The sequence below is a fragment of the Phragmites australis genome, chromosome 9 (genome assembly GCF_958298935.1).
Source record: "Phragmites australis chromosome 9, lpPhrAust1.1, whole genome shotgun sequence".
In the NCBI taxonomy this organism is placed as follows: Eukaryota; Viridiplantae; Streptophyta; class Magnoliopsida; order Poales; family Poaceae; genus Phragmites; species Phragmites australis.
This window is the reverse complement of record NC_084929.1, coordinates 5,535,045-5,605,915: the sequence shown is the minus strand read 5'-3', so window position 1 is coordinate 5,605,915 and position 70,871 is coordinate 5,535,045. Positions and strand designations below refer to the sequence as shown.

The 70,871-nt window shown below is 44.0% G+C and overlaps 5 protein-coding genes and 1 long non-coding RNA gene across 8 annotated transcripts in view; 3 read left to right on the top strand and 3 right to left on the bottom strand.

The window, feature by feature from the left end:
• Positions 1-13,293, top strand: part of LOC133927954 (protein NSP-INTERACTING KINASE 3-like) — a 21,216-nt gene extending 7,923 nt beyond the window's left edge. The window contains exons 3-15 of the mRNA XM_062374270.1: positions 1-11; positions 119-295; positions 2,266-2,308; positions 5,464-5,596; positions 5,685-5,756; positions 5,959-6,102; positions 6,223-6,294; positions 6,390-6,449; positions 6,582-6,706; positions 6,816-6,989; positions 10,740-11,078; positions 12,161-12,552; positions 12,970-13,293. The exon at positions 1-11 is cut by the window's left edge and continues 111 nt beyond it. Of these exons, the coding sequence (XP_062230254.1) occupies positions 1-11; positions 119-295; positions 2,266-2,308; positions 5,464-5,596; positions 5,685-5,756; positions 5,959-6,102; positions 6,223-6,294; positions 6,390-6,449; positions 6,582-6,706; positions 6,816-6,989; positions 10,740-11,078; positions 12,161-12,552; positions 12,970-13,293 (2,066 nt within the window). The remainder of the gene's footprint in view (positions 12-118; positions 296-2,265; positions 2,309-5,463; positions 5,597-5,684; positions 5,757-5,958; positions 6,103-6,222; positions 6,295-6,389; positions 6,450-6,581; positions 6,707-6,815; positions 6,990-10,739; positions 11,079-12,160; positions 12,553-12,969) is intronic.
• An 11,130-nt stretch (positions 13,294-24,423) lies between these two features.
• On the bottom strand, positions 24,424-27,778 carry LOC133928535 (LRR receptor-like serine/threonine-protein kinase GSO1). The gene has a single exon (XM_062374923.1). It carries the CDS (start codon positions 27,587-27,589, stop codon positions 24,689-24,691), a length of 2,901 nt encoding a protein of 966 aa, XP_062230907.1. The 5' UTR covers positions 27,590-27,778; the 3' UTR covers positions 24,424-24,688.
• Positions 27,779-32,227: 4,449 nt separating this feature from the next.
• Positions 32,228-33,668, bottom strand: LOC133929769 (uncharacterized). The gene is made up of 4 exons (XR_009911649.1): positions 33,294-33,668; positions 32,968-33,210; positions 32,669-32,820; positions 32,228-32,572 (listed from the first exon to the last, which is right to left on the bottom strand). It is a non-coding gene; the product is annotated as an uncharacterized LOC133929769 (long non-coding RNA).
• Positions 33,669-34,564: 896 nt separating this feature from the next.
• On the bottom strand, positions 34,565-35,879 carry LOC133929696 (universal stress protein A-like protein). The gene is made up of 3 exons (XM_062376484.1): positions 35,548-35,879; positions 35,231-35,459; positions 34,565-34,709 (listed from the first exon to the last, which is right to left on the bottom strand). The coding sequence occupies exons 1-3, from the start codon at positions 35,720-35,722 to the stop codon at positions 34,604-34,606; spliced, it is 510 nt and encodes a 169-aa protein (XP_062232468.1). The 5' UTR covers positions 35,723-35,879; the 3' UTR covers positions 34,565-34,603.
• An 18,186-nt stretch (positions 35,880-54,065) lies between these two features.
• LOC133928534 (glycosyltransferase BC10-like) lies at positions 54,066-63,792 on the top strand. 3 transcript variants are annotated; one of them, XM_062374920.1, is made up of 11 exons: positions 54,070-54,588; positions 54,760-54,876; positions 54,964-55,064; positions 60,833-60,904; positions 61,146-61,227; positions 61,346-61,426; positions 61,897-61,941; positions 62,401-62,466; positions 62,553-62,702; positions 63,126-63,254; positions 63,430-63,792. In XM_062374920.1, exons 1-11 carry the CDS (start codon positions 54,289-54,291, stop codon positions 63,448-63,450), a joined length of 1,164 nt encoding a protein of 387 aa, XP_062230904.1. In that variant the 5' UTR covers positions 54,070-54,288; the 3' UTR covers positions 63,451-63,792. The 3 variants fall into 3 exon arrangements, with proteins under 3 accessions (XP_062230905.1, XP_062230906.1, XP_062230904.1); XM_062374921.1 differs by lacking the exon at positions 63,126-63,254 and having other exon boundaries at positions 54,066-54,588; XM_062374922.1 differs by lacking the exon at positions 63,430-63,792 and having other exon boundaries at positions 54,066-54,588; positions 63,013-63,154.
• A 787-nt stretch (positions 63,793-64,579) lies between these two features.
• Positions 64,580-65,943, top strand: LOC133929938 (uncharacterized). Its single transcript, XM_062376695.1, has 3 exons — positions 64,580-64,838; positions 64,909-65,234; positions 65,447-65,943. Exons 1-3 carry the CDS (start codon positions 64,594-64,596, stop codon positions 65,941-65,943), a joined length of 1,068 nt encoding a protein of 355 aa, XP_062232679.1. The 5' UTR covers positions 64,580-64,593.
• Positions 65,944-70,871: the final 4,928 nt, after the last annotated feature.

Here is a 70,871-nt window from a genome sequence, read left to right as displayed (position 1 = left end):
TTGATTACCTGGTACGTGTAGTACACTACAACCATGAATATGCCTAGCATTGGGCGACCTAAGATCACATTGTAAGCTGTCTCAAAGTTTGTCAAAGTTCAGCTTCTCTGTGTGGAAGTTGTCAGGCTCGTCAAACATTATTGTCAACTCAATCTGGCCAAGGGGCATGGTTGATGAGTTTGGAGTTATAACATGGAAAGGCTCAGCTCCTGTTTTGAGCTCCGACCTTTGGATCCTCACCATGTCTAATGTCTTGGTGAAGATGATGTTGAGCGAGCTACCCCCGTCGACCAAGGTTCTGAAGACCTTGATGTTGAGGATAGTGGGCTGGACCACAATTGGATACAAACTTGGGTGTGAAACCACGACTGGGTGGTTAGCTTGATCGAAGGTAATCGGGACGTTCGACCACTTGAGGTATCAGGGAGGCCCAGTTAGAGCCAGGTTGACCTCCCTTTCGACTACCTTGTACTATCTCTTTGACTCATACGAGGCGGATCCTCCAAAGAAGTCTGCCAAGTTTTGGTCGGCCCTGAAGAATTCAGGCTTGTCATTCTTAGCATCCGACTTGGCCTGTTTGCTGTGATATTCCGCAATAGCAGCATTAGCTTATCTTCGAGCTTCTTGTTGATAATGTGACACTCATCAAAGTCGTGTTGGTTGGTTAGTCTGATGAACGGGACACCACTTCCCACCACCACGGCTTAAGCCCTTGTTATCTCCGGTGTTGTGTGACTTACTCCTATCAACCACAGTTACGGTCGTGTTTGGACCCTTGCGCTTATCACCAGGTTTATTCTTCTTTCCCTCATCCTTGCTAGACTGAGGGTTCTTGGAATGTGCCTAGGCTTCAACACGCTTTGCACACTTGTTGGCCAGCTCGAAGAGTTCCTTGACCGTATTGATCTTCCAGGTAGCTAGCTTCCCTACAAGATCTCTGTCCTTGATGCCTCTCTTGAAGGCGATGATGACCGACCCATCGTAGATGTTCGCGATCGTGTTGCGCCTGTCACTGAACCTTCAGATGAAGTCATGAAGAGATTCGTCCTTACCTTAGTTCAACTGATTAAGATCATCTTCTGTTCCTAGACGCTCGAACATGCCCTGGATGTTGGCGATGAACTGAGCCTTCAGCTCGACCCACGATCAGATCGAGTTGGAGGGTAGGTTCAGCAACCAGGACCTTGCAGGTCCATCGGGGGCGGTTAGTAGGTAATTGGCAATTACATTGTTATACTGCCATCCGCTTGAATGACAATGGTATAGATCTCTTACCACTTATTGGGGTTGAGCTTCCCATCATATTTCTGGACTGGACCTGCTTTGAACTTCTCTGGCCATCGTATCGACTAGAGCTCGGGTGCGAAGGCTTCACAACCTCTGTTGAACTCTACAGGAGGTGATGGGGGAGGGCTATCACGTTTGTTCCTATGGACAGGGGAGTTACGTCGACCATCTCATCCTGGATATATGTAGTTGTTGTAACATCGATCATCCTCTCAGCGCTCCTCACGTCGATTGTCGATTACCTCCTGTAAATCATGCCTATCGTGACAGATCCGGTTCATCAAGTCATCCTAATTCAAATGCCTATAGATAGGGTAGTTACAGTTCGTTCTGTAGGGCTGTGCTCGAGCTCGACCACCCAAGCTTCCCATTTGCAATCCCTTTACTTGGGGATGTCCGCGTATGTGGCCTCTCGAACCAGTGCCTTGCCGGCTGGGGTGTCTAGAGTCGCTAGGGTTGTTTACTCGAGCAACCTGAATTTGGGCCGCATCGAGCAGAGTCTTGAGCTAATTGACCATCAGGGTTAGAGGATTTATCAGATCAAACTTAGGGAAGGATCTTAGAATCATATGAGCATCATGAACATTGGCTTCCGGAGTATTGAAAACACCGATGCTAAGGCTCGAGTATGGTCGAGCCGACGCTGCTCCACGATCGCTATTATGGGGGAGTTTGTTCCTCGATCTTGGAATCGTAGCTGGTGGAGGTACCACCTGACCAACAATGGTAATTCTCCGACCAAGCTGATACAGTGGGTGGTGGCCGCCGCTACTGGATCCTCAAGGGTTCCTACACCATTATTTACCACATCGTCTGGATCTCCCGAGTTCTATTCAATAGGTGTTTCGTTGACAGCTCCGGCCATGAACACGAATCGATCTGTTCAGCTACTCTGGTTGTTGGTGGAGCCGTTATCGCTGCTCTCATGATCACCATCGTTGTCAGTGTCCCTGAACTGAAGAACGTTAGGCTCTTTAGGATCCTAGTCGAGGTGCCCCACCTCGCGGTATGCATCCAAGGGGCTGGACTCGATAATACCAGTGTGTATCAATCCACCTTGATCGTGCTAGCGGTATGCCATAGTTCTGAAGATGTTTTTAGAGCCGACAGGAGGTGATGCAAAGATGACTGCCACCGACTCGAAGTGACCGTAAAAGCCGATGTCGGAGAATCCAATGCGGACACGCACTTGAGACATGTTCGATCATGAAAAACAGATTAAGTCCCCTACCTAGCATGCCAACTATCGAAGATTAGTTCCCGACAATACGTTTGTAATTGAACTGTGGTACCTTCAAGATCAGGGATCAAACAGGAAACAAGGCACACGATGTAGCAAGGTTCGTGCCCCCGATGCGGAGTAATACACTACGTCATGTGGATGATGCTATATATGATTTGTCTTGAGGACAAGTGGCTAGACCTATTACAATGGAGCAGATCAGATCTAAACTATTCTAAGGTTCAAGTCGCCGAGTATCTCTGATGGCTATGGTCCTGCTGCTACTTGCGTCGAGTTGCGTATGCGTTGGTCTGTTGAGTTCCTCCTCTGAGGGTCTAGGTCTCCACCTTATACAGGGGTCCTGGCGCTGCCCTGGATCTAGCTGTATTCGATAGGGGATTCATCTTGTCAGCCAAGGCAAGGCAGCCGAATCCCATCTGGATACTAGTCGTACTCGAGTTGATTAACCAGACCAAGACCTTTCTAGTATAGATTTTTTAAATCCCCAAGTATACCGGGTCCTATAGATTTGGATCCACAATATCCGGAGTTGTTAAGGATGTGTATGATATACCGTATCTGTATACGATATACTTATTATACGTATATACTTTATAGTTAAATATTCGACAGTATGTGTTATATATCTATCGACCAATCACACATGCATGAGTAGCAGCTCAGAAAATCAGAGTACTAGGAGCAGATGCAAGCCGATAGATAAGAATTTCTTCCACCGTAGTCAGAATTGGTCACGATCAGAAGAAAGAGACTTCCAAAGAAATCAAGCAACGCATCCAGAAAACGAGTGTCTGTTCACGTACTCAAACACAATCCCGAAGATCGACATGAAATAAACTCGATAGATGAGGAGGGGATCGCCCTTCTCTAGAGTTTCTGTCCACGACAGCAAACGCACACCAAAACCAATTACCTAAAAGGAACGGTGCCCAGGCTTTTATATGGTTCGCAGGCCAGCCTGACCAACTCGAACACAAGATCGAAACGTCAACTCTAGTTGGACTCAACTAACTAGCAATCCGAACTTACAAAAGGACTCATACTAAAACCTAACAATAAATATTAAAATAATGCGGCCACTTGCATCCTGGCTATAACTCACGTATACAAATATTAAAATAATACGGCGAGATTACTAATCCCCAAATCTAACTCTCCTAATTAAACTAACTAGCCACAGTTCGAATATAACTCAATATGTATGGATCCAATCTGAATGCATGACTTCGGTTTCTTCTCCTTGTGTAAATTAGCTCCGACAAATAATTTCTTGCACGGCAAAACATTCACATCAGTAACATTTTTGTTCTCCTTCAACTTGCCTTGTTTCACCTCAAAAGAAAATGAACCAAACTGTATAGAAAATTTATTTGAAACATATTTGGTTTCATCATTTTCACCATCTTTTGTATATGTGTTTAATAACTTCAGTGCTATAGGTTATTCTTGTACTTGTGTGTTCAATGATTTGAGTGATTGCAATACTTAAAATACACGATTTTTTATTAATATTTCAGAACTAGAATACTTTACTACCAGTACTCAGAGCCTCAAATCACTCAAACAATTGAAACAAGTGCAGGTCCATAACAACGTCACCCACGCTGTGTATACTTCCTCTAAAGCCACTGTGAAACACTGTTCATGGGCCGGCAACACTCTAGTGAGCTGCATGAAAGGGAAAGAGTCTGTGCTGTTGCTACTTGAAAAGGGCTGAAACCTTGCTGGGTAAAGGTTAATTTGGACGTGTCTTTTGTCGTTCAAACTGATGAGGCAGGTGTTGGTGTGATAATCCGCAATGACCAAGGCCATACAATTATGACGGTGCGATTAGTCCTCTTCAATCGCGCAGTTAACTTGGAGAACGGTGCATATCACAGTTTGGTTGAGGCAACAACCCACACTTGTGTTCTCCATCTTATCGTGAATGATTGTAAATACGTCTACTTAATCAGTAGAGCTCTCTAAAAAAAAACAAGTGCCAAAAATACTTAAATAAGTGCTTAAATTACTTAGATATACTAAAGACAATAAATAAATGAGCGACTCCTAATATGCATGCTTCCAGTCATAATTAAAACAAACCAACATAGAAAAAGAAGAAAACATTGAAGGGGCCGGGCTCATCTGCTAGAATTTCTAGCATATTTCTCTTTTTTTTCTCAACAACCACATAACATACTTACTCAACTTTTAGTATGTAATAAATAATGGTTATGTACACATTCTTCAGTAAGTTAATTTATAAATCACTGTTAAATCTCGAAGACTCTCTCTCTCTCTACTCTCGTCGACCGTCCAGGGCTGCTGCATGGCCCCGGCGTTTAGCGCCGGTGATCGCATCACCACATCTCCAGTGCATGCAGCCTCACACACGGCGCGCGTCCCCTACGTCCTCCCCACCGGTAACCGAAGCCACTGCGCGGTGCGCTGCTGCTACCGGACAAGGAGGCCGCGCAGGCCTCCGCGCGCGCGGCATGCCGTGCCAACTAGCACCGCGGTGGCGTCACCGCGTCTCCACTTCCTGCCACCGCCCGCGCCGTTGCATGCGCTCCCGGCCCACTTCCGTATCGCCCCACACTCTCACTGTCGCCTCGCCTCGTTCACCGCGCCTGCAGCAGCAGCAGCTAGCGTCCCCGCCCCGCGCGTCGCCAACGAGAGCGCCATGGGCGGGCGGAGAGCTTCTTCGCTGGAGACGGTCGGGACTGCGGCGGCCGTGATGTGCCTCGTGTTCGCCGCGGCGGCGCTTCTTTGCGCGGCCGCGTCCGGGAACCTCGACGACGAAGGTGCGTGCACGCGCGCGTCGCCTCCTTCCCGCGCCCTCTGTCCCGGCGGCGCCGGCCGGAGTGGTCAAGAATCCTCAGATCATGTGCTCACTCGTTTCTTGGTTTTCTTGCTGCCTTTGTTGCGCGTCGTCGTCCCGTGGTTTGCAGTGAAGGCGCTACTGGCCATCAGGGCGGCGCTGCAGGACCCGCACAGGGTTCTCCGTGACTGGGACGCCACGTCCGGCGACGACCCATGCATCTGGCCCATGGTCACCTGCTACGAGGGCCAAGTTTACAAGCTGTATTCTCTCCTTTGTTGTGTGCACGTACGATGCTGTGCTACCATGGAGATCAGGTTGGAATCTAGGCTCATGGTTCTTTGTTTGTAGGTTTCTGGCGCACCAAAACCTGTCCGGCAGACTGTCGCCGGCGATCGGGAGACTCAGCTCGCTGCGATACCTGTAAGGATCAACAATCTAGAATCTCTACGTTAGCCCTGTTTGCAATGTGGGAATTTTCATGGGGGTCCGTGAAATTCTTATGTTACAAACACGACCATCACTTTTGTTCGCAACTACTTGGGAGTTGAAGTCTATAATGATGATTTCTTGTAATCGATTGATCCGGAAATTGAGGGTTAATTTGGTTTTGAATGTTTTGCAGGTCTTTATCCCACAATGAAATTTCTGGCCCTATCCCTGACATCATAGGCAGGATGCAGCAGCTGCGAAGACTTGACCTGTCAAACAATCGGTTCAGTGGAAGCATCCCAAGTACACTGGGTGACCTTGCGAACCTCCAGTATTTGTAAGATTGCTATTCCTGATTACCAGGATACCAACATTCAAATAAGCGGATGCGTACAATCTTAAATCTTAACATTAACCGAGTCACATGATGCTTTTTATGCTTGCCTATTTTCTCCAGGAAATTCAACAATAACAGCTTATCTGGACCTATACCTGATTCGCTAGCCACTGCTCGCGTGATCTTGAGCCTGTATTTTCTTTTCCCGATCTTCCTTCTATCAATGCTGCATCGTTCTTTTAATCTGTTACATTGTCCTTGTCTGCTTGAACCTATCAATTTCACAGGGATCTTTCCTTTAACAACCTGAGCGGCCCCCGGCCAATCTTTCACGCGAGGATTGTTTCGTAAGTGATTTCAGTTCAGATTTTCCTTGCACCAACTAGAGTAAAAATGGTCCACCCTGACTCAACATGAGCCCTGGGGCAAAGCTAGGTTCTCCTTCTTTCTCACTTCCTTACTCTGTTATAACTGAACAGCCTTGTAGGAAATCCGTTGTTAACTGACATCGACTGTGGAGGAAATCCTCTTGATGCAGCAGCCTGCTCTTCTGCAATAGCAGAGCCGCTTGATCTCCCCGTACTAAAGCCGACAGATACGGAAGGTTGTTCATTGTTCAATCTTGGATGATTTCAGTTCTATTGTACGAGATTTGGGCATCCATATTTGTCTTTCCTGGATATGCTCATCACAGTCATTTTTATTTTCTCCAGCCAATTCACAAGTCATGGATGAAGACATTTATGTCCTTTATATCCTTGCACTATGTATAGCAATTGTTTGCTCAGTGACTGCCCTCATTACTGGAGCTGTCATGCTATTTCAGCACTGGCGACAGCGTCAGCAGGTCTTCGCAGTTACAGATGGTAATATTCTTTCAAATCCTATATCTATGTTTCTGTTTAAATTTGAGAACATCGATCTGAAAAGGGGTTAACAGGTTCATGTCTTACACTGCAGATATTTATTCATCGGCTATAAGTGTTACTGACTCTGGGATATCCTAGTTCTCTTTTTTACCATGTTTATCCTTTCACTTTTGAAAAAGGAAGCTTTATTGACCCTTAATGTTTATCCTTACATAGGAAACTTGATTAAACATAAAGATATTTCATCATTGTATGGATTGTTTTAACTTGGGCAATGTTGTTTGAGGGAAGCTACTATTGAGCCCATTCAAGATAAGTAGGGAATTCTGTTGGAGTCCCTATATATTTTAGACTTTTTTTTATTGGATTCCTTTCTTGTTTGTGACATTGACTTCCCTGAAGATTGTATCAATAGTCTTCACTTTCTTTCCCTATTCTTGCTGAATATGTATCTTGTTACCCAAAATTTGAAAAGTTTCATGGATGATACATGGCCCTTGGGCCAAGAGCTTTGAGTTTCGAGTAGTGAGCATGAAAAAAGGGGGCCCACACCACAGAGGGGAGGGGGAGAGAGGGAGAACCAGGGGCGGAGAGGAAGGGAGGGTGAGAAACCAAAAACCAAAGATTGGTCCCACCATGAGATGTGGAAGCTCCGAAAGACAATAGAATGAAAGAGAGATTAGTTTTGGGTACAAGGACTGCACATGCCTAATTGAGGCCGGGGTGTGTCTTATATTGCCAATTATGCCTGGGTTAGCCAATCAACCGAATCAACCAAAATTGGTTCATATTGTAATTGGTTTACAAAAATCAAGGAGATAACTATGGAAAGATATCTACAACTAATAAGGAAGATCATCACTTGAAATATTATGTTTTATCTCTAACACCCAACAGCGGTCACATGGCGAGGTTCCCATACACAAAGACCGAAACAAAACTCTGTGAAGAGGGGCAACAACAAGCCCTTGGTCATGATGTTGGCAATTGATGAGATGAAGGCACATGCAAAACTCGAACTTGCCCAAGAGAAACCTTCTCACAAATAAAATGGATGCCAATCTCGATATACTTTGTTCATCGATGTTGCATTGGGTTCGTCAGCATGTAGACCATGCTCACGTTGTCACACAAGATGACTCTGGCCATGGAAAGTGGGTGATGGAGCTCTTGTAATAGCTGGCGTAGCCAACAACTTTTGTCAACCATGTGTGCAATGCCATAATACTGAGCATCAACGCTAGAGTGAGATATCATGAATTGTCATTTAGACGACTAGTAGACCAGCTTGTCTCCAAGGTGTGCCCAATAGCCAGAGGTGGAGCATTATGTGTCAGGGTAGCCAACCCAATTGGCATCGGTGTAGATGACGAGGGAGGTGAGCGAGGAATGGCCGACATTGAGGTTGTAGCCAATGGTGCCCTTGATGTACCATAATCCATCATGTTGCGCTCCATCCTCTTCTTCTTTTATACCTTCTCTTCGCCAAACTCTAGTGGAGTTACTTTGATCTTAGTTTGAGATTTTCTGAACTCCAAGGTGGTACAACATTAGCTGATATTTATGTGTTACCAAACAATGAAAGTTGTTAAGTTAAATTGCCAGTTGAGCTTGGGTATCTATGTCTTGTGAGAAGATGAAATCGTTCTTGGATATTACTATTGCACAACCCACAAAGGAGCGAACTAGGCTCCTACACAACGTGCCTATTACGGACAAAGCTATGGGTGTGGGACTGGTGTGATTTTATTTAGTAATTTTCATCCATTTCATTGTAACTTTTTTAATGTAAATTGTTAGAATAGTAGTGCAGTCCCAATCTTAAAAAGTTTTGTTTTCTCTTCACTGAACCATAGTGGAGGTAGTTTGGGGTGAGATTTCCAAAACTACGAGGCAACATAGCAATCAATGATGCGCTCTAATGTGGTCCAAACTAAGATTTTTGAGGGAAACCCTTTAGATGTGGAACTCTTTGCATCACGAATAAGTAGGGCCCTTGGGACATGTCCTTGCTTGCCCCATGTGAAGAAACTAGTCTCTTTAGCCATAAGTAGACTTCAACGAACTTTGGGCTAGGTTGAGGCTTGCCCTGGATCTTTTTGGGTGCACATATCTAGCCTTAAGCTTCATCGTTGTGCAACAACGGAGGTATCGATTTGGATGCTGGACCATATGTTCCAAATCCTAGCTAATCCTAAACATAAGTTTAGCCTACCTCAATCCTACTACGAGGAGGCAAAATGGTGTGACATAACTCAATTTTGGAATTGAAAGTAATTATGGTTGCATTTTTATTATGGATTTTGTATTCAACATGTTTTGTCCTTCAGTTTTAACTTTGTGAACTACAACAATTGTAATTCTAGTCTTATAGATTTTACTTGGGTGAAACTATTGAGTCATAGAGACTTATGTTAGTTGAGTCATACTGTAAGTGTGGTTCAAAGTTTTTATACTTTCAAAGATTGTTGTATTCCAGTTATAAATACTGAACAATTCAGGGAAAAATTAAATTATTCTAATAAAGTCTAATATTTTACTATATATTTTTATAAATAGTGTTATCAATTCATCACAAGAGAAACATATTACTAAAGAAAACAACTTGATAAAATAAGTAATAATACAAAATATTGTTGGCTATGCAAAATTTTGATGGATGAAATAATATTACCTAAATTGTACAGCACATGAACTTATGTTTCATTTTACATCCTATTAGCACTATTTTCTTTTTGAAAAAAAAGGCAAGACTTCACATTTTTGTATTTCCTTTTAAAATGTGTATGAGTACATGTCCCCAACCTTAGACCCTAGAAGTTGGGTAACCGACGTGAGTGGCATAGGGCTGTGAGGTGGAGTGGTGCTACCAATCACTGGTGGATGCGGTTTGTGTGGAAGGAGTGACTACTGATGATTCGAAATTTTGAGTTATGCTTTGGGGGTGGTGGGTTGGAGAGGTGTCAGTGCTGGTGCTGGTCAGCCATAGGGGCTCGAAAGGACACCAAGGAGGCTAGGGAGAAGATAGTGAGCACTATCAAGGAGTCTCAAGGCTTTGAAGATGAGGGAGCGCATAGTCGAAAGACCTGTGATCAGGATCAGTGTTGGCCACTGCAGAGAAGGGTTTTGGGTGGGACTAGGGTGGCGGCGGCGTTGATTTTGTGGGAGAAAGGGGGATGGAGTATAGGTAAGGGGAGGGATCTAGAGTCGTTGGATATTTGATCTAACGGCTTCCGTCATGTTGGATTCCATGGGAATGAATTCCGATTTCATATTTATGTGTAAAGTTTAAGCTCTACAATACTATTATTTTATTCCATCATCCTATTCTGTTAGGGAAACGAGGGTCATACCTGGCGTCTTGATTTTGACCACCATGTTTAGATGCTTGACATTCTGAAAAATATATTTTAGTCTTATGGGCATTACATTAACAATTCCATGAGGTAGCTTCGGGTGCCAGCACACTATGTGTGCCATTGCTACTCATGTCATGGATGCCTTTTTTATGCATCTTCTGTTTAGTTTCCTACTCTCCTTTCATTGTCCATTTCATTTTCTGATCTGAATTCCTTCCTATAATGATGCAATGTTCATAGTCTTGCCAAACAACTTATGGTGCAGTTCATGGTTATGATTTTCCATTTAGTTTTGTCATTGTGTATGTGTTTTATTACTCTGTAGATGAATTTGTTATATTATTTTACTTTTGCAGCACTCTTATACCTGATCATTCGTAGATTATATACATGATTACATTTTCAGCTCAAAATGGCCCAGAAGTTCGTCTTGGTCATTTGAAGGAGTATAGGTTTGAGGAGATCCGAAAGGCTACCGATAACTTCAGCCGAAGAAACATTTTGGGAGAGGGGGGATATGGAATAGTATACAAGGGTTGTTTGCCTGGCGGAACAATTGTTGCTGTTAAAAGACTGAAGCATCATGTTTTGGTTGTTGAGGATGATCAATTCCACACAGAGGTTGAAGTGATAAGCTTGGTTGTTCATCGCAATCTCCTTCATCTTATTGGGTTCTGTTCCACAAATGATGAAAGGCTCCTTGTGTATCCTTACATGACAAATGGAACTGTTGCTTCTAAATTGAAAGGTTAGTATCACACTTCATGCTCATATATTCCGTGTATGGTTGCACCCTCATGTGGGGTATGTCATGAGGGTAAAAATGCAGAAATAATTCTTTTTCAGTAATCTTTTGAAATCGCCCTCCAGTCTAGGTCTTTATTTGTTATTTGGAACATTGACATGGTCTCTGGAGCGCCAGTATGTTTCTTAAAAAACTATATGGTGGCAATATTATTAAAATTCTTAATTTACAGATGTACGTTTGATGAAAAAACTTCTAAATAGTTTCCATATGACAATTGTTATATTAGTAATCAAACCTCTAAAAAGTTGTCTGCATAATTATAGGATGACATGTATTTGGACTGGAAGTCATAAAAAATATAATAAAGTTAGTGCTAAATATGTTAGCTTTGACTGGACATGATTCATTTAAACTGATCCCATTCTGTTCAATTTTATTGGGACCTTTTATATTGTTTAATTAGCAGAACTTTTGCTCATTACAGTCCTATTTGTTGCCATTATTTTCTTATCATAAGTTGATAATCACCTTGATTGCTAAATAAGGTAACTATATTTTAGATGGAACATGGTATCAGGAGTCTAATTTGCCTGACCCACAACAATCAGTAAGGCTTGAACCTTTGAGTGTTCTGCAGGCCGATCTACATTACCTTGTCTAGGGCCTTCGAGCCTTGTTGGTATTTAGTTTTAGGCCAGAATACTCATTGCTGATTAGTTTAATCAAGGAAGTAACTGAAGCATCATTGCTGATGAAGACTTTACAAAAAATCTTACCAGCATATTCACTTTGTTGCGTTTGTAAAACTTTGTGTAGCCACAATTTTTGTTTTGCCATTGAATGATAAACACGTACGCTATCTTATTAGTTGATTATCCTGAATGGCTAAAAAGTACCATTTGTATTGTGTTTAATTTAATAGCTAATGTTTATCTGTTCTTAAAGCTTCCAATCTATTAGTGATTTGGACTCAGATAATCTAATTTGTGGTATTAATAATTGGTTCAATGCACTATATTATGAGGCTTTATTTTCTTTTTTACAAGTAAATCGAGCTAACTATTTCTCCTTTCTTTTGTCAGAACGTGTCAATGGGGAACCAACCTTAGACTGGCCAAGGAGAAAGAGGATAGCACTTGGCGCGGCACAGGGACTGCTCTATTTGCATGAGCAGTGTGATCCTAAGATAATCCATCGTGATATAAAAGCTTCCAACATTCTCCTTGATGAACATCTTGAAGCAGTTGTTGCAGATTTTGGATTAGCAAAACTTTTGGATCATGGAATGTCTCATGTTGTCACAGTCGTGCGCGGGACAATCGGGCGCATACCACCTGAGTCTTTGGTGACTGGCCACACGTCGGAGAAGACTGACGTTTTTGGCTTCGGACTCTTGCTGATCGAGTTAGTCACTGGTCGAGCGACGCTGGAGCTTCATGAGAATGAGTATGAGGATGGAGGAATTCTTGATCTGGTAAATATTTCATCTTGTGTTTTCTTAAGTTCAATTTCTGTTTGTTTCTTTTGGTTTAACGAGTTCCTATTTCATTTAGCTCACTTTCATAGGATAAGTTTGGATATTTAGCTCACTTTCATAGGAAAGGTTTGGATATCTCTACGGGCCGTAACTAGTATATGGCATGTTAAAGGTATTTGACGATAAAGCATTAATGTGTGTGTATAAGATGATGTTGAAGCAATTAGTAAGAAGAAAATCGAAAGGAATTTTTTAATTAACATTTAATTATCTGACTTTTGTGGGAGATAATCTATAGCAACACAGCATAGCAACAATGCTATATAAGTGTATACACCATATGGTCCTTGACTTGTTTCAATTGACATGAACTGCCATTCTCACACAGTTGCGCATTCATCAATCTTGTTCCAGGGCAAGGAACTCCTCGAGCAAAATCAGCTAACCTCGTTTGTGGACAAGAAGCTGACAAACAACTATGACAGTGCCGAATTGGAGGAGATGGTTCAGATAGCGTTGCTCTGCACAATGTACAACCCTGACCACCGCCCCAGGATGTCTGAAGTCGTTAGGATGCTGGAAGGAGGAGATGGAGTTGCAGAGAAATGGGAGGCCTTGAAAGATGTCGAGGAACCGAACCCCGACTCCCCGGGGTATCTCTTCCCTCCTATAGATTATGATGAAGATCGGAGCAGTTCAATTGAGTTGCAGGCCGTCGAGCTCTCAGGGCCAAGGTGATCTGTCAGTCGTTTGCCATGTTTACATGTAATAGTCAGTTTCAGAGCCCCAGCATGGGAAGATAAAGGAAGAGAAGGATCTTCAGACTTTCTGTTTAAGTAGAGTGTCATATCTATTACATATATGTTCATGACCTCTCTGAAGAAAACAAATATTTAGGTGAAGTGAACCCCTCTTTGGTGAACATCATTTGGTGGTACAAAGATATGAATTGGAAAACATAGATAAGTTTACCAGCGCAATCTTCTGCTTTGCATCTACGATTTATCCGTCCCTCTCTATTTTCCATGTCGTTGATTAGGTATTCTATTCTCCTACCCAAAAAAAATTCTTTTACTGCATCGCTAGGCCTTTTTTTTTTTCCTTATAACAGATGTTACACGTTTGGCTCATTATTTTCTTTTCTAGCAGCGTTCATCTAAAAGTACATGTTTTTGTCATACTTGAAACAAATACCACAAATTTGTGACCGTAAATGTCTGAATCTGCACAAGCTTCAGTAAGCACTACCAAGCTAGCCCCTTCAGATTCTACCTTTGTCTCTGCCTACTGGCCTACAAGATGAACTACACTGCTTCATCACAAGCATCAGAAGCGCAGAGCCATGAAACCATGCATGCTCCCATACCCGGCATCATCTTAAGCATCTACCTGCAACTTGTCTCACTGCTGCCTATACATGTGATGCTTCAGAATTCAGAGCAGCGAGACACACAACATTCAGGCATCATGCATGCATATCACTGCAAGTTTTTGTGCCTGTGTCTTGGAGCAATGAGAGGCTGTAGATGCGTATTAAGCGCAAACCTTTTGACGGTGCTGCCTGTGAAGTGCGTACTGGCAGTGTTGTGTAGCCTAGCGTCCGGACTGGAACTTGGGACGGCAATGTGCTTCACTAGCCTCCAGTTTCCAGTTCTGGACCCTGTCCTGCCTGCATGCATGCATGGAGCCATCAGTCAGATTGATGCAAGACAGCATGCAGCTGCATCACAGAGAGTTTGGCAGATCATGCTGATGGATGGAACACTTCATGGGTGTAGCTGCTGGCCTGCTGCTGCTGACAAGGATTCTGGTTTTGGCCGGCACGTAGTCTCATGCATGCGGTACTGATCAGTTTGATTCAGCGCAATGTGCTCGCTGATCACTAGATCCTCGCATCAGATGTGCTGTTTACAGAGACTGTATTATAGTGCAGGTGCAAGATATTTTGAAGCTCTCATCACAAATAACACAATGTTTTAAACAAGGTTTACAAAATCGTTTTACCAACAGTAACCGGACCCGGGTGTTTACCAAAAAATCACGGTTATCACGATAACCGCTTGAAATTTGGCTAGAATTCATTCAAAATTCATTCGTTCAAATTTAAAATTTAGAAAAAAAATCGCTAGATTCGCCGTTCGGTAACCGGTCGAATTCGACCGGTTACCGAGCGATTTTGTGATAAACCGAACGATTTTTTAAGATAACCGTATTCTCAATAACCGAGCGATTTTAATCGAAAACCGGACGATTTGAAGCGGTAACCAACCGGATTAACTCCTAATCTATGAATTTCTAGGAAAATCAAAAAAATCACAAAACATCACCAAAAAATCAGAAAAAAAAATAGAAACAAATATGGCATGAGATTTGTTATGTTTTGTTTAATCAGAAAAAATTTTGGCATGACGTTTTCTATATTTTGGACATTTCTAAGAAAATAAGAAGATACTAATAGCAATACGAGCATGACCATATAATTATTTCATCGAATATATGCATATATTACATATGTAGCACCTCAAATTAATAAATATGTCAAATTATACATATAAATAGATACTAATAGCAATACGAGCATGTCTATATAATTGTTTCATCGAATATATGCATACATTACATATATAGCACATCAAATTAATAAATATGTCGAATTGTCCATACAAAAGCTAAAAACACAATCACATGCCATCTATTAGTACTTACCAAAGTGATGATCGATGCTTAAAATGTAGTTTGCATAGTATCCACGCCATGTGCAACCTACGAGATGAAAAAAAAATTAGTATAACATCATGGTATGGAAATAAAGTAGTTGTAGAAAGTAAATTATCATCACCTTCAGAACTACCAGCTTGGGGGCGATTAAATTCAGCTATATTATATTCCTTGTTGGACATGAGCATTACCGACGTGTAGATAGCAACTCTACCATAAACTCTACCCAAATTTACCCCGTTCATGCAGAAGTGGTTGACCATTGTCCTTGCAATACGGCATAAAACTCAGGGTCTTGCCACTCATAGACCCACTGAATAGGAGGCTCTGACTGAGCATCGAGAACAAGATAGTGGTACAGATACGATCCAGAAATACTCTCCATGCCATAGTTGCTGTAATAGCTCCCACTATCTTATAGTTCATAATGGTCACCCTGTATGACGTGCGTTTGTGAGGATGGGGGCACCGTGGTCCTGGTTCTATGTGGCATGCGAAAACTGACTCTCACCAGTGAATTTCACAGGAGCAACGACAGAGGATGGGCATGGATCTGCACAATATTTTGTGGCCCCGAATCATTAATTACTGCTCTTATCTCCTACATAAACGAATCAACCAAATAAATATGCAACAATTGAAATAGTATGTTACCAACTCAGCAAAATAATGTATCTTGTTCAAATACTTTGCATCTTGACTGTAGCTAGTTGCATCTACAAACTTGTGAAAAAAACATACGACCATTGCAATATATAAAGAAATTAATAATACTCATGTGTGTCGTTTCAGTCCAAGAATTACACATAATGGTCACACTATACTCTGGTCATTCTAGCTTCCACTTGTTAAATATCTTTTTCAATGCGCTCTTGTTCTCGTTCAGGTACTTACCATCTATATCCCGGTCAATTAGAGATGGTACACCCTCGCCTGTTATAGAACAATTCTTCGATTTTTACTATGGACAAATGTGAGGGGAAAGTGAGCTGTGCACCGACGCGAGCTGAATGCCGACTGCCCTTATCCATTTGAGCTGGCCGAAATGGGTCAATTTCACTATGTATTCGACCCGTTTCGGCCTTTTAATCATTTTCAGCCTTTTTACGAACTCCCAATCTTTGAGCAGCTATTTGGTGATGCAAACGATATTTTTTTTAAAAAAAATCTTTTCACATAGTCTTAAAATTACCTCTAGTTTTTTATAGAATTTGTTTCTGAATTTTTTGAGTTTTTTTCAAAATCGATTTGAATTTTTTAATTCAAATTTGGTTACTGAGCGTATTATGGGTTGTTTACCGCACATTTCGAGCAGTAATCGTCGCATTTTTGAACCCTGATTTTAAATGGGTACTTTAATTTGAAAAACAAAAGGGAAATGGAACACCATTTTTTTTTACCCGCTGTGTCTTTTTTCCAGAAATACCCGGCATATATTAATGTTCCGAGTCTTTCGGGAAAAAAAGAAGACAAAGGGCTGTTTTTTTAACCCGTTGTGTCAGCAAGAGCGTGGCTCAGGGATGGACGTAACTAACCGGTTACTGCCATTTTTTATCCTTGTCAGAAACGGATCGATGATTGAAGATTCATATATCACACGCCTCATACATACATGCATACATACATACATGCATGCATGCATGCATGCATACATACATATATGTATATATTATATACATATATAGTATATAAATATACACATGTATATAACATATATACATGTATATACATAAATATATATGTGTATAAATATACATGTATATTTATATATGTATATGTGTGTGTATAAATATATACATGTATATGTATATAGGTGTGTGTACATGTATACATGTATAAATATGTGTGTGTATATATGCATGTCAACATTGTTCATGGATGAAACGTTTGCCTACCGGTACAAACACATGCATGATGCTCAGCAGCTGAAGAAAGCTGCAGTTTGGCTCAAGAAAACAACAAAGGCTACCATGCATCATTGCCGATTATTACATTGCCAGCCATCTCTGCATGCCGACTGCGTCCCTACCTGTTCTCTTCTCACCACCTCCCATATCCTCTCGCTTGCTAATAGCTTGCTCGAGAGAGAGAGAGAGAGAGAGAGAGAGAGAGAGAGATCATGAACCGCATCAGGATCCTCGTACTGATGTCCCTGATCACTCTCGTGCTGAGGGGCGTCTCTCACCTCGGCAGCGTCATTCCATCGCCTGAGCAGCAGTCCCAGCCCAACTCCAAGAACGATGCAACAAGCACCCGCGTTCCAGCACCTCCACAAGTGGATCGCCGGAGCCGCCTCGCCGCCGGCTTCACCCAGCGGCGGTTCGGAGGCGACGGCGTCCTATTCAGGGACGACAAGAGGTTCTCACCGACCGGGTCGAACCCGCTGCACAACTTGTGAATTGTGATCGAGCAGCATCCTGGAGCGTAACTTGGAGTAGCTAGAAGGTGATGCCTTTTTGCGCTTTCGGCAGAAAAAAGCGACATCTATGTAGTATATATGTGCTTGATTTGCTCAGCTTTTGTGTACATGTGATTTATCTTAGCTGTTGCTCAGCTTTGACCATCTGTTCATTTCGGAAAAGGGATGAATTTGGCTGTTTATGTCTTGTTGGTGTTTGTTGATTTCTGGTAATTTCCTTTGGATGGTTGTGCTTTAGTTTGTAACGATATGCGTATGGCTCAATTTAGAAGATGCATCAGGGTCATCTGTTAGTATACCAGAGTACAAATACTCTGTTAGAGTAATCGGTTGGACCAAATAGCCGGCGAAAACCGGTTTAAGCCGCGCCGCCTTTTTTTTACCAAGGTGATTGTTCAACACCAAGTGTAAACCATGTTTCAACCATGCTACCGATTGTCTAAAGCATCTTTTTATTTGCTTATTGAATTGTCCCTGTTGAAGTATATAGCTCACCTTTCTCACCTTAAATTTTCCATTTGGAATAGGAACTGAAGTTCCAAAGTTTGAGACCCTGCAAACTCGATTTTAGTGAAATAACCGCGGCTCGCTTCCGGTCCACCTCATAGGCCCAAAACTCAACGATTCCCAACATAAAGTTCTTCAAATTTTCAAATTCAAATTTTAGCTAAAAAAGCGGTCAAACTTTTTAGAATAAGACAGGGAAATAACGTTCCAAATATCTTAAACCTACTAGTTTTTTTTTATCTGAAACAAGACGAAAGCCAGCGCTCCGAAGTTCATGAACCTAGGTGATTTCAGAACAGGACAATTTATGTTGGGTCTGGGACATGAAGTGCAAAGGACAAAAGAGTCTATTTGGATAGGTGGGATTTCCCTTTTTTTTCAAAAGAAAAGAACAATTCGGATTCAGTTCAACTAGATTCTAAGAAGTCGTAAAATCATTCTCATCCAAAACCGTCCCTTATACTGTTGACAACTAGGGAGCATTGAACTGTATTGTCCACCTATCACATTTTTATTTCCTTAGCAATCGATCGATTTGATAAACTAACTAGTACTTTTATGGAACCAATTCTTTGTAAATATCAGACTAAAAGGAACAAACAGTAACAGGTGTTCATATAATGGAGTCTAAAGAATATGAGACCCATTGGCCATTGGCTTGGCACGATGAATTTTTCAGGTGACAAGAGGCAAAAAGCCAGAAAGGCGCCAAGGGTGGTGTCAGCAGGTACGCATGGAGAAGAAAAGCTGCATGCGGAGACCAAATGGGAGAAAGATGGAATAAGATGTGACCATGAACTGATGCCTGATTTGCCTGCAAACTCCATCAAAAAAGGTGCAAAGTGTATCAAAAGTTAGCCATGGAAATACCTGATGGGCAAAGCATGAACTCTTGTGCTAAACTGCTAGATGCAACTGGTTGGTGGTGTCTGATTGATGCCATGTAGACTGTGCAGCCCTGACATGCAGATGGCAGAACACCAGGGGTTATCAATTTTTCTTTTTGTTGCTGTTGCACAAATCATCATAAGAATGTTTTGGTAGATTAGATGGATCTTAGCCGTCTCTATTGCCCAAGACTGAACAGCTGCCAAGACATGATTTCTCTGTCATGCAAGAGGATTTCTGCTGAATTTCACCTTCAGAACCTCAGTTGCATTCTAGTATGTTTTCTACAGAAATGGTAAAAAGGTTTCCCTACAGAAATGATGTTTTCTGCACAACCACGTATTCCATTTCGCGTGGCCATTCAGTATAATTATAATTTTTTGACCAACGGTATAATTATGTTCAGAACGTACCACTACTATTACTAATACTTCTACTGCATTACATTTACAAACGGAGTGGGGAAAAGATAGAATTCGAATTTAGTGGAGGAATGTGTCGTCACCAGAGATCTTGAAACATCACTTCTCCCGACAATGATTCTGTCGTCGAATCATGCAGTCCATGCATAGCATACAGAGCTCACCATTGGAACAAGACGACAGAAACTTCAACTATAATCGATCACAAATAAAAATCACTTGAGTTGAGCTCATCGAGGCAATGAATTCAGGGAGCAGAGAGAAATCCCTGATTTTCTGCATGTCCTCAGATCGCGGCCAGGAGACTGAACTGTAGCTTCCTGAAATCATGAACGGGCGAATGAATGAATTGATGAAAGGAATCGATCGGGCAGAAAGCGATTCAGCAGAAATGAATGCAGTGAGATGCTTTGGCGTGCTGCTTGCATCTGGCACAATCGCATACAGTGTGCTTCTTTATAGCCACAGGGTGAGTCTGACCCGAAACTGAATGCTCCGTATGAGTACTAAAAGAGATGAATGGTGTTTTATCAAATATTTTCTACTCGGATGATATTCTCTTTCGTTTCACCCAACCTACTTAAAAAAAACTTAAACGGAAGCAAATCTGAAAAAAAAAAACAAGTTACAACGCAAAAAAAATCATAGCTCTCATAGTTGTATATAAATCCTAAGTTTCAATGAAACTCAATCCACGAGTTATTATTATAAAATAATTACAACTTGAGGAAAGAAACCTTCAAATCAAAGACAAGATCACCGGTAGAAGAAATTTTTTAAATTGATGATCTAGAGGCAAGAGAATTCAAGACCTAATTGTATATATATATGTAATTTTTTTTCCTCTAGCAACAAGAATGATTACTTCTCGAGATGAGAAAATTTCAACTCAACAACCGGAACAAAAACACAACCAAAAGAGAAAAACTCAAAGCAAGGGAGCTAATAGCAAGAGACTAGAAGGGGATAAACACGAGCATCGTAAAGAACAATCTCTTCATTTTTTGCAAAGAATAGCCCTCTTTTCGGCAAATTATAAGATATTTTCCTCACAAAAAGCTTTCACCTAATCTAAAGGCTAAACTCTCATTTCCTCTCTTCTAAAATCTATCTCTCAAATCTCAAATGGCCGGCACAAGCCTCTCACACAGCCATATCCCTCTATTTATAGGCCTAGGAGGGTAACTTAGCCCTTAAATTTTCTTATTCCCAAAATATCTCTTTTTCAATGACCTCGTACCTATCACCAGGGTATTTTGGTCTATTTTTGCTCCGTCCATCGAACGGCCATAACTTCTTCATGACTTAGCTTCGTCTCAACGCAAACTTCGCGATGATGCCACGTGCACTCCATCCGTCCACGATTTTGAGGTCAAACTGTGCGAAGCCACATTGCACGCTTCTCAAAGCGTGACTCATTGTCACTTACTTAAGCCTTAAGTAAGTATCTCGGTGTCGACACGTGCACTCTATTTTGCGATCTTGACCGCCGGTAAGTCTTTTCCACTCCCGATCCCTTAGGTAGTCTTATCACTTGCACCAGTATCCCTTTCGCTTGATTTTGTCAATACGCCATCTTCATCAAACCTTCATACACATTGCTTGGCTTCCACGTGCACAGCTAGGATCAACCTCGACTCTGTCCGGCCTCCTCGATTATCCGGCATCAAGCACCTTACTTAGTCCCGATCATCCCATCATCAACCTTCAAGTTGTATCCATCACCTGCACAACATAGGATAAGCAAACATGCATAACATCATTATAGATTAGCCAAAATCAAAATCTCCGTTAAAAGAGACATCGCACAGAAAACGTGAACACCGGATGATCTGGTGTTCACTCCTCTTGAGCGTCGGACCATCCGGCGTGTTTAACCCATTAGACCAGGCATTTTGCATCTTGTCTGAAAATATTAGTCCGGCGTACACATCAACTCATCACCGGACCATCCGACGCGTGCATCTCAACTTTTTTGCATCTCTCTGCATCAAAAGGAACGGCGAAGCATCCGGCGTACATGTTGCTGATCGCCAGACCATCCAGAGTGTAGAACAAATCCAAACACGCTTTGCAAGCACTTTGTACAAATTAGTCCGACATGCACTGTTGTCCGACGCCAGATCACTCGGCGTGTACTTCACCTTTTGCTTCTGAATTAAAATGCTCCGGCGTAAAATCTTTCTGAGCGCCGGACCATCCGACACGTTCAAATGTTCCAATGCCGGATCATTCGATGTGTACAATTTTTCTAAACTCAGAGACAAAATGACCAACTCTATTTTTCTTTACAACTTAACTTAGTTATGATCATACTTGCAGTACATACATATGTTCATGCAATCTAACAAATCATCAAACCAAAACAACAATATTATTAATCACTTATCACAAATAAACTAAGATACATTTTAACTCGATTTCTCATACTATTTCACAAGTTCAGAGGATAAAAACTTAACAACGAACCGTTTCTCATCTATATGCATTTTGTACCATAGATTTCGCTTAGATGTACAGCTATTCCTTTCTGAGTATAACCAACGAAACTCGCAAAACCTCAGCGACCCCTCATTCTTGATCGACGATTTGAAGCGTTGATTTTCGATCGGATTAGCTCTAGCTTGCCACGAAAACAGAAACTTCTGCAAATTTTCTTCAATGCTGCACAGGGTGTGAGGACCAGGCATTATCTCCAAGTGTACTGGAATTGCTTCACCATTCTCTCACCAACCTTTAGCTGAATGTACTGTGCCAAATGGCAAGAACGGCTGTACAATGTTGTCATGGTGTTTAAGAGGAGAGTGATGATGTCAATGTACCTTTTAAAATCTTTGTCAGAAGCATGAGTGTACAACATGACCTAGCCGCTAGCTAGGACACCTAAAGAAAAACATGGCCGCCAGCGGCAGCACCTGGTCAGTGATGGGCAAGTCAGCACTGAGGCACCATCGAGCACAATTCCTGGCAGATGAGAGCGGCTTATACCTGCCATATCCTTGGCTGCCTTGTGTTTAGAGATCTCAGTAGCTTTCAGCAGTCAGATAAAATGAATTCCGGTCTACCTGCTGAGGTTCCTGACATGCATGCAAGGCTATGAAAAGGCTCGGGCATGGTTTTTTTTTTTTGTGTTTGTTGGTGCACGGAAGTTGTACTTCATTATTTAAATGAAAAAACTCAAGCTTGATATGCTGCTCAAGAAAAGCTCCACTAATGCTTTGATTAGACCTTGGCTTAGAATGGAGCTCAAGCCTGCAACCAAGGTTATGCTATCTAGTTTATGTTACTGAGCTTCTCTTGCCAAGTTTTCATTATCGATCTAGTGTCACTAAGCTTACTCAATCCAAGATTAGCCTCATTCAAGATTTGATCAAGCCGAGCTCAAGCCTAGCTGGGCAGCACGAAACCCTGGAGCTTAGCTTGTTAACAGCTTTGCTGACATGTCATATGAGAGGAATGGGTGGACCTGTGCATAATTTATCCCATGCTAAGAAACCAAATTGAAATGTGCTTTAATTTATGTGTGATAAGTGATTGATAAGTTTGTCGATTTGGTTTGTCGTGTTTTGGATTGTGTGAGCTTGGTTCACTTGAAATTTAGTTCAGTCTAGATTCCGAAAGTTCAGCCCAGAATTCGAAACATCCAGCCCAATCAGAATCCGGAACTTTCGGTCCCAATCCCAAACTTCCGGGTGAACCAAAATTCGAAACTTCTGGATTGATACGAAAACCAGACAGAGAGGGGTCACCTGGAGGTCCATCTGGAACTTTCTGGTTCCACGATTTTCAGGGATTCGGTTTAATATGGAATGTGGGGGTGAGTCTTAGATTGGTTTGCTGTGGAATTTAAAGTTCGATTCTAACCATAAGACCCACCTTTAATTGGATCTTCAAGTTTGATTTTTTATTTTTGCGCTGGTTTTTTGTTCTAGCCAGAACTTCTGGTCTAAATTCGGAACTTCCGGATTGGTGGTTCTGTACGTAATAGAGAACCCGAAACCGGAGTCTATCCGGAGTTTCCGAGTACCCAGAACTTCCAGATTCAATCCAGAACTTTTGGGTTGATCAGTGAGTTTTCCACTGCGTTTGGATGTTTTGTATTATTTTTGTTGTGATCCATTTTTGAGGTGCATTGGGTGACATAATAGGAGAAAACCATTAGTTTCAAAAGTAATTTGTGAGACGTATATTCACCCCTTCTAGTCACCGTTCTAGGTCCTACACATATGTAGCCCAACAATATCTTATGGCCCATAACTAAAAAAAATCTACAGGGTGCTTGAGTGTTTTCCCAATCTCTAACATTTGATTTATTCTTCGCTTCTCCACCCTCGACTCCTCCCTCCTCTCTCTCCACTGCCGCTCAATGCGCCACCTTCCTGCCACTTGCTAGCATCACCCCCGGCAAGCCCTTGCCTCACCCTCTCGTTTTTCGCCTCTGGTGAGCTTCTCCATCGTGCTCTCTCCCCCGTTATGCACTCATTTCCCTTTCCAGAGGCTCCCATAGTTAAATCTACCATCATCGCCCACTGCCTCCTAATCTCTCTTTATTTACATTCCACACTGACTCCACCATTGCCTCTCCACACCCCCAACCACTGCCCCCAACCTTTCCTCTAAGCCCACACCCACCCCCACCACCTGAAGCCATGTCTACTCAAACCCTAATCACATAAAAGCTTCGCTAAAGTTAGGGAAGCCCTACCTTAACATGGATCTTGGAGTCTTTATCTAAAAAAAGCATGGATCTTGGAGTGGAATCCGGTGTGGAGGAGGCAAGAAACAGTGAACCACTTGATTTTTTTTAGCAAATTCAAAAAAATATCGTGCGGCCAAGATTTCCTGTTAGGCCAGGTCTCCTGAAATCTGTTGGGCCTCCTAGTAGGCCCATATCCACGAAATGGGACGCAATCAGATGCGTATACAAGATCAACAGATCAAGCGACTGCTACTCTACCAGCTCTTCCCGATTTGCTTCGCTCCAGTTTCCAGCTCCAGAGCAAGAACACACGAAATGAACATGGCAGATAATTTGAAGAAACAATCACAATAGATGAAGAGGGGATCGATTAAAGAAACGACCATTAAGGCATTGCTACACAAACATTTCAAGCAGGCAAAGGCATCATAGATAGAGCCGGCATGCAACGTTCGCTACTTGCCACCGACCAGGTGGCGGCTAGCTCTTCGCGGCGCCGGCAGCCTCCGTCGACTTCCCGTGGAGCACGCTGGTCTCCGACGCCGAGCTGTGCTTCTCCTCGGCCGACGACACCGGCGACCCGACCTTCCAGTACTTGCCGTCCCCGGCGCCCCACTTGCCGCTGCCGCGGCTGTGCACCGACTCCTCGCCGTCGGAGCTGGACACGGACACCGCCCGCCAGTTGCTCCACACCCTCAGCATGATGTACAGCAGCGCCACGCACACGACCGCCGAGACGACGGCGATGCCCGACACGATGACGGCCACCTCCGTGCCTGGCAGCCACCTGGACGACGACGGCCGGCAGGGTGGCAACGGCGCGCCGCAGAGGTCGTTGCCGACGAATGACGCGGCCGGGAAGCTCGACAGCGCGGCGGGCACCGCGCCCGAAAGGAGGTTGTCAGACAGGTTCAAACGGTGCAGGCTCGTGAGCTGCAGCAGCGAGGACGGTATCTGCCCGTCGAGCCTGTTGGATGACAGGTTCAGCCGCTCCAGCTTCACGAGGTCACCGAGGGACGCCGGGATCTCGCCGGACAGCCTGTTCCGACTCAGGTCCAGTATCACCTGCAGCTCCGACAGCTGCCCGAGCTCCGGCGGGATTGTGCCCTCCAGCGAGTTCTCCGACAGCCTCAGCTCGTACAGCTTGTTGCACCGCCGAAGCGCCGGCGGTATGGCGCCGGTGAGGCTGTTCTTGTGCAGGTTCAGAACGTTCAGAGATGTCAGCCGGCCGATCTCCGGCGGGATGCTGCCGGAGAGGTGGTTGTCGCTGAGGGACAGCTTGAGCAGGCCCGAGCAGTTGCCGAGGTCCGGCGGGATGTCGCCGGTCAACGCGTTCGACGAGAGGTCGAGCTCGCCGAGGGACCGCAGGCCGCCGAGCCATGAAGGGACGCTGCCCGTCAGGCTGTTCCCGTCGAGCTTCAGATGGGTGAGCTGCGCGGAGTTGGAGAGCTCGATGGGGATCTCACCTGAGAGGTTGTTGAACGAGAGATCAAGCATGTGGAGGCGCGTCAGGTTGCCCAGCTCGGCCGGTATTGCACCGGCGAGTCGGTTGCCCGCGAGCTGGAGCCGGACCATGTCCTTCGACCACGCAACCGCCGCGGGGATCACCCCGGAGAAGCAGTTGTTCGTCAGCACCAGCACAGAGAGGGAGCTCGAGCCGAGGAGAGGAACGACGCTGCCGGCGAACCGGTTATGCGCAATGTTGATCGCCGTCAGGTTCTTGAGCTGGAACAGCGACTCCGGCAAGGGCCCCTCAAGGGAGTTGTTGTACAGAGTGATCACGCTGAGCTCGGTGAGCTGCCCGAATGTCTCCGGCAACGGGCCGGTGAGCCGGTTGTCTGCCAATGCCAGCGCCTGGAGCCTCTTGCAGTCTCCAAGGCTCATCGGGATGGGGCCCGACAGATCGTTCTGCCGGAGCTGAAGCACGGCCAAGTTCATGAGGTTCCCAATCTTTTCAGGGATAGGGCCATGGAAGTGGTTGCCGAAGAAATCCACCTCTTCCAAGCTCGTGCAGTTGGCGAGCTCATCAGGGATGGCTCCAGACATCTGGTTCTCGTAGAGGAACAAGAGCTTCAGCCTCTGAAGCCTGCCGATCTCCGGCGGGATTACGCCGGTGAGGCTATTGTGGTACAGAGACAAGATCTCCAGGTTGCTCAGGTTCCCTATCTGAGGGGGCAGAACGCCGGTGAAGCTGTTGTTGTGCAGCGCAAGGTTGACGAGGCCCGAGAGCCGGTCAATGCCCGGCGGTATGGCTCCGGTGAAGCTGTTATTCGACACGTCGATGGACTGCAGAGCACCGCAGTTGAGCAGCCTCTCGATGCCTCCGTTGAGGTTGTTGCCGGAGAGGAACAGGTTCTCCAGGCTCGAGTTCCCGGTGCAGAGGTCTTCATGGAGGGTACCCTCAAGCAGATTGTCAGACAGTACAAGGAACTTCAGGTTGTTCAGTTGTGATGCAGAGATGCTTATCTTTCCAGAAACGTTGTTGCTGGACAAGTCCAGAACCTGCAGCTGGCTCAGCTGGTTCAGTTCTTCCGGAATGGCGCCGGTCAGGCTGTTGCCGAGCAGGTTTAGGTACGTCAAGCTGGAAAGGTTACCGATCTCTGCCGGAATCGCACCGGAGAACTGGTTATTTGCTAAATTCAGAGACTGAAGATCACTGAAGCTGCCAATGAACAACGGAATATTGCCTTGCAGCCTGTTATCAGCCATTGACAGAACGCGCAAACTTGAGCAACCGGCGAGCTGCTCCGGGATACTGCCGGTGAGGGTGTTGTTGTCCAAGACCAGCTGCTGCAGGTGCATCAGGTTGCCCAGCTCAGCAGGAATGGTGCCATTCAGCTGGCAGTAGGCCAGGCCTACCGTCTCCAGCTCCGTGCAGTTGCCGAGGTGCGGCGGGATCTCGCCGTGCAGCCTGTTGTCACCGATCCTGAGAACTTTCAGGTTCTTGAGAAGGCCGAGCTCTGGCGGGACGGTGCCGGTGAGGAAGTTGGAGAAGAGGAGCAGCGTCCTCAGGTTCTCCAGCATGCCCAGCTCCTGCGGGATCGGCCCGGTGAGGGAATTGGAGGACAGGTCAATGAACTCGACGGAGATGAGGCTGCCGATCGCAGGCGGTATCACGCCTGACAGGCCGTACCCCGACAAGTTGAGGCCTGTAACAATGCCCGCTCCTGGTAGGCACGTCATGCCGTGCCATGAGCACACGTCGGCCACCGGCGACCAGCCGGAGAGGACGCCCTCAGGGTCAGTGAGGCTGGACTTCACTTGCAGGAGAGTAGCAGGAGTTGTGGCTGGTGTGGCTAAACATACAGGTACAACCAGAATGCACAAGAACAGGGATAGAACAAGAGCAAGCAAAATGAAGCTGCTCTGCTTGCTAGCCATTGCTAAGGTGGTATCATGCAACTCTGTAAGCTAGAGGAAGTGAACTCACAGGATGCTACTCTGGAGATGAGTGTATAAGCTTCAGTGCTGTGGTGTGGCCGCTCATGTGCACAGAGTAGGAGCCCAAGCTGCAGAAGGAAAAAAAGAGTTGTCAAACACTACCTGCTCTGTGTATCACAATCAGGGAATGTGCTGGATTCTTAGTACTGAAAATGCAATACAAGCCAAATGAGAAGGTAAAGCAGTTCAGAATGCTCAAATTCAGATACGGTATTAGTATAACCGGCATAACTTTCAATAATGCAGAACTAAGCAACAGGTATTTTAAAGGCTAATCTTGCTGCTTTGACTTGTTACCCTAACTTCTTCTGTTTGATTTGTTCTGACAAGAACGAAAAAGTTGCTGGAAATTAGTTAATTATGCACTTAACAGAGTGTACGTGCTTAAACAGTTCAACTGCCCCCTTGATTTGGTGGCAACAGAACAATTAGATGATGCTTCCAAGCTTGATTGAATATTTTTCTTGCCCATTTTTAGTGACAGAAAAAATAGTAGCACACTCTGTTCACCTCTTCCAAAGTCATTTATCTGACTCTGCAAACAAGTAGATAGATAACATGGAAATTTCTCCTCGGCAGCGTAATTTGGCATGCATCCACTATTGGGAGACAAAGGAACTCAGCAAGTAGTGTGCAACTATGCAGTATGGATCAGGAGAACATACTATCAGATAACTGAAGATAAATACATATAGTTGTACCTGATGAAGAAAGAAATATACCGTCTATGTATCTGGATCTATCACTGGAAAGAACCAATCACCTCGCGAGCTAGACCCACAAAGTGGCTTTTCAATTATCAGGAAGAGGGAAAGTGACTTTTGCTGGGGACTGACACTGACAGAATCGAAGCAGCAAACCACGGGACGAAAATTTCAAAACAACTAACAGTAACCACCACAATAGTTCGAGCCAGGCCCATCCCAGGCAGAGCTGCAGCAGCATGCACGGCATGGGACTCACCAGCTCGCACTTTCCTTTGCTTCCTTCAGTTCAAATCCACACAGAACTCAAGTGATTCCATGGATGGGGCAAGTCCATTCAGATAGGGACAGATGGCTACCTGGTTATCTACTAGTGGCCTCTCGGTTCTCATTATGCACAACCACATCCTCCTTTCTGGTTCAGGCTTCAGACTTCCTAGTGGTGGGCCAGCTTTGTGTAGCCATTTTCAGCTCAGTTATTCACTCAATGAACTGCTAACCCACAATGCTAAGGAATAACTACATTGATGCAAGTTTTGGCCTCAACCTTCCTGTCGGCTCGGTGACATGAGGACAACGATGTGCTGCTGGTGCAATGGTTGCATCATTGGTCCGACATTGACTTTCTTTGACATCCGAACAATTTAGTACTGGTTCTTGATTGATCTGGGGTTGACTTGTGCCTCCTTCACACTGTGCTCTTGCTTGTACATTTCTCACCTGCTTACCCACGGGATTCGGAGTTGGATAGGACATGAGTCAAAGGACAAATGTAGGTTCATAATAGCCTGTCATCTGTTCTAGCTTATCTCCAAACATAATTTTCATTCAAGTCCTAGAAAGAGCTATGTATTTTAACATGAGATATCGTAACACAAGATAGTTTAAGCTAAAATCACGGAGCAAACATTCTTGAACAAATGAATGCGTCCATTTAGCATGTATTAAAATATTCACGCCAAACTGACATTCCATACTCGAAATATGGATACAGGAGTGTACTCGAAATATGGATACAGAAGCGCTACCCTCATAATCTTCTCTGAAGAAATAAATATATTACTATATCTAGAACAGTACCTGTATCATAAAAAAAATGAAGTTTGTGTCATTACAATTGAATTACAACACTCCATTCCATTTTTTTACAATCATAGAGGACGACGAATATGATTAATAAAGATATTTTCTTTGTCATAGGAAAACTAGAGAAAATGTGGAGAATATAAGATACTACACAAAGAGGAGCCCTCGCCACCGCACCGACTCCTGCAGCGCGTAGATCACGGCCGGATCTATGGTGCCGAGGGACGGAGCTCCCCGGATCGATGCCTCCACCGCGGCCCACATTGCTCGTGGGGCGAAGGTGCATGCAGCGTTGCTCGTCGGCCATAGCAGCGCGCCGGGGTCCTCCCCATGTTGGAGCCCACGGCTGGAGCCAGGCAGGGGGAGCTAGAAGGGCCCGCCGCCCTCTGCCAGTCGCTCACCACTGCCCATAGCCTGGCTGTCGAAGATCCTCCTCCTCGCCCGTCACCACTCCTCCTCCCCGACTATCGAAGCAACTCTCCCCTAGCCACCGCAGCTCCTCGCCGATCCAAATCTGCCCACACCGTCGCTCGGGGTTCGAAGCAGCCCGCCAAATCGGCGCCAACTCGGATCCTGTCGTTGTTCTCCTGGTCCACGGCACCCGCCAGATCCATGCATCCTGGATCTCGTCAACGCCATTGGGAGTTCGGGCGTTATCGCCAATTCAGATGGTGTCGGATCCCCATTTCTTTTGTAGGGCCTACACTACTGCGCCTGATGGGTTGAACGACGAGGGTCCCAACTGTGGCCCTGGTGCAGGGGGCTACCTAGGGCCAGCCTCACCTAGGAAGCCACCAGACGCTCACTCCTTTGTCAGGGTCCAACACCCTCTCCATTGCCTGAGCCCAAGACCAACACCTACCATTTGTGGGAACCCGTCGCTCACCGCTGTCGTCTCCCTCACTGTCACCACCAATGTGGCCTCCTCCATCTTCACTGGCACTTCCCACAAACTTTGTCGAGATGTCGTGGGTGCTGGTGGGTTTAAACGGTCGCCATAAGCAGGATACATCTTTGCGCCACGCCGAGCAATCATCACCACTATCGCTCAAAGCTCATTCGGAGCGCAATCTCACTTTCGAGAAATGAGCTCAAGGCAGATGTTACAACTACCTTGCACGCAACCATCAAGTCAGTTTCTGCTGGCATGTCTTTCGTTGCATCCGCTGTCAGCGCTCTAGGCATCGGCAGCAGCAATGTCGCTCTCGGTCCATTACTCCTCCTAGACCGCATGCTCCCTCCCCATCACCGAACCTCACCGTTCGCAGCCAACCCGAAGCTGGGCGGATATCGTGGCTATGATTTCACAACGTGATGTCGCTCTGCATCACCGGTTTCACCTCGAACCTTTGCTAAGCATGACAAGGATGCTGACTCCTTCCACCATGACAGGGGAGGTGATAGGTGCGGATACTGTTGTCATGCCCCTCAGGACTCGACCGCACTAGACCTTCAGTCCGTGCTTACGCCTCTAGTGCAGACGCTACGCTCTGAGCTCCAACAACTGATTGCAACCTGCTCGAGAAAGGGGTGTGCCCTCTCAGGGATGAGGCTTCTACCATCAAGATGTGGCTGGCATGTGTGGCCAACCAACTAGAGCATGTGGAACCGCCTAATGAGGACCCCTCTGATGCTGACATGGATGGCCTCTTTGGTCCTTGCTCTCCGGTTTGGCGCTCTCTGACCCGTCATTCTTTCTTCGCTAGCAGTTGTTTGCACGCCTCTTAGAGACTCCTTGCCCGTGACCATTGTGGACCCGGATGGTCGAGAGTTTCCTATCGTCAAAAAGGTGGATAAGGCACTAACCACCTCCGCTGCACAAAAGCAACATGAGTCATTCATGAATCAGTCAAAGAAGCACCAAGATCCTCCCTTGGAGCGAACGTTGCTCCAAGTTGTCACCCTTGTTGACCCTTCAGTCACCACTGCGGACGGTGTTGCCCAAACAACTAATGAGGAGCGATTGGGGCCCATAGCTGACCCTAGGCTGCAACCCCAAGCCAATGCCACCAAGGCGGAAGATGGGTCGACCACAACATCTGTGGCCACGACCCCTCTGGATTGCAAGCAGTACACGATGGTTCCAGTCCTCCCTGCACTAGAGCCTAAAACCCTGGAATACTATTGTGACTACTCGAGGATTATCTTTCAACAGTTGGAGGTGGCGTCCCCAATTTATGAGCAACTGTCTGAAGCTTACCTTCTTTCGTTGGTAACCGTCCTGACCGTGTTCGAGCTAGAGACTCTGGAATACAATTCAGACTTCCTGTTGTGCCTATTCCAGACTCCACCAAAGCACCTAAACCTTCACCATTCTTGGGGATCGAGGATCACCCTTGCACTCCATCGTGACCTTCACTGCCGATGGCGACACCAACAGACGCAGGAGGAGGACTTATGATGGATCGATGGTTCATCGAATTGCTCGCATTGCCTTAAAGTACCTAGCTAAGTCCGATGGATCACCTCCCACACCATTGGAGGTGCTTTCTTGGATCATTTCGGTCATCGGCCTTTAAGTTTACATGAGACAATGAGTCGTCGATCTTGCGAACCGCTCAAGAGTGGTGTTGTTACTGTTCTTTCTTCTGCTGACTCTTGTAATCGCTTTAGCTGTAGTTTGTAGTGTTGTCTCTGTGGTGCTGTAGGCCTGGTTTAACTAGGTTCTTAGCTTGATGTGTTTTGTGGTTTTTGCTTAATTAACCGAGCATTTAACTTGTCGGTTTTGAAAAAGATACTACACAAAAACATTTTTTTTAGAAAATGAAGCTTTATTAACTCTCATCGTTTTATCAAGCTGGTACAACCGCATAAGAGTTTACCCCCGCCTCTGCCTTACTGAGATGCACACAACCAATTACAAAAAAAAAACTTATGCAATTAACACCACAACATGCTACACAAGTCCTCTAGGTTATAAGTAAGAAGTGTCAAACGTTTGTCAGTACTTTTTACAGTCTGTTCAGATGATTTCCAAGTGGCCAAGTGGTTTGTCGTTCAGTTGTTACCATGACTCAAATCTTTTAAGGATTCCTCTGGACGCCTCCTTTTGTTATGCTCGTTCCCCCTCCTTTTGTTATGCTCGTTCTTCTATTTTCTTTGATGGACCCCAAAAAAATGCCTAACAAGTCACCTACAATGATTAATAGATTGAATGAACACCGGCTAACCTGGGACCAATAGCAAGCAATAGGGTAATTTGCAAAGGAAAATATCAGCAGACGCTAACCATGTGCACGGGTGCATCAGCCACGCCTTTTCTCATGCAGGCTTGGAGCAGCACGGGTGCAAACGAGGCGCCCAACCAGCTGCTCAGAGAGACCATCTTTCCAGCTGGGAGATCGTTGAAAAAGTCGATCTCCTTTCAGAGGAATCAATCTGCTGGTAATTGAAGCGCCCCGGTCATTGACCCAAGCATAACTAGGTACTACTAGCAGATTAGCATCGTGCAGGAACAACACGTGATGACGAATTGACATTGTGTATGCAGTACGTGCAGGAGGGGAAAGGGAAGCTCTAGCAACCAACCTGTGTCGTCGTTCGTGAGAGGGCATGCGTGGTCGCATGTCAACGAGGCGATCGATTGAGTTCGGCAGAGCTGCAAAAGGCGCCAGACGTTTCACCGAGCCATGTTCAGTTCATGCAGAAACAGCATCCATCAGCCAGCTCGCCCGAGTATCCTGAGGTCTCCATGTTGCTTGTCGTTGCATCTTTCTCCTGCGACTTTTCTCTTGCCAAGCAGCAAGCAGCGCACAGTAGCGCCTGCGTATCCTGCACAACTCACGGAGGATCCGAAGCCGATATCAGCTACGCGTCAACGGGTTGGCAGTGCAGATGTGCAATTGCGGACTTACTCCGATTGCGTTTTCATGGATAGGTGATCGTTGGTTTGGTTGAAGCGGCGCTCGTCTTTGGGTGGGCGCAGGGCAGGGTGGTAGGCTTCATGGCTCGTGGCGCTCGACGGCGCGCCGACGCTGCCCGCTTGTTGGCCCGCACCCTCTTCGGCGCCATAACGTCGAACACCTCGTGGGTGGGCGGGGTGGCACGTGAGATGGCGTCCAAGAAATCACGAGCGGCGTGAGAGGGTAAGAGAGAGTTTCTCCACGCAGAGTCGGCGACCACCGGCTCTGAACCGAGCGAATGCCACGGGAAAAAAAATCCCTCCGCCCCGCGCGGCTGAGCCACGGCCGCGGGGCTCCGCGGGCGGCGGGCGGCGGCCGTCGGGCTCCGGCAACCGCCATGGTCGACGCCAAGCGGAACGGGAGAGCGTGCCAGGTTATATAAGTATTGGGCCGGAAAGGCCAGTGGAGACGTGGCCCACACTGTATGTAGATTATTTGTAGATTTGGGCCCTATTGGCCCAGCTATCATTTCTAATTGCTGCGTTTCCGTCCAGCCAGGATCAGGAGGATCCTACCGTTAAAGAAGTTATCTTAAATATCTAGTTGTCAATGGATATATTATCTATTATTAAAAAATCTGTTTCGCGGTCTCTGTGGGCGAGAGGTATAACCATTTTCATCTTATTTATGTTGCGATTGTCATCAAGTGTTGTCTTATTTGTGTGTAACAATAACACCGCGACAGTAACTTGTGCTTACTCTCTCTTAGCACACTCTGTGTGATGTGCAATGTTAAATTTAGAGGTATCCATCTAATGTACAGCATAGAACACAGGAATTTCACAGGAAGTAGTATAATTCCTTAGGACGGAGTATTCAGAGGTGCTTCAAGTGTTATTCAAAAGAGCCCTTTCCTAACCTGAGTATTATCCATTCCATTCACACACGCACCACACCTTAGGCCATCTCCAAGGGAGACGTCTTTTTTTGCCGTATTCCTGTTGAACTAAGCTCCAACAGAGACGGCAAGTTTGCTTTTTGACGTCTACAGGGAAGCGGGCACCGGCGGGATTTCGGCAAATTTGCTGGAGAAAACAGGCTCCCGTATTACTGTTGCTTGAGTATGCATGTGGGTCCGAGCGAAGGAGGAGAGTAATAGAAGGTAGAAAATAAGGTAGCTGTTGGAGATGAAAAAAATAGAAAATACTCTAATAGTGTTAGGGGATGCTGTAATAGTATTTTAAAGGATATAATTTTAGAGTTTCTGTTGGAGATGGCCTTAGTACTCCTTAATTTACATGGAAATCTACCCGGGCTCCTTATTAGTAGTTGGTGGTTGCAGCTGACGGCAGCTTGTTCTCCCTGACAACAGTGACAGGGCAGGTCGTGTGGTTCACTGCATAGGTGCTCACGCTTCCCATAAGAAACCTAACGTCAAGATGTAAAAAAGTCAATAACCATCAGGAAATTACATGAGATGAGAGAAATGTGAAAGAAACAGAGGGAAAAGGTTAATAACCATCAGGAAATTACATGTATGCATATATGTATATTTACCTCTATTATGGATTCCCTTATTTCGTAATGGAAGTAGGTTTCTCGTGTTAAAAAAATTAGTTAAATACTCGTGCGTTACACAAAAACACAAATATAAGACACGATAACATAAAGTGTAGACTCAAGTTATATAAATGTGAATGCACCATAGTAGAACTGACGAATGAATATGATATGAGAAATATCGTAGTTTGATTTCAGAAAAAAATTACCTGTTAATTTCTTTCTTAATTTATCTATTTATTTTTATTAGTAAAATGAGTCATATATATATATATAAGTGAATAAATTATTAAATTTTAAAATTTTTATTATATGATAAAAGAGTAGGAGAAAAGATAACACGAGATCTTTACTCGTATTTTATACAGTAGAGAGTGATGTATATTTACCTCTTGACCCTGTTGAGCCCTCTGTTTCCTACGACCAGCCACTGCAGTGGAATCGTCTGGACCGCCTCCGTCAGCTTCTTCCCCGGGTCACCCCAGAGCACCTTGGCAAACACTTGAACCCCTTTCTGGTTGGCCGCCCGTGTGAGGATCTCGAGCATCTCCCTGCCCGGCGCCAGGCCGTAGATCTTGCTCACCCGGGGGTCCGAGAACTCCACCAGAGGGATCAGCGCTGACAAACCAGGACAGCATCAGTTCCCTGTTCCACCAGAGGGATCAGCAGAGAGATGATCAGAAGGGTGGTTTCATATTTCACGTACGTGAGCCGTCGTGCTCCCAGAGCTGCACCACCCCCTGCTCGTACTGGTACGAGCTCTTGACGTGGATCAGGATGAGGCGGTCGCCGGACGCCGCCAGGTTCGCCGCCGCACACCGAAGCGCGTTCTTGCTGCACGCCGAGAAGTCCACCGCCACGCCGATGTTCCTCCCGGCCATCGCCGACCACCGACCAAAGAAGAACGTATGTAAGCAGCTATCGTGTTCCAGGCATAGAAAGCTGAAAGATTTGGCTCTAGCTATTAGTTGCCGAGTAGAGCTTCACTTGAGCTTTGAGATCAACAGCTGACGCAGCTTTAATCTGCTTGCTAGGTAGACGATCAGGTCCTTATATAGACGGCTGAAGCAGAGCCGCGGAGGTACGCGGGAGGCAGGAGACAGTGTCTTCTTGTGTACTTCATCCATCTTCTTTTTCAGGATTCCTCTATCTTTTTGCTTGAGGATTCCGTTGCCTAGTTGAACTTGCTACTTGCCGGGTATGGATTCGCTCCCTTACCGACGCTTCTAATCCAGCGGCGACGCGGCACGCCGGCGGTTCGCCGATCCCAGCGGGACTGCGGAGTTGAGGATGAGGCGATGCGTCGCGCAAAGCGATCCAAAAGGAACGGTGCGTGTGACGAATCGGATTCTGCATCATGCCGCTGCAGTATAACAGCTTATCGATGACGGTTTAAAACCATTAATAATGGTGGATTTTAAACCGTCATTTATTATTCGACACTTATAGTCTGTAACTATCAATATCAGATTTAAAACTGATACTGAAAATTAGCATCAGTATCGGTTCGTGAATAGACTCGACACTGAAACGTATTTCAGAGAAAAAAAGTAGCGCTCGATGCAGTGGCTTTGCTCACGATTTCACATCATTCACTGCTATACTTTCACATAAAATCAAACATTCACATCATTGGAAACAAAAATATAAGAAGAAATAAGAGACCCTTATTGCAAAACAAAACACACATCACAAATAAGATCATGCGCATGATCATATTTCCGCATGATTCCATGATTTTACACCACAACACGAACATAATTCAATTCACTGTTGTTCTCTCACGTAAGATTAATTTGCTTTTATCCAAACAATTGCAACACTTACAAGCAAGATACAAAAACAGAGAGCTTTGTCACTCGTCACTCGCTGTGCTAGAATCATCCTTCATGCACACACAAGAACAATCAGAGAGCTTTTCACTGATGGTCTTGTGCTTCTCCTTCATGCACTTATCACTCGCTCTGCAGGAATCATCACACAGAACTTGACTGATCAGAGCCGAGAAATCACCACATGAGAGGGAAGGTGAGAGATTCGGGGGAGAAAATAAGCAGCAATGCATTTACCTGTCGTAGAGCTCGTTGTGGCTCTCACCATGGCTAGAGGAGGGGGGGTGGCCGGGTCGAGCATGACAATGGGGATGACAAGGTCGGCGGCCACCATGGACTCATAGCCAAGCTCGAAGTCACCATCGATGATGGGGATGGGGACGACCTCGATCTTATGGTGGTCGTCAAGCTCCTTCTGTAAGGACCAGCTAATTAATAAATAAAATAAACTTGTTTAGCAAAATAAATTACTTATATTAATTATGCAAAGAAATTTAGTCAATGGCCCACATGCGGTAACCGTGTCTTTCTTATATTAGAATTTCACTTCATGCCAACCAATTGAAATAGAGATAGTAGTTCAAATATTATTATTTGCTCTAGGATCCACATGTCAGCCATGTATTTGAGTTCTCACGGTACAATATATTGCTACTTTAGCCTTTTTCCTATCATCCATATCCATCTAGCTAAGTCTACCAGCCTGCACAGCACCATGAGCTAGCTTTTAGTTATATGTATATATACATGCATGCATACATACACACACACACACATATATATATATATCCACTAATGGGGAGAGGCTTCCATATGGGACCTGTCTGCTGGTCGGACCTGTCCAAACCAAAGAAAAATCTACCATCTACATAGGACAGCAATAGCACCAATAAAAAGTGATTGAAATCTATCCTACACGTCATCATAATCGGCAACTCATACAGTTTTGTACTACTGACTCAAAAACCCCATGTATTTTAATCCTTTGGCCAACACATACCAGGAACCTACTCCTTGTTTTCTAACGTCGGTATGGTAGCTTGAGATACCTCTATGTGGGACCATGAATGAGAGCCAGCAGGATTCACTTTCTATGGTCAACGGATTAGTGAAAGTTAGTTGCTATCCTTTTTGCACTTTTGGATTATGGCATGACGTCCTGGCTTCCGTACCAGCTAAGTTTCCTCATCTATAAATAGAACACCAGAGCAGCTCCTGCATGTATCCACAACAGCGAGTCTTCTTCCAATACTCACACACCTCCACTCAAGTCTTCCTCATACAATACACAGAACACACTCTTGCACTTCCATATTATTATTAGTCAAGATCATTAGTGTACCATTAGGGTGCTATATCCTATAGTTAAACTATAGTTCGGGTATTCTGTCAAGTTATAGTTCGGATTTTCCGCCAAGATATATAAACATCGGTTTTCAAGTGTCGGTTCGGCCAAAATTACATATTAGGACAAAGACGTTATATCTTAGTTTTCTTAGTAAGAGGCAAGCTGCGTTCGACACCTCTATCCTATTACTATTATACTTTTATCAGCAACCTGCGTTAATACCCGTCTTATTTATATCGTGCTTTTATATGCAAGCTGCGTTAACACCCATCTTATTTATATCGTGTTTTTATATGCAAGCTACGTTAACACCCGTCTTATTTATATCGTGATTTTATTAGTAAGCTGCGTTGGCACCCTACTCTATTATTATTATGCTTTTATCTGCAAACTATATTCATACCCTCTTAGAATAACATATTTATATCAAAATTATTATCTATTTATATTTCAATATTGTATTTCCCGTTATTATGCATTATTATCCATTAATATTGCAGTTCGATATTACATTTTAAATTATGTTTGTATTTCTAGAATAGAAATACATATGTTCAATCAATTATTCATACTGTTGTCAATCACTAATAGTAGAGTGGATACTGACGTGGACAGTCGATACATTTTGAGTTACCAGGAGTGCCTAGTGAAAGATCTAGTCATATAGCCGGGACTATATTATTCACCTGTATGGTGTGGCACGTGTATTGAAAGTATCATTCGAAACTGTCTATAGGAAAAGCTCAGACCTCGTCGTGGTACAAAACATGACGTAATATTAGTGATTAGACAATCTCTGCAAAGTTAAATAAACAATGAAAATTTGATATTAGAATAATTCAAGTTTATTTATACATGCAATGTCTTTATCTTGCTGAGTATTTTATACTCATAATTGTTTTGGGTGTTAAACGTAGAATCTCAAGGTCATGATCAAGACAACAACGACTAGATGCTATACACGGGAAATTTTGGGATATATCAATAGTGTAGTGTTTAATAATTTGTTTACATCAAAATAAGTTGTATAAGTAGACACTTCATCATGTAAATTATGACTTCTCATATAAATAAAGCTTCCGCTAGTTGCTCTGTAAACCACTGATTTTATTTGAGTATTTTTTGCCTTAACATGGTTATGGGTTTTTAATCCATAATTATGTGGCGGCTGTTGTGTGGGCCCGTGTATGGGACGTGACACCTTCGGCGGTGGGACACGTCGTCTGCAAGCTAATAGCAATGAGCTCGCGATCCGCATGCAGGGAAAGCGCTGGTGGCCTGGAGGAGGAGCACGGCATGAAGCTAGCTGCCTTCTCCACGAATCTGTTGCCTTCTCCGCGAATCCTACCGCCTTCTCAGCGAATCCTATCGCCTTCCCTGCAAATCCAGCGCCTTCTCCGCCAGAGGATGGGGAGCGACAGTAGCGACGCTTCGGAGGCCAACAACCGCGGCAATAGAGAGCGAAGGAGCAGAAAGCAAGAGCACCAGAGCCGAGGAGATAAGGGAGTAGGAGAGTCGACGCAAAGAGATAAGGGGGGGGGGAGAGAGAGAGAGAGAGAGAGAGAGAGAGAGAGAGAGAGCGGGGGGGGGGGGGGGAGAGGGAGAGCCGGACGGGACAAAGATCGAGCCAAAATCTGATTTGATTACAAATTTGGGTCCGAACATGCATCAGTACCGGTTGTAGAGAGAACTGGCACTATGAAAGGATCGGTGACGTCCTAAGAGGGGAGGTGAATTAGGACACTTAGAATTATTTCGGCTTTAAAAATAACACAAGATAAACCTATATCAAATTCTATCTAAATGTGCTCTATGTCTATCTAGCATGTTTACTCTATCGATCAAAGCGCTTGCAACCTATCTAACAAGGTAAATTGGAAGAATGTAAATACGAAAATGTAAATGAGGTAGGGAGAGTAAACTCGGCATAAGGATTTTTTTTGGTATCGATGGCATGAATGACACCCCTAGTCTACGTTGGAGCTCCACAAAAGATATGCTCCTGGTCGGTACCCGGTCATAGCTCTTGAGTCATCAAGTCACAAAGACAAAGCCTCCACCCGGATAAGCCACCAAACCAAGATGTCATCACTAGCCTCTCTTCTGGTTTTTTGCCATCGTGATCACTTCAGAGCTTGAGCCATCAAAGCAAGGGTCTCCGTGTCCCCGCACAATCACCTTGCCGCCGCTCCACACCAAGTCGGAGGGTCAACAAGCTTGCCGGAGAGTCACCAAGACTCTAAGGTGTCAGTGTACCACTTGGTACAAGATTGGATCACTCTTTGATCCATTCTCTAGGTATCAATCACCTAGCAACACTCTCTCTAATCCTATAAACACCAATCACTCATTAATCTTGTGCTTAATCGCCTTGGATAATCACATTAAGCACCTTAGTGGCTTGGATGTCTTATCAGGTGTACATGAATTTCTTTGGACTCTAGCAGCATGCCACAACTTCAAATGACTGAGTGGAGGGGTATTTATAGCCTCAAACCCGCGCACTAGCCGTTAATCCAACGACTCAGAAAAGTTGTTAACACCGGATGATCTGGTGAGAACAATAGTACTAACACCGGATCATCCGGTGAGTACACTCTCACAAACTACCCCAACTCAAGCCTATGTGAACACCGAACACTATGGTCTATACTTTATCTCTGTCACCGGACTATCCGATGAGTTATCCTAAGTCATCCGAGTCTTTCCTTCTTCTCTATGTAAATTACACCAGTGAAAGCATCCGGTGCACATCACTTCATCATCGGATTATCCGGTGAGTTAACTTCAGCCAACCGAGCGAATGCAACCCTCTCTGGAAATAATACCCCGGTGTGCACAGCCTTCATCATCGGACCATCAGATGTGTTGAACTTTGTTCTGCCTCTTTGCACTATTCATTGTCCGGTGTGTGAAACACATTGATCATCGGCCCATCTGGTGATTTGATCTTCAACTTCAGTGGTTGCAACCCTGTCTTGGATAAAATGTTCTGGTGTGTATCTTCTTTGATCACCGGACCTTTCAGTCCTTTCGGTGAGGTCTTCAGGCATCTCTCCCCTTTGTCAAATATGCTCTGATGAGTTCAACACTTAGACCACCAAACCATCCGATGAGGCAAATCTTTCTGAGACTTCTCCAATTCAGTCCAATTTTGTTCCAACTATGGTGGCTTCTTCATGCATTGCATCTATGAGACCTACTAACATATATTCTTGACAAATATGTTAGTCCCATTGACTATATTGTCATTAATCAACAAAATCACAATCATGGCCTAATAGAGTTATTTTCGCTACAGTCTCCTCCTTTTTGGTGATTGATGATAACACAACCAAAACAAGTGGTAAATAATAAATGATATCAAATGTAAAGATCATAAGCGAGCATAAAGTCTTACCACATTGCTTGGATTCATATTCTTACCACTTAATCCCCCTCTATTGTGGCTCTCTCTTTCTCTATTGTCACTATCTTCCTTAAACGACCTATGCAAGAGCTTCTCTTTTGTCAATCTAGACACCTAGTATCTTTTCTTCTCCTCCTTTGTCGACTTCGGCATTACTAGATATCTTGATTGTTGCTACAATCTTCTCACATTGTTTATCTTACTTTGGTTGTCAAATTTCTCCCCCATTGTTAACAATATCTCAAAAGGGGCTATAAACATCTGCTGAACTCAAAGGAAAAATATTAGAGCATATGGAAGAGAGCTTCACAAATCATGATCTAATAAAATGATACCAATTGTATAGACATCATTACAAATGAATGATACCAATTGTTGGCTATGAAAGCACATAGATCATAATTTATAAAACTCACGTAATATAGTATAAACTCTCCATATATGTCAAAATAGTAAGTTTAAGCTATATTATGCATGGAGATAGCTTAAATGAATAAAAGATTTGATAATGATACTAATTGAAGTATTTAAGCATTGCATACCTTCGGAGACATATTGATTGCTCCATAAGACTACAAAAGATGTCACTAGAAACATAAGTTAGTCTCAAAATCATAACCTATAGGATATACTCCCCCTAAATGTGTGCATACAAGTGTTATTGATAACAATGGGGATATATATGCACTTGTGAGATACTTGTGAGATATATATGCACTTTTTATTGATAATAGTGGGGATTTATCCTATAGATTGGATCATGACATATGAAAAATACCAATTGTAAAAACTAGTGCTAAGAAATTAATAAATCATGTAGGTTGCTCATGGGTTAGATATAAACACAAGCAACCTACCATATGAAAACCTACACTAGGTATTGCAATAAATTAAAATAAGCATATGCAATCCTAGACGAGGCAAATAAGCTAGAAGCAAAAAAACAAAAATGCATGAACATAAGTCTAGCTACCATTTATCTCTTTTACCTTTGGATGGAGATTTGGGTATGTGATAATCATAATCTTCATCAATGCACCCATCTTGTATATTTGACTTCTTTACTTGAACATTCACTTCATCTTATGAGTCAAGCCTCCAAATCCTCATAGCCGCTTTGGGCTTAGTCTTCTTTGGAACCCAAATCGATTGGGACCCTTTCAAGTTGGTGATAATTTTCTTGGGCATCCAAATGAGTTGGTTCCACCTTCAATCCTTTCTCCCAACTATATGTGTAACCACCTTGCCATTGTCCTTTTTCTTGAGTTTGTAGTGGTTGTTCTTAGTCTTCATCTTGTAGTTAGGCTTAGTGTAGAGGTTAGAGGTATTGTTGGAGAGGTTTGACATCTTATTCTTCTCCTTGGTCTCCTTCTTCACTTTTGTATTGGAAGGACTTGTGACCTTCTTAATGGCATTTGAAGTATGTCACGGTGGACCCCTCTGCAAGCTTCTTCACCATGAAAGCACGATTATCTTGAAGAGGTTGGACATGTCATTTGCCCTTTAAACTCGCTAAGTCCTTTTTGAGCTTCTTCATTTCTTACTTAAGCTCATCATTCTCTTGTGCAATGAGGTTGTTAGATGATTCTACAAAAATATTCTTAATACATTTCTCATAGCAAAGGGGTGAGCATGATATATCAATTAAATCATTGCAAGAAGTAAAAACATCTACCTTAGACTTGAAATTAAATAGAGAGGTGATTACTTCAAAGGACCTTATTTTGATATTCAATGCACTCAAATTTAGCTTTAAGCTCTTCATGCTCCTTGTTTAGCAAATTAAATTTGCACAATAATTGTTCATAATTAGAAATAAATGTAGCATGAATATTATTAAATGTATTGAATTTCTTAAGCTCTTTAGATTGTTTCTTAAGGGCTCTTTGTTGCTCATTGATCAAATGAAGGAGTTCACCTTAGGAGGGAGAATCCTCGTCGGATTCATCATCACTTACATCGCTATCCATACCTTTGGCCATAAGGCACTTGTATGATGACTTACGCAATGACGACCTTGAGTAAGAGCTTCTCTTGGAAGAATGGATGGTGATGCTCTCATCACTTGATCTTGAATCTTCATCATCACTCACTTATCTTCCTATGCTAGCAAGTGCCTTGGCTCTTCTCCTTGTCTCTTCTTGATCTTGGTCTTCTTCTACTTCTTGATGTGATCAATTGTGTTGACCAAATCTTAAATGGAGATAGGATGATCAACCTTGGTATTGATTCTCTTCATGTTCTTCTCTAACTTTGAGAAGAGCTTGGCCATCTTAAAATTAATTCTTCATTACTTAATGTGTTTTGATCATCCTCTTCATAGCTCTCTTCATCTTGATCACCATCATCTTCACTTGAGCTTGACTCTTGCTTTTTTCTCCTCATCCTTGCCTTTATGTGTTGGCATTGAGCTTGCTTGCTTGTGAGAGCAAAGTTTTTTGTGTTAGATGAGAAAGAAGCTTCCACTCCCATATTCATTGTCATCTCATGGGCGGTGATCTTACCGAGCACTTTAGTTGAAGTCATCTTCTTGATATCATTGTTGTCGTAGATGATAGAGACTATCCACTTGTACTTTCGAAGAAGATCTTGAAGTATTCTTCTCACCACTTGATCATCTTCAATTGGCATCAAACATAACCAATTGATCTCATTAACAAGAATGTTCAAATGAGAATGCATATCCTTAGCAATTTCATGGGGTAGTTGCTTGATGCCATTGAGCTTAGTAAAAAGCACATGGTATTTGTCATTACGCACATCCTTTGTGCCTTCATGTATTTCAATGAGACTAATTCGAATATCATGCATTTGTGAGAAAATAATCATGATTAATTACATCAATACATATATATGATAAAATGATACTCTTGGCCAATGCATCTAATTATCTCTCCTTGTTGATGATGCAAGTTTCATTCCTTCCACGGTGATTCTCCAAATATCCAAACATCGGGCTTTCAAATAACAAGTTATTAGAATTTTTCACTGGGGAAAGTTTGTGCCATTGAAAAGTGAAGCACTATGGGAATCCATCACAACTTACTAGGCGGTGAAGTCTAACCGATAACAATGAGACTAAGGCTCAAATGCCACTTGAATTGACAAAATCTTGTGAAAGGTGTGAAGCTCTAACACAAATTGTAGAGATAGATGTGAGCCTAACTCTGATACCAATTGAAGGAATCGGTGACGTCCTAAGAGGGGGGTGAATTAGGACACTTATAATTATTTTGGCTCCAAAATAATACAAGATAAACCTATATCAAATTCTATCTAAATGTGCTTTAGGTTTATCTAGTTTGTCCTCTCTACCGATCGAAATACTTGCAACCTATCTAAGAAGGTAATTTGCAAGAATGTAAATGCGGAAACGTAAATGAGGTGGAGAGAGTAAAGTCGGCATAAGGATTTTTTTTCGTGGTATCGATGGCATGAATACTACCCCTAGTCCACGTTGGAGCTCTACAAAGGATATGCTCCTAGTCGGCACCCGGTCATGGCTCTTGAGCCACCAAGTCACAAAAATAAGGCCTCCACCTAGATGAGCCACCAAGACAAGGTCTCATCACTAGCCTCTCTTCTAGTTTCTTGCCACCGTGATCACTTCAGAGCTTGAACCACGAAGGCAAGGGTCATCATGTTCCCGCACAATCGTCTTACCGCTGCTCCGCACCAAGTTGGAGGGTAAACAAGCTGGCCGACGAGTCATCAAAACTCCAAGGTGCCGACGTACCATTTAGTACAAGGGTGTATCACTCCTTGATCCACTCTCTAGGTAGCAATCACCTATCAACACTCTCTCTAGGTTTATAAGCACTAATCACTCACTAATATTATACTTACTTACCTTGGATAATCACATTAAGCATTTTGGTGGCTTAGATGTCTTCTAGGTGTACAAGAACTTCTCTGGACTCCAATAGCATGCCACAGCTTCAAATAACTGAGTTGAGGGGTATTTATAGCCTCAAACCCGCGCACTAGCCGTTTACCTAACGACTCATAAAATTGTTAAAATCGGATAATCCGGTGAGAACAATAGTACTAACATTGGATCATCCGGTGAGTACATCCTCACAAACTAGCCGTTGGAACCCCCACTCAAGCCTATGTGAACACCGGACACTACGGTGTATACTTTATCTCTATCATCGGACTATACAATGAGTTATCCTGAGCCACCTAATTCTTTTCTTCTTCTCCATGTAAATTGCTCCAGTGAAAGCATCTAGTGCACATCACTTCATCATTGGACTATCCGGTGAGTTAACTTCAGCCAACCGAGCCAATGCAACCCTCTCTGGAAATAATGCTCCGGTGTGCACAACCTTCATCACTGGACTATCCATGTGTTGAACTTTGTTCTGCCTCTTTGCACTATTTATTATCTGGTGTATGCAACACATTGATCACTGGACCATCTGGTGCTTTGATCTTCAACTTTAGTGGCTGCAACCTTCTCTGGACAAAATGCTCCAATGTGTATCTTCTCTGATCACCGAACCTTCCGGTGAGGTCTTTAGGTCTTTCTCCCATTTGATAAATATGCTCTGGTAAGTTCAACACCCAGAGCATCGGACCATCCAGTGAAGCAAATCTTCTTGGGACTTCTCTAATTCAGTCCAGCTTTATCTCGATTGTGGTGGCTTCTTCATATATTGCATCTATGAGACCTACTAATATATATTCTTGATAAATATGTTAATAACATTGACTATGTTGTCATTAATCATCAAAATAACAATCATGACCTAATAGGGTCATTTTCGCTACACACCGGAAAAACAATATTAGTGTTGATTCATGGCTGGAACCAGCACTGGTGTATCAGTGCCGGTTCCAGCCACGAACCGGCACTGATAGTCCTTTTTAGTAGCGGTTCTTGATGGCTCACTCATTTTTCACGCGTGGAGACTAAGAACCAGCGTGCGCATACTTTACCAGCCTACTTTCAGTGAAATCCCATTACAACACATACAAATTGAGATTGCCATTGCATGAATCTACTGTAGAAGAAGTGGGATGAAATTCTATACCATATGTAGCTCACAGGATAAGTAGAAAGCAAGGGTCATTGTGAGGTGCAAAAGGTTTTGGTTTGTGCTTTTGTAGTGGCTTCGAGAAACAAGTGAGCACCTCTTTGTGTCAGTTTTTTTGGGCAAATCTCAAGAACTTTATTGATTCATCACACGAGTACAATCCATGGAGATCATGTCCACTAGGAAATTACAAACATAACTTGACCAATTAAAAAAAAATCAGGATTAGCTTGATTAGCGCAAACGGCAGTCGCACCCGCTTGCACGACAGTTGCATCGGGTGGCTCATGGCTCGGCTTACTAGTGGCTCGGCTTGGTTTTAGCCGAGCCCACACGACAGTCACACTGGGTAGCTTGGTGGGGCCCAATTGTTAGGCCAAGGAGAGATAAGGGCGGCTGGGCTTTCTATGTGACTCATAGAGATGGTGAGAGAGAGTGAGACTAGGGATGGTAATTTCCCCTGTGGCAGGGATGGGGCGAGTTTCCCTCTGTGGGGCTCATGGGGTGGAGCCTCGAGTTCATATCACGGCGAAGGCAGGGATAGACTTTTCCCCGCAGGGCTTCATGGGGGCCCTGAGTTCGCCGCTCACTGGGGCCGCTTCTCGTTGTGCATCGAGGCACCACTAGCCGCTCGCTGGGGGCCAGGGGGCCTGCTAGAGTTTGGGATCCGACGGGGCTGAGGACAGGGCAGGTTTGTGTCTCGTATGCCTTTCGGGGTCAGGGCGGGGCTCCGCGTTCGAGGCTCAAGGCAGGGATGGGAGCACCCCCCTCCCCATTGCCATCCCTAAGTGAGACATAAAGGGAGGAGGGGAGCAGAAGCAGCGGTGCCAATGGCGGAGATACCGTCGGTGGCAGGAAGAAATGGGGCGGTGCTTCAGATCTGGTCCGATCAGTGATGGATGGAACTCTAGTGATGTGCTCAGATATAGGATTGTCTTGGTTAGGGTTAGGGTTTGGCTCAGATGGAAAGAAGAGATGGAGAGTTGGGAGAGGGATTCTCACTGAGTCACTGGTGGCGGCTATCTTCAAAGTATGAGATTAATGGCAATTGTAGCCAACTTTGGTGGAGAAGAGAGGAGAGAGGGGAGAGGGGATGGTGGTAGTGAGGTGCAGGAAGAGAGGGCTCAGCCATGCTTTTATAGCTAGCCGAGAAGAGGAGAGAGGCGGCACAACATGATTACAGTGTTAGGCGGCGCGAGAACATGGACATGTGGAACATTGTGTGTGGGATTTGTGGTGACGGGCACTATTGTAGCAGTGACGATGGGTGGCAATGCAATTGTATGGCTACAAGGAGTGAGAGTGGCAGCACTGTGAGAGGTTTTATTTCTCTTTTTTCTTCTCTTTCTTTATTTTCATTTTCTTTTTGCTTGGTGAAATTTTTTGGCGTGACACCACATATTCTCTTTCTGTAGCTTGTCAATGTTTTGAATCTCAATTAGGATAGCACAATGATCTGATTCCACCATTGGCATGTCTTTAACCACGGTGTCGCCCATGCTATCCATGAACGCTTGATCACCTAGCGCCCTGTCAAGACCCTCCTGACAATTGTTACCTAGGTCCATGAAACCACCTCACATAAATCATCCATCATCCATTCCTCCCTTGTGTTACCACCAATTTGTTCCTCTGCATGTAGAACTTCATTGAAGTCACCTGCACACAACCACAGGAAGTCCCGCCTTAGCTCCTCATAAAAGCCTATGAGCCTCCATTGCTTGTGAACCTCCATCAAATACCAGCTCGAATTATCGAAGAGTTCATGATTTTTAGGAATTGTATTTCCTGATGTTACTGAACCTCTTGATGAATTGTCGTAGAGTCTCATCGTTCTCCTGGTGATGGCGATTAGAACTTCCATCATACTTCTCCAATGTGTTGGGCTGAAATCTATTCAGTCAGTGTACTACTCGTAGATCGGGTGTAAAAGCTGGACACCCGGTAACCACCACAATGCATTTTTGGTAATCGGAGACATAAACCCGACCCTCAAGAATCGCATTATCATGATTCCTGGTCCAGTCCTTCTATGAGACATATCTTGGTTTTTAATCCTATTGCAATGTTCATTGATCTCGTAACATAGATCTCAAGTAGGGCGGTCTTTGGCAGGCGTCACATGACGTACTTGTCAGTCGTGGGCATGCTCCCGTTCGTAGGCTGGTCTAGTCTCTCTCCTCCAACTTGGGAAATTGGGTTAGAGATATGTTGGCGTGTGCTACCCGTCCGAGTGGTAGATCTTGTCGAGCTTGAGGCTTATGTCCATTGTTTCGCTTCGATGATAATCCCAACAGTGTCTTACAACCACCGCACCCCTTTTAGAGTATTTAACCCTCCTTGAGGTGGATTATAGAGTAGAGCCCTCGCACCTTGCTAGTATTGAGCAGTACCAGAAATGAATTGCATGTTATTTCCTTGTCATCCCAACAAACCAAACAATAAATAGTGAGGCAATATCTAGTGACTCCTATGATGTTGGTCTCCACCTTGGAGTGTCCTTGTGAGGGGAGCTTTGATGGACTCGTTTCACCTCATGGAGCACTGTCATCACTTTTATTTGTGATGGGGCTCTCATGTCCAGGACTAACATCTACCTGGTTTTCCCGATGATCAACGGAGAGCACATTCATACCATAATCTTCCATGTCTTCTCCGTCCATAGATGCGTCAAATTCCTAGAAGCTAGGTTTATCCTCCAAAATCTCCTTCTCTATATTTGCAACTACTCTCGCTACCAAAAGTTAAGGCCACAATGTAGTTAGGTTTTCCGACCTACTAGCCATATGATCATGTGAGTGGTCATCTTGACCATCAAACCCTATGGCTTGACAGTCAAAATTCTCTATTGTAGATCAGGGAACCTCCACAATTTGTCAAGATTTGCGTAGAGGTCGAGTCCGAAGTCGTCGTTGAAGCCCTTGTAAGATGAATCTAATCATAGCATAGCTCTATTGTGGGTCTCAATGGATTGTTTCGGCTCTTATTCAACTAATCTTGCTTCATATAACGTGTCCAACTTCTTACTTCCCTTGGCTCAATCACCTCATTTCTCCTCTTTTCTTTTTCTCCTCCTAGCCTAGGATCAAATGCCTTATGGACGTATCCTCCTTTCCTTATATAGTCAGATCGGGGAAACGTGCCATACTCGAAGTCTCGGATTGTAACCTTTCCAAATTGTATTATTTTTAAATATCTAGAGGATTCTTTTCTAATTTAGGGATGATTATTGTATAGAACATAATGAACTGCCTGGAATATTGGCACATGTCTTATTTAACTTATGGTGGTTATGAAACCTACCGTATTAGACTAATGATATGCGTACGATGAATATCCGTCTTTAGGATATATCATATTTTTAGTAGATCCTTAAGTATTAATAACAAAATCCTTATCGAAGAGCATTGAGGCATGTATAATAAGGCTTGATCACAGGAGAACGTCGATTTGGATACTTAGATCCCCTGAGCTTTGACGCTCGATTTTTGCATTTGAGCTTTGAAAAATACCCTATAGTTCATCCACTGCCAACAAAAAGAGGAAATTGTTCGCTACTCCGGGCTTGTTTGTTTCGTCTTCGGATTGTAGCTTTTAGCTTTATAATCCAAAGCTAAAACAAACAGATAGCTCCATGCCATAGTTTTTTACAATCCACTTGTTGAATTATGGGAATCCAAGAAACTAGTTTTCCTCAGTTTTTCATAGATTGTGAAAGTCCATTTTACTAAATTATCCATCAAAGTTTTTTTTAGAATACACAATTTAAAAGATTTTTACAATTCACAATCTACAAGTTGCTTTTCATAATCCTCAGTTGAAACAAACAGGTCCTCAGCCAAGCAACGAATGTTCTGGTTAAAAAACATGTATATAAATATATTACAATCAAAACAAACCATGTCACGTGAAAAACAATATTTATTCTAGTCAAATGGAGAATGCTTTAGCTAAAAAAGAATGGGAACATTTGCTACATGACACAATTAAATTGTGGCTTTTGCTGTAAGACATAGTTTTTTTTAATATATGCTGATGGACACTTTAGAAATATGGATATTTGCCAGAAGACATCACAGGAATTAAAATATTAATATCTGCTCTGAAACGGGATCAAATGTCATTTATTCTCTTGGGCCCGCATGTTAGATTTATCTTCTACCTCCTACTCCCTTTTCTCTTCTCCTTCCCTTATCCCCTCCCAAATGTTCTTCTTGCATGATGGAGGGCCAGCCGTCGCCGAGCTCAAGCCAAACAGTCACGGGCATTAGCATCCATGGAGCGTGGGGAGGCTCTTCGCAGCCTTGGCTTGATCGGGGATGGCTTAGAGCGGCCGGTTGATGGCAAAGCTCACGGCGGCATGCATTGATGGGGAGCTGAGCCATAGCTCGGCCAAAGGAGGGTAGCAGTGAGTCGCGCACACGGAGGTGAACTTAGCTAGGGGGAATTCAGCCGATAGGCCCTACCAGAGCACGGTCAACAACAGTGAGGCGGCATGGCAGAGTGAGGTCGCATGGCGAAGGGTCGGCCTCATCGAGCTCGAAACAAACGGCCGTGGGCATTGGCATCCATGGAGCATGGGGAGGCTCTTCGTGGCCTCGGCTTGGTTGGGGATGGCTCAGAGCGGGTGGTCAATGGTGAGGTGGCTCACGGCGGCCATGGAGGTCAGCGGATGATGTGACGTAGGCCTTCGGATGGACACACTAGGCTGCAACTGCAGGAACACACACAACAGAGCTTAGCCACTGGGCGGCGGCAGCACCTCGACGCGGCACAAGGCTCTACCACCGGGCCACAACCTAACCATAGGGTTGTGGGAGGCCGACCGGTTAGGAGGAGAGAGAGCATGAGAGAGAGTGAGGGAGAGGGAGGGAGTGGGTGGGGTTGCTGTCTGTCACACCCGGTTTTAATAGATAAAACCAGATACAACTTATGTGTGCCCAGGATATTCAACACACATAAGGATGTCACAGGTGAAGTAATAAAAGTAATACTTTTATAGAATAAACATTAAACTCTTACATCAATTGACATATATTGTCTTCTATGTAGATATCTACATCGGAACAGAAGCACTGGTACCCAACAATACCGCAGCCAATCGACCGGGAGACACGCGTCTAGAACATCACAAAATCATCTTGATAGTCTTCAACATCTTCACTCACTGAGCAGCACCACACATGTCGTATGGCATAGAGAAAATAGCAAGTGTAAGCACACGACACGCTCAACAAGTGTGAAAAAGATAATCATATGTAGGCATATATCAAGAATAGGCTAACACATGGTATATTTGTGTAAATACGAGTAATGAAAAGATATTTAGACTCAAAAAATATTAAACAATTATTAAATGAATGTAACCGATACAGTCCAACACCCAGCATACAAGACTCACCACCTTACATATCATAACCGTATGGTACTCCCTGTACTATAACCAAAACCATAATCAAACCCATAACTACAACCCACTAATCATGTGAGGATCCAAGTTTCCTATAACCGTAGGCACGACTGTTATAACAGTTATACACTCTGCAAAGGTTGTCCAACTTTTAGCCACCAGTATATGCAATAGGCCAAGTGTTCTAGACTCAATTTACATACTAAACCTACACGATTTCCTAGTACAATTTAGTTCGGTTTACCTGAAACTTTCGGGTTGAACCCGGAACTTCCTGGTAGTTCTAGAGAGAGTTCTTCACAGGGAAATTTTGGTCGATTTGATTTGTGCGTCTCACCAATCTAAGGAGTGAAGGGTTTACACTAACACATGGGTTCTATACTTAATCCACCAACAATGCAACACGATTTCCTAGCTCAAACTCATCAAAAACCCTCTTTTAGCTCCAAATATCAAGAACACCAAAAAAGCTCAAGAAGGGCTCGAATCCTTCGAGAACGCACAAAGAAATTAGATGGATGGGAAGCTTAGAAGCTAGTGGTCGCGCGGGTACCACATACATACCTCGGTTTCACCTCTTGAGGGAGGAATTCGAGGAGAAAGAGAGAGAGCTAGAGAGGGAGGGAGAGCTCATTGCTCTTGGTCGGTTGGGAGGAGAGGGAGCACAAGAGAGAGTGAGGGAGAGGGAGGGAGTGGGTGGGGCTGCTGCCCCATTAAGAGATGGGGTGGTTGGCCCACCCATGTGAGCCATATTTGCTAGAGATACAAGATATTTTTAATATAAGTTTTGATTCTTTCTCTCTTGAATTTTTTTCTCTCATCCTATTAACTCAAAACAAAGTGTTCTAGTGCTCCAGAACCAAATGGCTCAAAATTAAGCATGACGTCTATGAAGCATAATTATGCTTAAATACATGATTACGTGTTTTGGGATGTGACATATTCTCAACACTAAAGTTGCCCTTAAGAACACAAAAGTACAATTTTAGTAGCTTTTGCTTGTCAGTGAGCATACATTGAATCCGTATAATATGCCATCAGGACATGTTCGAGTTAGAAGGATTGATATTGAAACCCTTATATTAGGTTAATGAGACCTTAGCCGTTGGATGTGAGCAGTCGTCCGATTGGTGCTCCACATGTGCCCAAGCAGCCTATGGATTAGCGCCGCAAGCTTCTGGTGTGGAAAAAGATGCCAATATGTCACAGGTTGACGGCACATAGTCTTTCTTCGGTTTATTGTGTCGTCATATAGGGTACACCATGTGCATTGCTTCCATGGTGACCACGTCCACCACGGGAGCCTATGCGACCACTATTGTCGTTGCTCGTCGTGTTGTGAGTGGATGGCCCAATGAAAATTCAGTTCTAGCGGTGTTTTTAAACTCCGTTGTGAGTTATACGCTTATTTTGCTTTCCTCCGTAGGCACCTAGAAGCAAAGCTAGGGCTTCAAAGATCGGGGGTGCACATTTTAACATATCTAGATCTAGATGGTGTACATGTTTAGAATTATGTTGTGGTACAAGAGGTGAAATTGAGTTGCTAGTAATTGAGATTTTTTTTCTCTAGTGCCAGTGCAGTTGAGCGGACTACTGTAGTTTTACCCCTGAGGTCACCCGTGTTATAGCGTGATTGTGTGGTGAGATAAAGACACTCCGGCTAACAATGAAAATTTTGGGTATTCCAACTAAAAGCTAGGCATTTGAGGTTAAAATTCAGTCGATTTGTGGCTACTATGATGCAAATAAGCAAGTAGTAAGATACTATAGTGTAGCGATATAGATGTTCAGCAAGAAATTATGAACCCGACGACATGATTATGATTTATGAACGAACAAGATTGACAAAATCTACAAATAGGTGCCATGCTAGAACAAGATCCAAGTAAAATCCCCATGATGAAATGATCATACCCGTGGGCCCATGAACCGAGGAACCAATATGTTCGAGTTGGAAGTTTAAATTTGAATTGATAAGTGGAAGTTTGAAAATCGAAATGAAAAAGTTTGAACTTTCAAGTTGAGTTTCATTTGTTGGGAGTCCTCCAAGCAAAGGCAGCCTGCAGCGGATCCGGAGCCTCCTGCCCGGTGGTCCGGTGGTCAGTTAGCACGTCGGCAAGCCGCACCACACGCCTGCCGCGGTTCCTCGGCAAGCAGTCCAAGATTCGACCGACCCCAACCCCCCCCCCCCCCCCGCCCGCCTTTTCACTTCCACGGCATCTCCGCTGGCCACCCACATCCTCCTCCCGAGATCACGAGACCACGCCACTCTCTCCCTTGCTTTTGGGCGACGCAAGGTTCACGGGAGATGAGAGATCTGAACCTAGCCGAGCTGGTCTTACTCTGCTCTGCTCTACTCCATCTCATGCGGCCGAGGTAGCGTCCGCGGCGGCCTCGTTCCCGGAGATGAAGCCGCGGAGGTTTGCCTGCGGCCGGTGCAGGCGCGCGGCGGCGCTGCTCCTGCTGCCGCTCCTGCTGCTGCTGTGCCTCTGCCTGAGCAGCCTCTTCGTCCTCCTGCTGCACGGCTCGTCCGCGCCCCTGGAGGCGGCGGAGGAGGAGAAGGCGGCGGCCGCGGGGGGAGCGCGGGGGGAGGCCGTAGCAGAGGTGGAGGAGGCGCCGCTGCCGCCGGGGAACGCCAGGGTCGCCTTCCTCTTCATCGCGCGCAACCGCCTCCCGCTCGACCTCGTCTGGGACGCGTTCTTCCGCGTACGAATCAAAATCCCCTCTCCTCTTGGTTCTTGCTTACCCGCCATCTCAAAATTACCAATGCTGACCAATTACCTCAACAATGCCTGTGTTAGTGGGGATCCTCATTGCGATTTGATTCTGCCGAATTCCTAATGTATAGGTCCTGATCTATCATATGTGTTTGATTAGGGTGACAAGGAGGGGAGCTTCTCCATCTTCGTGCACTCAAGGCCGGGTTTCGTGCTCACCCGTGCCACCACCCGATCCCGGTTCTTCTACAACCGCCAGGTCAACAACAGCATCCAGGTGGGCACATTCCCAGCGTGTGGATGAATCACAATTGTATCGTTGGTACCCGTGTTCTTCTGAGGTAGCTTGCCTAGTTTCGTGCAGGTGGATTGGGGGGAGGCGAGCATGATTGCGGCCGAGCGCATCCTGCTCAGCCATGCTCTCAAGGACCCGCTCAATGAGCGCTTTGTTTTCGTCTCCGACAGGTACACTCTTCAAAGAGATTTTCAAGAATGCCATGCACAAATTCTGTCCTAGGATTTATGTAAGAGAATGTTGACTAAGATTGAAGGCGAGAACTTGTTAAATTGTACTGCCCTTGTATCAATCATGCATTTCTGATCTTCATTTTTTGCTTTGATTCTAACAAGTTACACCCTCCATCCCAAAATATGGAGCGTATTAGGATCCCAAAAAGTCTTTGAAAGTATACTTTGGTCATTAATTTATTTTGCAATATATTATCAATTGCTATAAAATCAATATTGTATTAAAATATCTATGAAATACGGATCTATTGATACAACTTTTGTACATTAAAAACATGCGTATAATTTGACTAATTGTTGGTTAAAATTTACGAAGTTTGATTTTTCCGATACTAATACGCCCTATATTTTGGGACGGATGGAGTATTATCTTTTGTTGGGAAGTACTCCCTCCGGTCATAAATACATGTCGTTTTGGAAAAGATCCGGTCAAACTTTTAAAACTTTGACTAATAATAGCTTTTAAAATATTTAGTTTGCAAATCTTAAAATCATGGTGCAATTGCCACCATACCATTAGTGAATTTGCACTTTGCCAAAATATCACTGAGTGTGTCAATGACATGTGAGACTAGGGCCCACTTGTTATCGACATAGCTCAATGGTATTTTGGCAAGCTAGGGTTTCACTAGTGGTATTTTGGCAATTTGTCCTAAAATCATATGTGTAGATTTGTCTTGGAAAGTGCTTTTATAATATCATAAATTCAATATATTTTATAAATATATTTTAATAGAAAATAGTAGTCAAAGCTATGTATTAAAGACCGTGTCTTATCTAAAAGAACATATATTTATGACCGGAGAGAGTAGCATTGTAAGTTATTTAACTGCAACCTGTAATGTCTCAGTAACCTGCTTATATAATGTTCAGAAATCCTTCTCTTTCCACTGATGTGTGAGCATTTGATTGGTAGAATAACTATTTGATGCTTCAAATTGTTTTTGAGTTTCACAAAGTTTCTTATGTAAAAAAATGAACTAACTGTCTCGACTCGACTGTGCCATTGCAACCCTCTTAGCGAGCTTTATCATTCAAGATCATTTTGAATATGTTTCAGGAACAATATCTCTTAATTTACAAAGGAGTTCAAACCATAATATACCGATAAATTTGTCACAGGAGTGCTTTGTAAGTACAATTAGTTGTAGAAAAAGATTGAAAAACATTAACGGTAAATTGGTAATTGTTAGGAATATAGTCATTATCTATTACGTATATGTTACTAGAGTCTGTATCCTGTACGCCTTCATGTACTCTCTATATATTGTCCCCAAGGGCTACTATTGAATACAAGATGTTATTTTTAATATGGTATATAGAGCTAAAATTAGGGTTATGTTTTTTTCCTTGCGTTTTGCAACTTTCACGCATCCTATTCCCGTAGATCTATTCCACCACCTTCCCTGCGCTGTCGGTCTTCTGTCGGCCGCTGTTCTTGTCGTCACGCGGCTCCTCCGTTGTGTGCGGCTCCTCTGCTGTGCCAACCGCCTCTCTCTCTCTCTCTCTCTCCCCTAATCCAGCCGTCGGACGACTTGCTTCCCGTCCTCCCGATCGGCCATGCTCGTCTATCGAGGACGCCTCCCGGCTGCTCGGCCTCCTGGACACTCCGCCTCCCATTGGCCATCGTGGTCGACTCCCGGCTGGTTTGCCTCCTAGCTGCTTCGCCTCCCATCGGGAGCAGCTTGCCCGTCGTGGATTGCATCGATCCGGCTGACGGCTGTCTTCATCCGGCCTCCCGCCGCACCACCCGTTTCGGTGTGGGCCCACACGTCGGATCCGCCGCCAAGCCATCGGCTTCCTGGGCCGCCTTGCCCCGATCGGATCCATTGGCCACCGGGCTCCCTCGTCCGCCATTGGCTTATCCTGCCGGTCTTGCCCGTCGCTAGCTTCGCTGCCCTAATCTGCATCGCCCCGTCGCCAGAGGCTTGCCTCTGCTCGGTCGCCAGTTTTCGCCGCGGGACGGAGGGCTTTGCTCTGTTGCCAGCTTCTACCTGCCGCCGGCCAAGCTCCTTGCTATGTCGTTACCTTGGGTTACTAGGATGTTGATTGCACAGGGAGTTGCCAAAGGGCTCCTTGGTGTGTCGGCATGCAAAGAAATTCATTGCCGCTTGCGAGTCTATCGGGCAGTCCCAGATCCGTCATAGAAGATCTGGTCTAGCCATAAAAGGATCCATGCTGATGGTAGCGGTTACTATGCTGATGTCTATGGTACTGTTCATCTAGCCTGTTCTGCTTTGCTCTACTCTGTTTTCATCACATGGGGCAGTGCCTTTTTCTGATGGCTTTGCAATGGCTTTGCTTTGGGCTTCATCGTGCTATTTGGTCTTGCTGCTAAGCGCTTTGGTACTGCTCCTGCTGCTGCACATCTTGTTGATGGCTCTTGCTTGTTACTTTTGTCTCCACTGCTATTGTATGCTAGTATTCTACTCCTGCCTGCTAGTGTTTTAGTCTTGTATTAGTCTTTGCAATTCCGTTGCGTCTACATCCAAGTTTCAGTTTCTCTTTGAGTTTGTCTATGTTGTGCGAGTCTATATATTCCTTCGTCAATTAGTTGATTTTTTCTTGTCGTTATTGATGCAATTTAGCCATCTAGATCTTTCTGTAGCTTTAGTGACAACTTCATTTGTTGGCTTGCTACTTGTCATTGTTGTGTTTGCAATTGTTGATCTAGAGCATTCTTGTGTTATCCTGGTCTTTCCGTAGCTCTAGTGATATTTTTTGTTTGTCATCTTGCTACTCATCGTCACTTTGTTGCGATTCTTAACCAAGGGTATTATTTTGTTGTTATTGTTAGGGAACGAGTAGGCTACGATAATGCAAAATAAAATTTTCTACTGTGTTCAACCAGGAAACCATATGAGTAGAGGATCATAGATTATTACCACTTGACGCGTAGTGCAGCGAAAGAAGAGTTGGAGCAGATCAATCCAATGTCGTGCGCGTCGATGCAGCGAAAGCAGTCGAACTCAACAGGGTTGTCGTAGATGATCGACCTCCTAGTCGAGATCAACTTCCGGATTCGACTTCCTTGTCGGGAATGTTCCGACTACTTAGACGGGAGTGTTCCGATCTCCCACTCGGGAGGAGTTGATTCAGCAGTAACTTCTAGTTCCTACCGTCGAGCCAATCAGCGCCGCAATAGCAGCAACGCCTTTATGATATCCCCACGTCTTGGGGTGGAACGTCGAACGCCAGTGTGCTAACACCTCACGTACAACTAGGGTTTTAAGAGGTCGGGTGGAGAGGGTGCGGCTATGGTTTTGGAGTGGCTCAACCGTGCCCCCTTCCCATGCCCCCCTTATATAGATCCTGCTATGGGATTCCACGTTGGTATCCCATCAATACTCTAGCCCCCCACGGATCACAATCCGATTAAACCCTGTTCCAACCCATTAAATGTGTGACCCGTTAGGTTCATTATAAACGGCTACGACTCGGAAATCCCTTTTTGAACCGAAATCAATACCTGTCCCTAGCATGACTTATTGCCTCTGAATATATATAAATATCATATCGGCTAAACTTTGATATACACATGCACCAATCTCTTTGCCTCACGATATCAATCAAGCTCAAGGCGAGACACGTGCCATCCTTGTGATAGCTTGACCATTCACTTAATCTTGTAGCGGATTACTCAACTTATGATTAACTCTTTAATCACATTAGCATGATCATGCATTTTCTAATCTAACTACATTGAGTGGCATAGAGATATCTCTCCCGTTATACAAGAGGGGCAAATTTCATCTTGATCGCTCGCACCCCACTACATGTTTTATGGCAAACCCGAAAGCTATCTTTGTGACTACCCAGTCATAGGGTAGCGTTTGACAGCCCCTAAGTGTGACATTACACATTATGAGAATTAATGACTATTTCAGGTTTAAGAATCCTGCATGTATACCATTTGAGATTACAACTGATGGCACATCATATAACAATCCAAACAGTATCTTAAGTTGGGTCTATCCAACACCATATTCTCTAACATGTGTCCACGTTATTGATTTTGATATATCTATATCTATGATCTAATGGCACATCATATAACAATCCCAACAGTATCTTAAGTTGGGTCTATCCAACACCATGTTCTCTAACATATGTCCACGTTATTGATTTTGATATATCTATATCTATGATATGTAAAACATAATCATCAATCAATACATGTGCTAGTATGTGAATCATTCTTGCCCCATATAATGCTATAAGACTATGGATCATTTAGAATAACATCACAATAAAATAAAGAGCTTCACAAACAAATCACATACTTGCTAATCAATATACATGATAATTATTTAAGGAACTGAATAACATATTATTCAAAAATACATAAATATAGACGTGATACAATCATCTCTATGATTGCTTATACGACATATCACCAACAGTCATCATCACAACTCTACTCATATGCTTCGTTATGCACTTCTTCGGCTTGATTCAATAGGATTATAAGACTCTACGATGCCTTTGAAGAGATAGATTTTTGAATGTATTAATTTTATTAGTCTATGTTTATCACTTAGTGTCACCTCTTTCGAATGCAATGATATTGCATACGTCCTATATTTGCGTAGACGATCGTCTAGCGTGTCTAGACGATCGTCTAGCGTGTCTAGACGATGACTAGTCGCTAGTCGAAGCCTCGACATCCAGTCTAGGGTTTAGACGCAACTCTGGTCAAAGGCGGACTAGTCAGTGAATCTAGGCGGTGGCTGGACGCGGCCGTCTTGGCGATGCAGAGTTTGGCGTCTGCCAAGTCCGCGCGGGAGGATTGTTTTGGCAGCGCTCAGGACCAAATTTCAGCCCCAGAACTATTCCTCGCACCGCACAAGACCTAAACCAATCCATCCATTTCCCATTCGTCTCTCAACTCTCTCCTCTCATATATGGCGGCGCCACTGGTTGCAGCACCCCCCCCCCCCCCTCGGCGCCCACGCCGCGCCATCGTCCGAGCCATCGCCCGCTCCCAAGCCATATTGATTGATGAACTAGAGGACAATTGATGATTAAAGTTGCATTTTTGTCTTTAGAAGGTATGCCTCAAATCTCACTTGAAAATATATTTGTTTGCAGTTTTGCTGCTATAATACAAAATCGTCTAGATCGTCTAGTCACTATCTAGATAGCCTAGTCGCTAGTCACGGTATGACTGACTGTCTACGTTAGGAATATAGGGTTCTTATTCCTTATGTATAGGTTACTAGAGTCCTTATTCTGTACTCCCTCATGTATTCTCTATATATTGCCTATAGGGGCTACTATTGAATATAAGTTGCTATTCCTAACAATAATAACTATACACTTGTTATAGCAGGGTAATTTAAATGTTGATGTAGTTGTCTCAATATATTTTATTACAAAGAATTCCTATAAAAAGTAAGTTATACCACAAAATGAATGTAGAATAAGCTACGCCCTGTATGCAACAAAATATGTTATACCATTGGAGGTCAGTTGCAAAGTTACATCTTTTACTACTTATAGTTAAAATACTTTGCATTACATCTAGAAAAATAGAGAAATATTTTAACTATACTAATACCGATTACCTATAACTAGATCTGCTACTGTTAATAGTTCCAGACTTCTTATCCTAATTTTGACAAACTTTTGCTTCATTTGTCACTGGTGATTTTTGGACCTTAATTTTGAAATTCTTGCTTACTAGGATCTTATCTCTCTGGCAGCTGTGTACCATTGTACAATTTCAGTTATACTTATGACTACATAATGTCATCGTCAACCAGCTTCGTAGACAGGTATAAACATCTGAATACTGTGGTATATTTCTTGGTCTTGGTTATGTCAGTCTTTATGAATGTCGATGGAAATTCATTTTAGCCATTTTCCACTTTGATTTATCTAAGTTTTAATGTCCCTTGATCCTCTAAATGGATTACATAGCAATCTGCAGGATTGCAGCTAAAGTGCCGTTTTTTCTATTGACTTATATCGTAGCCTGGCTGCTAATGTTGACCAATTGCATAATGCTTGTCACAGTTTTGCTGATACAAAGCAGGGACGATACAATCCAAGAATGGACCCAATTATCCCAGTGGAGAATTGGAGAAAAGGCTCACAGGTGCCTTTCCACTGCTTACTCTAAAAGACAAGGATAATTTAAATTAAAATTTCTTTGCTTCGAGACAATTCATTTTGATACCTCTACTTCTAAACTTTTCTGCATACTTTGTTTTCAGTGGGCTGTGCTAATTAAAAAGCATGCTGAAGTTGTGGTTGATGATGAAGTGGTGTTGCCAGAATTCCAGAAGCATTGCAGGGTATATGTCTGAATATTGGTACTCCGTTATGTTTGAGAACAGTAATGATGTGACATTGTTCACAGATACCTCTTAGTTTGCTAATGAAGTCTTTTGCATCATACTTTTTGGTCAAACCTGAAATCAGGAGAGTAGAAATCAGATAGTAAAAACGTTTCATTATTGTTGATAGTTTTTGGCATGTTAGTAAACATGCATAGTGCACTGGCGATGAGCTCCTAACAAATTCCCAACTGACTCAAAGAAACTAGTAAAGTTAGCATGCCAACTGTTGTATATGGAACCAGCAACACATGATAACATCTATCTTAGCTAAATTAGTTTTATGTTCTCTTTCTTTTCTTTTGACTACAATCCATCCAATTTTGTTATAGCATGGGCTCACAAATTATTGAACCCTTATCTTGTTTATGTTAGTTCCTTTTATTTGTTCTACACTCTTGACCAATCATATATTTTATGTACTGCAGAGGAGGCCCTTGCCGGAGTTCTGGCGGGATTGGGATCATCCTATTGTGAGTGAAAATCTTTATTGTACTGAACCATCTCCTTTTCTTTCCATGATGTGATATTTGGATTACCATTTTAGCAGCTTTTACTAGTAAAATAGAGCTTGTATCCCGTAATTCTGGTAAAAAAAAGTCGAGTCAAAATGTTACCTGAGTACAATGGACCTTCGTAGGTTCACACGAACCAAAATATAAAGAAGTGCAAAGCATTTGCATTAATCTACTTAGTTTTTTATTGTTGCCTTTCTGCCACGATCGTTTTGGTGCTAATTTAAATGCACAAGCACAATATAGTCTAATTCTTATATGTCAAAAAATAAAATAAACATAATTGTAGTGTGATTCTTGAGCATTAGAGTATTTACCAATTAATTCAATATCTGCGATTGTTTGTGTTGACGCTTTAGAAGAGATGTTTAGTTGGTAATTCTGCTCAATGAAATGTAAAATTTATGCTTTTTCCAGCCTGCGGAGGCATGGAAAGCCCATAACTGCATACCAGACGAGCACTATGTTCAAACGTTGCTTGCAGTAAGTCAATAATAATCATTACAAGATTCTTCGCATCAGTTCTTCTGCACTAAGCTCCCTAATCATTCAACTCTTCTGCAATGCAGCAAACTGGTCTTGAAGAAGAACTTACGCGGAGATCTGTTACACATAGTGCATGGGATCTTTCATCTTCTAAAGATCGTGAAAGACGAGGATGGCATCCTGTAACATATAAAGTCTCTGATGCTACTCCTGCACTTATAAAGTTTATAAAGGTACATATTTTCATCAAATCTTGACATGTTTGTTTCCTTTAGATGTTATATCTATGCTTAAAAGAGAAATTGAAGGTTCCATCACATCTGCATCTAGATTTGGTTTGCCTTAATTTGGCATGGTCATATCATTTACTAAAAATGAATTGTCTTGTAAAGCAACGATGAACCTTTTTTTTAGAAAGCGACAAGGAAGGTGAATGCTTTAAATCTGTAACTAATAAAGCTGGTGGTGGTAAATACTTCATTGATCAATGAATCGATCTCTTCAGCATATGTTCATTTGGAAAGATGTTGCTTTTTGTAACAGAATTTGCAGCTTTGATTCTTGATGTGGCAGTTTATACCAAAATAAGCTGCCTTTAAGAAGTGCACAGGACAGTTTCTAGCTGTTTACTGAGGGTCTATTCTTCTCGTTTTTAGGATATTGATAATATATCCTACGAGACTGAAAATAGGAGGGAGTGGTGTACAAGTAACAGAAAACCAGCACCTTGCTTCCTTTTTGCAAGGAAGTTTACACGTGGAGCTGGTCTGAAGCTTCTTAATTCAGTAAATCCAGGACTTCTCTTTTTCAGTTCTGTCTTTTATTATTATGTTTACATGAGCATGCACTGATGCACATACAAACATATGCAAATTTTAAATTTATAACCTAGTATATTAGCCTAATAAATCACACGGTCCTTTGCTTACATTAATTTCTTTTTAAATTTATTTTGTGCAGTCATTGATAGCAGCAAAATGATCAATATAGTCGCAGGGGCAACTGCCTTTTAATGGTTTCACCCTTATGAGAATACTGTCAGTTCATATAAATGTAAAGGAAGGTACCGGCCTACGGGGGAGACAGAAGACATCAGCGATTTTTTTTGTTTGTTCACTGTGTGGGTATCATTTTACAATTTGTTACTCCGTGGAAAGGTACAATGCATGTTGTAAAGCAATAACTTTGTTTCTTTAAGTACCTAGGCTAGTACATCAGTTAACCATGACTCAGCATTGTAACAACAGTCCACCAGCTGTTCAGCATTCTGTTTCATCAGAACTATGGGACCTAGTACAGTAAAAACGGTCGACTCCTTTTTGACTTTGACGGTCTCAAGATTCGCAGATTATAATGATTGTACTGGCTGGAGATGCAGCTATTGTTTTAGCCCATTTAATGCTTCAGCATAGCTCATCATGTTGTTCCTTCAATTGATATGTTGTACATTTGGGTACTTAGGCTGTCCCTAACGGTTTCCTTCTCTTCCCAGTCTAAAATCTTTTTTCGAAGGATTTTTCTTCTCAGATTCATTCTCTTTAAATTTCTGCACTCCAACAGCATTTTCTTCCTCATTCTCTTTTCTAACAGACTTTTAATATTCTATCATTTTCTCATAACTACCGTAACGTATACAATACGGTTGTATATACGTGTTGGGGAGGGGACGCAAACAATATTGCCATGACACGAACAATACGACTACGTATACGGTCGCGTATACAAATATTCTATCATTTCCACCATAAATCTCTATACCACTATGTTTCTCTGTATTGTTCTTTTTCAAAATCCGAAGAGCAGAGGTGGATGCATGGTACCCATTTCATGGCGACAACCAATAATAAACCATCAGTATGTATATGTGTTTCGTACAACAGTCTTTTTTCGAACCCGTATCGCTTTTACTTTCGTGTAGTAGATTCTTCTCGTGGAAGGCAGGAATCACATGTGTGCTGCCTTCGTGTTGAAGTGTCTTCCCCTGGAAGCAATTGAGCACATGCTTGGGAGCTTGCAGGGGAAGCCAGGCGCGGGTTCCTTGCACGAGAAGACTGTCGTCTCTATAAAAGAGTGCACCTACCATAGCAGATAACCACAATTGCCTCCACATTTAACACTGGCACAATGGGCTCATCTACGTCTGAAGATATGTTCATGTTGTCATCAGACTCGAGCGACGAAGAGGATGATTTGCTGTTTAAGGTCGCCATCGAGGAGGAACAACTTGCTGCCCAAGGTCGCCGCCGCCACCGCGGCTCCGTGCCAGGACATGCGGTCATAGACCGTGGGCACCAGAAAGGTGCTACTAGGCTATTTCAGGATTACTTCGCCGACATGCCAGTGTATAGTGATACATTGTTCCGTCGTAGGTGAGACCATTTTTCCTACTAAACAGATTTGTAGGTTGTGATTCGTAGTAACGACTGTTCACCTTCTTAGGTTTCGGATGAGTCGTCCATTGTTCTTGAGAATTGCCGCTGCTGTGGAGAACCACGACCCATGGTTTCGGCAGGGGAGGGATGCCGCCGGAAAGCTGGGCCTAAGTCCCCTCCAAAAGATGACAGCTGCCATACGTCAATTGGCATACGGAGTCAGTGCGGACGCGGTGGATGAGTATGTTCGGATCGGGGCTAGCACAGCGAGGCTCGCCCTGAGAAAGTTTGTGCAAGCTGTTGTCCGGATTTTCTCCGAGCAGTACCTCCGTGCTCCCACCGTGGAGGATACTGCTCGACTATTAGCCATTGGCGAGCAGAGAGGGTTCCCCGGGATGCTGGGGAGCATCGACTGCATGCATTAGGTTTGGAGGAACTGCCCGAAAGCATGGCATGGTGCATATACCGGTCATACACGCAAACCCTCCATAGTTTTGGAGGCAGTTTCATCGTATGATCTTTGGATATGGCATGCTTTTTTTGGATGCCCGGTAGTCTTAATGACATAAATGTTTTGCACCGCTCTAACATTTTTAGCAGGGTCACGGATGGAACTTCGCCCCCTGTTTCATACACCATTAACGGTAACACGTATGACATGGGGTACTACCTAGGTGATGGAATTTACCCCGAATGGGCGACCATAGTTAAGCCTATTTCAGCGCCTAGGGGGAACAAGAGCATGTATTTCTCTGCCAAGCAAGCATCTGTCCGGAAAGATGTTGAACGCGCATTTAGCGTGCTGCAGTCGAGGTTCGCCATAATTCGCAGTCCAGGAAGAATGTGGGATGAAAGCACACTGCACAACATTATGACTGCATGTGTCATAATGCACAATATGATCATTGAGGACGAGGGGACCGGCACAGATGTGGACGAGGTGTTTGATTACATGGGCGACAAAGCGACAGCCCGCCGCAATCCTGACCAAGCTGTCCTGAAATACATAGAAGTCACTGAAGCAATCAGGAACCGGGCATTGCACCACCAACTCCGTGATGATCTCGTGGAGCACTTATGGAGTCGCCATGGAGCACATTAGATTTGTCATCACGTTCCATCTAGATTATGCGTCGTCGTTGCCTTGTCAGTCATCGTAATGTACTGTACTGTGTGTTTATTCAATGTCAATGTTTACTATCGCAGTGTATCATAATGTCTGTTTCAGTTATGTCAGATGCAATCGGAATGTATGAATGGATTTGTAGCAATGAGTCAAATGCAATCTGTTTTAGTTATGTCTGCAATGAAGTACTATATGTGTACTGAGCAATCGGAGTTTTTTCCTATATGTGTACTGAGCTCAATCCAGTCGGCAAGGTCTGTCCTCTTCTTTCCTTTTCGAACATACCAACTCGTGTAGTTGTGCATACAGGTGATGCATATATGCAAGCAACTTGATGTACCATAGGAAGCACACAAGTGAAATCATATCAGTGAAGCAAACTGATATAGCTTTCTAGGGACTTCAGCCGACCACATTCAGATCACACACAGGTCCATACAACAATTCCTACCAGATTACAACACACAGGTCCATACAACAATTCATAACAGATTACAACACACAGGTCTGCAATGGATACAGGTCTCGCAAATCCACACACGATCAACTACGGGATATGTCCTGCGGCTTTCCATCACGCCAGGATCTCCTCCTGCCTCCCCTTGTAGTAGTCTCTTAGGGGACCAGTAACACTATCCAAGTCGACCTTCATTATACGCTCATCCTGATCATTTACTCGGACGGATGCTTGAAGACGCATGACAGAAACCTGCTCCTTCTTCAGCTCCACCATAACCTTCTTTGTTTCAATGATTTCAGTAAGTTGTGTGTCATACATGCCGAGCGACACGGTAGGCAAAGATGCAGTGGAGGCTGATTTGCGAGCATGAGCCGCTTTAGCTGCGTCCCTTCCAATGGGCCTAGAAACCTCAGCCGATGCATTGGATGCTGCGTCGTTCGGGAATTCAGTGCCTGCAACAGGGCTGTTCTGTGCTTCGGTCACATCTTTTATCTTCTGCGCCTTGGCGGACTCGTGCGCGTGCCACTTGGGGTGCTCGGCAAGCATCACCCAGCAATGCATGTAAGCAAAAGGCCTGCCCTCAATCCCCTTGTATGCTGTGCAAGCCCGCGCCATCTGCGAATCAAGGAAACCATGAGATACAATCTACAGAACTGGCACATTGTGTACAAAACAAAATATACATCAACACTTGTGCCCAGCAATGATTGTGTGCTTCAGCACATGCCTACAACATAGACGTGAACACTTGTGCTGCGTAGTAATATGATAATGAAGCAGACAGGGAGCAAAGGTTCACAAACAGCAAGCATACACTTGTTGAACATAAAAGGAGAAATTCAGCTTTGTCTAATGGAGGGATATCACCTATGACAGTCTTGTGGCTTGCACCCCAATTGGTGTTAATGGGTATTGCTGAGGCCTTCAACACATTTGGAGAAATAGAATTCTACAATAAGCAATTTCCAGAGCATATGCCACCCCTAGCACATAGGATTCAGTTATGGTCACAAGCACAAGTTCACAAACAGCCAACATTCAGGATTCATTTATGGACAATATCATACAAGTACGGGTTGACTGGCTTGTGTTAGTTACCTTGTCAAGCTCGTTGGTCCCGCTCGGATTGAGCTGCTCCACCTTCCTCACGTGCACCGCAAATTTGGTCACTGCGTCCGTGATGAGCTTCATGTGGTTGACCAAAGCCTTGTCCGACCTCGGCATCATATTCGGCTTCCTATACGTGTTGAAGTACTTGGCGATCCTGCCCCAGTACGTCTCCTTGGTTTGATCAGTTCCCACTACCGGATCCTGGCTCGCGTTTAACCATGCGGACACGAGCAGCTCATCCTCCTCATCTGTCCATTTTGTTCTGTCCGTTTTGTTCTCTGCCTTCTTCTTCCTCTTTGAGGAGTTCACCTTCTTCGCCCCTGTGTCATCGCTGCCAATGTTGAAATGGCCGAGGTCTGGTTCCGTTGCGGGGTGGAATTCTTGACTATCCGCAACCATGAAATGCCCCATCTGTGGTGATGGTTCGTCACTGGAGGGTCCCCCCTGCAGCGGCGGCACCGACCATGCCATCCGCTGCACGCCATCCTGAAGAAAGCTTTCGTAAAACGAATCCATAGAGCAACTGCAGACCACAAGAACAAGTTTACATTAGCATGATAATGAACCCAATCCTCGAGAATAAGTAGTTAACAAAATTGCAAGGCTCTCATGGGGGCACAGTAGCTAGAAAAGTAGAAGTTTGTGTTATGTTTTTAATAATTTCACAGATAATGAACCCAATGATACAACCAGGATAGAAATAATGGAATTCTCTTCTGAAACAGAAATCACAAAGAACATTGTTTTATGTAATACATAGCATTTGCTGCATGACCAAAAGGATACCCTTCTTGCCAACAGTTGTAAGACAGGGTACCAATTACATCCAAGAAACTCCACATGACCAAAGGATACTGCGATATTGTAATTAAATTCTTGGATTTAAACATGACTGCATCTACTATTCAGACTTTGGTGCACTCAGTTTGTCTCAGATACTCTCACAAATTAGTTCATGCACATTAGCTCGAATCACCAATCCTAACAAAAATTTTAAAAGAGACAAAGGCAAATTATATCGCAAATTCGTAGCTGCCACCAGAAACCCAACACCTGAGTCCTGAGGTTTCCATACAGACAGCAATGAAGCAAATTTGACATTAACGAAGCAATCTTTGACCTTCATAGCTACACATACAGACCTTAATGTAAGATCTCAGAGTAGCATGAATACAGACAGAAGGTTTCATGGCATACAAGTGGCATCATGTACAGGACCTCCTTCAAAGAGAAGCATACAAGTTACCTAGCATGAATAATAGGACTCATAATGTAAGAACTCAGATTAGCATGAATAATAGAACTCATAATGTAAGATCTCAGATTAGCATGAATAATAGGACTTATAATAGAAGTGCATTGGTGCCAACAAACTGCTAGATTGTAAAATTAAATTCTTCAGAGCACAACTTGCCTCGAAATTCCTAACAAAATCGAGGTAATTGACAGCAATGAACCAAAAAAAAAACAGCAATGCAGCAAATTTGACAGTAAAGAAGCAATTTTTCACCTTCATAGCTACACATACAGACCTTAATAGCTACACATACATATAGACAAAAGGTTTCATGGCATACAAGTGGCAGCATATACAGGACCTCCATCAAAGAGAAGCATACATGTTACCTAGCAAGAGATGAACAAGACATACAAGAACCAAAACCTGAATTGCATATGAAATTGGAAGGAAACCCATACATAATAATGCTTCATAGTTCATACATTGCAGGAACTTAATACATCGCACAATGCTTCATAGTTCATACATTGTACTCCCAAATCCTAGCAATTTGAAACTAAACAAGTCTTCCGTACATAAAACCTAGCACAGCATACAACCATCATCAACAGTGTGATTGCTACATTGAACATCTACAGGCCTTGCAGGGTTCAAGTGACAGCTGAACCCCAAATTATCAAAAGGCATCCTGTCCAATAGTCCACACCATATGACACAACTATTTAACAAACTACCAACCCGACTACAGCCTCCACGAACGATCGGATTCAACGGAGAAGCCATCGTCCGTATCAGCACACGGTTCGTCATCTGAGGTCCAGTCGGCGGGAATGACATCATCGTCGTCAATGTCATTCAATCTCGAAGGTTCCTCCTCAACAGCCGCACTGCTAGCGAGAGCCAATACAACTTGGTTCGCCACGACACCACGTTGGAGAGCATCCTCTACTTGGAACACAATCTGCTCCAAATCCGCTGCAATTGACTCGACCTCCATAAGGGCTAAGTTGAACTCCACAGCAGCAAGGGTGCTCTCCGGACTAAAGTTCTCGTGTGCCACCTTCTTCAACGCGGATGCCGCCCCCTGCACATGGTCCTGCAGGTTGGACACAAGCTTGGCAAGCGTGGTGGCGTCCATCTACAACATGGAGGAGGGAGTCTATGAGCATTTGTGATTCTGTGTCGCCGGCAGGCATGCCGAGGCCGACGTCGTAGATCCAGCTGCCTACTGCCGGCCTACCGGCCCTACCCGAGACGCCCATCCAAATCAAGATGGCGCCCAAGGCCACAGGTCCCGTCCCCGTCGCCCACCTCCCCTCCGACGGCGCCACCCCACGCCACGGCCGAACAGCCTACTACCCCAACCAGCGCTCGTCCCCTGGACCTACTCCGCACAACAAGCTGCCGCCTCTCCTTCAGATCTGAATGAGTATGAGGAAAAATGTGTACCTTCCGAACAGATGGACGCTCCCCTCCACACCAACGAGCGGATCTAGCCTCCGGGAGACCGGTGGCGGCGGCGGCAACCGTCCGTTGCCCTCCTCGCGCGCGCCTGCGTGGACGCCCCTCGCTTCCGACCAACCGCGCGAGCCCAACCTCCTGCGACTTCCTCGGACGGCTTCTCCGCGAAGGGATAGGAGAGAGGTTCCCTCCCCTCCCACGCCGGCCCGCGACGGGACTCCGTTGGACCTCGCCCGCGATTCCCCTCGCGTCCTTTTTGCCATCGGGAAGGGAAGAGGAATGGGGACGAGACACCGTTGGAGACAGTCTTATGATTCAGAAGATCTGGTGCTGTTGCGATTTGTACCAGTAGACTAACAAGTACAGTACCCAGTTTACATGTTGATGACAGATACCAGAGCTTCACTCTTAACTAAGCAGATTGTCTGCGTGTTGATTCTGGGCCATACCAGCAATCCAACATCATCAAGAGAGGATCTGGCATGGCACCAGCATGCCCGTCATGAACTGATGATTCATTTCGTGCTGCTTTGGACCTGAAGAGACAATAAAATCCTTCATTCATGAGCTTGCTGGTAAGTGGTTCTGCTACATCTTTCAAAATAAAAAGAAGTGGTTCTGTACTTCTGTTAC

Coding starts and splice junctions, on each gene's coding strand:
- LOC133928535 (XM_062374923.1), bottom strand. CDS start 27,589: ATGGCTAGCAAGCAGAGCAGCTTCATTTTGCTTGCTCTTGTTCTATCC.
- LOC133929696 (XM_062376484.1), bottom strand. CDS start 35,722: ATGGCCGGGAGGAACATCGGCGTGGCGGTGGACTTCTCGGCGTGCAGC. Junction 35,460..35,547: donor CTGGGAGCACGACGGCTCAC/GTACGTGAAATA, acceptor CTGGTTTGTCAG/CGCTGATCCCTCTGGTGGAG. Junction 34,710..35,230: donor GGGCTCAACAGGGTCAAGAG/GTAAATATACAT, acceptor TCTTGACGTTAG/GTTTCTTATGGGAAGCGTGA.
- LOC133928534 (XM_062374920.1), top strand. CDS start 54,289: ATGAAGCCGCGGAGGTTTGCCTGCGGCCGGTGCAGGCGCGCGGCGGCG. Junction 54,589..54,759: donor TCTGGGACGCGTTCTTCCGC/GTACGAATCAAA, acceptor GTGTTTGATTAG/GGTGACAAGGAGGGGAGCTT. Junction 61,427..61,896: donor AATTCCAGAAGCATTGCAGG/GTATATGTCTGA, acceptor TATGTACTGCAG/AGGAGGCCCTTGCCGGAGTT.
- LOC133929938 (XM_062376695.1), top strand. CDS start 64,594: ATGGGCTCATCTACGTCTGAAGATATGTTCATGTTGTCATCAGACTCG. Junction 64,839..64,908: donor GATACATTGTTCCGTCGTAG/GTGAGACCATTT, acceptor TCACCTTCTTAG/GTTTCGGATGAGTCGTCCAT. Junction 65,235..65,446: donor CGAGCAGAGAGGGTTCCCCG/GGATGCTGGGGA, acceptor TTAGCAGGGTCA/CGGATGGAACTTCGCCCCCT.